This window comes from Trachurus trachurus (assembly GCF_905171665.1).
Source record: "Trachurus trachurus genome assembly, chromosome: 23".
NCBI lineage: Eukaryota > Metazoa > Chordata > Actinopteri > Carangiformes > Carangidae > Trachurus > Trachurus trachurus.
Window position 1 is genome coordinate 226,679 of NC_139912.1, and position 72,089 is coordinate 298,767.

The window sequence follows — 72,089 nt, forward strand, 5'->3', positions numbered from 1 at the left end:
CAGGAGGCTCTACACCAAGGTGAACAGCTCTATAGCCCCCCCCCCCCCAGACAGACAGACAGGAGGCTCTACACCAAGGTGAACAGCTCTATAGCCCCCCCCCCCCCCCCAGACAGACAGACAGGAGGCTCTACACCAAGGTGAACAGCTCTATAGCCCCCCCCCCCAGACAGACAGACAGGAGGCTCTACACCAAGGTGAACAGCTCTATAGCCCCCCCCCCCCCCCCCCCCAGACAGACAGGAGGCTCTACACCAAGGTGAACAGCTCTATAGCCCCCCCCCCCCCCCCCCCCAGACAGACAGGAGGCTCTACACCAAGGTGAACAGCTCTATAGCCCCCCCCCCCCCCCCCCAGACAGACAGGGGGCTCTACACCAAGGTGAACAGCTCTATAGCCCCCCCCCCCCCCCCCCAGACAGACAGGGGGCTCTACACCAAGGTGAACAGCTCTATAGCCCCCCCCCCCCCCCCCAGACAGACAGGAGGCTCTACACCAAGGTGAACAGCTCTATAGCCCCCCCCCCCCCAGACAGACAGGAGGCTCTACACCAAGGTGAACAGCTCTATAGCCCCCCCCCCCCAGACAGACAGACAGGAGGCTCTACACCAAGGTGAACAGCTCTATAGCCCCCCCCCCCCCCCCCAGACAGACAGGAGGCCCTACACCAAGGTGAACAGCTCTATAGCCCCCCCCCCCCCCCCAGACAGACAGGAGGCTCTACACCAAGGTGAACAGCTCTATAGCCCCCCCCCCCCAGACAGACAGACAGGAGGCTCTACACCAAGGTGAACAGCTCTATAGCCCCCCCCCCCCCAGACAGACAGGAGGCTCTACACCAAGGTGAACACCTCTATAGCCCCCCCCCCCCCCCCAGACAGACAGACAGACAGGAGGCTCTACACCAAGGTGAACAGCTCTATAGCCCCCCCCCCCCCAGACAGACAGGAGGCTCTACACCAAGGTGAACAGCTCTATAGCCCCCCCCCCCCCCCCAGACAGACAGACAGACAGGAGGCTCTACACCAAGGTGAACAGCTCTATAGCCCCCCCCCCCCCCAGACAGACAGACAGACAGGAGGCTCTACACCAAGGTGAACAGCTCTATAGCCCCCCCCCCCCAGACAGACAGACAGGAGGCTCTACACCAAGGTGAACAGCTCTATAGCCCCCCCCCCCCCCAGACAGACAGACAGGAGGCTCTACACCAAGGTGAACAGCTCTATAGCCCCCCCCCCCCCCAGACAGACAGGAGGCTCTACACCAAGGTGAACAGCTCTATAGCCCCCCCCCCCCAGACAGACAGGAGGCTCTACACCAAGGTGAACAGCTCTATAGCCCCCCCCCCCCCCAGACAGGAGGCTCTACACCAAGGTGAACAGCTCTATAGCCCCCCCCCCCCCCAGACAGACAGACAGGAGGCTCTACACCAAGGTGAACAGCTCTATAGCCCCCCCCCCCCCCAGACAGACAGACAGGAGGCTCTACACCAAGGTGAACAGCTCTATAGCCCCCCCCCCCCCCCCCCAGACAGACAGGAGGCTCTACACCAAGGTGAACAGCTCTATAGCCCCCCCCCCCCCAGACAGACAGACAGGAGGCTCTACACCAAGGGGAACAGCTCTATAGCCCCCCCCCCCCCCCAGACAGACAGACAGGAGGCTCTACACCAAGGTGAACAGCTCTATAGCCCCCCCCCCCCCAGACAGACAGGAGGCTCTACACCAAGGTGAACAGCTCTATAGCCCCCCCCCCCCAGACAGACAGACAGGAGGCTCTACACCAAGGTGAACAGCTCTATAGCCCCCCCCCCCCCCCAGACAGACAGACAGGAGGCTCTACACCAAGGTGAACAGCTCTATAGCCCCCCCCCCCCCAGACAGACAGGAGGCTCTACACCAAGGTGAACAGCTCTATAGCCCCCCCCCCCCCAGACAGACAGGAGGCTCTACACCAAGGTGAACAGCTCTATAGCCCCCCCCCCCAGACAGACAGACAGGAGGCTCTACACCAAGGTGAACAGCTCTATAGCCCCCCCCCCCCAGACAGACAGACAGACAGGAGGCTCTACACCAAGGTGAACAGCTCTATAGCCCCCCCCCCCCAGACAGACAGGAGGCTCTACACCAAGGTGAACAGCTCTATAGCCCCCCCCCCCCAGACAGACAGACAGGAGGCTCTACACCAAGGTGAACAGCTCTATAGCCCCCCCCCCCCCCCCAGACAGACAGACAGGAGGCTCTACACCAAGGTGAACAGCTCTATAGCCCCCCCCCCCCAGACAGACAGACAGACAGGAGGCTCTACACCAAGGTGAACAGCTCTATAGCCCCCCCCCCCCCCCCAGACAGACAGACAGACAGGAGGCTCTACACCAAGGTGAACAGCTCTATAGCCCCCCCCCCCCCAGACAGACAGACAGGAGGCTCTACACCAAGGTGAACAGCTCTATAGCCCCCCCCCCCCCAGACAGACAGACAGGAGGCTCTACACCAAGGTGAACAGCTCTATAGCCCCCCCCCCCCCCCCCCAGACAGACAGGAGGCTCTACACCAAGGTGAACAGCTCTATAGCCCCCCCCCCCCCCAGACAGACAGACAGGAGGCTCTACACCAAGGTGAACAGCTCTATAGCCCCCCCCCCCCCCAGACAGACAGGAGGCTCTACACCAAGGTGAACAGCTCTATAGCCCCCCCCCCCCAGACAGACAGACAGGAGGCTCTACACCAAGGTGAACAGCTCTATAGCCCCCCCCCCCCCAGACAGACAGGAGGCTCTACACCAAGGTGAACAGCTCTATAGCCCCCCCCCCCCCAGACAGACAGGAGGCTCTACACCAAGGTGAACAGCTCTATAGCCCCCCCCCCCCCCAGACAGACAGACAGGAGGCTCTACACCAAGGTGAACAGCTCTATAGCCCCCCCCCCCAGACAGACAGGAGGCTCTACACCAAGGTGAACAGCTCTATAGCCCCCCCCCCCCAGACAGACAGACAGACAGGAGGCTCTACACCAAGGTGAACAGCTCTATAGCCCCCCCCCCCCAGACAGACAGACAGACAGGAGGCTCTACACCAAGGTGAACAGCTCTATAGCCCCCCCCCCCCAGACAGACAGACAGACAGACAGACAGACAGACAGACAGACAGACAGACAGACAGACAGACAGACAGACAGACAGACAGGAGGCTCTACACCAAGGTGAACAGCTCTATAGCCCCCCCCCCCCAGACAGACAGACAGACAGGAGGCTCTACACCAAGGTGAACAGCTCTATAGCCCCCCCCCCCCAGACAGACAGACAGGAGGCTCTACACCAAGGTGAACAGCTCTATAGCCCCCCCCCCCCAGACAGACAGACAGACAGGAGGCTCTACACCAAGGTGAACAGCTCTATAGCCCCCCCCCCCAGACAGACAGACAGGAGGCTCTACACCAAGGTGAACAGCTCTATAGCCCCCCCCCCCCCAGACAGACAGACAGGAGGCTCTACACCAAGGTGAACAGCTCTATAGCCCCCCCCCCCAGACAGACAGACAGGAGGCTCTACACCAAGGTGAACAGCTCTATAGCCCCCCCCCCCCCCCCAGACAGACAGGAGGCTCTACACCAAGGTGAACAGCTCTATAGCCCCCCCCCCCCCCCAGACAGACAGACAGGAGGCTCTACACCAAGGTGAACAGCTCTATAGCCCCCCCCCCCCCCAGACAGACAGACAGGAGGCTCTACACCAAGGTGAACAGCTCTATAGCCCCCCCCCCCCCAGACAGACAGACAGGAGGCTCTACACCAAGGTGAACAGCTCTATAGCCCCCCCCCCCCCCAGACAGACAGACAGGAGGCTCTACACCAAGGTGAACAGCTCTATAGCCCCCCCCCCCCAGACAGACAGGAGGCTCTACACCAAGGTGAACAGCTCTATAGCCCCCCCCCCCCAGACAGACAGGAGGCTCTACACCAAGGTGAACAGCTCTATAGCCCCCCCCCCCCCCCCCCAGACAGACAGACAGGAGGCTCTACACCAAGGTGAACAGCTCTATAGCCCCCCCCCCCCAGTTTGAATGATCGGTGTGACAAGGTATAAAAGTATTCAGGTAGATTTGTGTCTTTATTCTTCAATCAAAAAATATATTTTCAATTAAAAAACATTTTTTTGACTCACTTTTTGATTGATGTGAATGTTTTTTTAATTGAAAATATATTTTTTTTATTGAAGAATAAAGACACAAATCTACCTTCATATAAAAGACAGCTTTTTTATTTCTCAGTGATCTTTCCTCTGACCAACAGAATTAACAGCAGTTGTTACTTTCTCCTACGCAGCATTTTTTACTTTTGTTGGTCACACCTGCAGCATTTAGTGTCCAAACTGTATTTTTTGGTTTGATTCAACTTCTCCTACAAGTACCTCAATCTCTTATCAGAGAAACTCCTCTTCTCCGCCCTCTTTGCCATGATTTTGGTGTGGGGGGGAAAAAATCCATTCACGCATTAGGGATTGTTGCTACCATATATGGTCAATTGGAGGCGTTTCTGAATGCAAATGACCCTAACCATGGTAGTTAGGAACAGGTGGGATTTATCATCACTGATTACTTACTAGTGTGCGTACGACCGGTGTCCGCACGTTTGATAAATACGGATTTTTTTTGTACTTACACACATTCTAAATTTCATTCCTACAACAGAATTTAGAACCTTTTCTACGCACCGTTGATAAATGAGGCCCCAGGTATCTGACAGGAGTTGATTTGCATCCTCATTCTCTCCACTTAAAGGCGTCGTGGCCTTAAACACACACACACACAGCATTCTGGCCTTTAAACACACAGGCTGATGTAGAGTCAGGAGGAGGAGAGATGGATGTCTGCTGTGTTGCTGTGTGATGGTTCAGCTCATCAGCCACTTCATCAGGCTGATGAATGGCACCTGGGGGGGTGTGGCCCGGCTCAGCATTGCAACACTCCACCTGTGGACTCTTTTCTTTCTTTGTTTCTTTGTTTAGTTGGTTGGAGTTGTCTTTAAATTCATTAATACATTCTTTTTGTTAAAAATGCAAAACTCAAGTCACTGTAAGACCGAACAGTAAAAGTTTGTTAAAAGGATTAAGTTGTGTTAACTCAAAAATGTAAAAAAGTTAATTCACTGCTCATTTTTAGAGTTATCTTAACGGATTTTCAATTTGAAGTGCACCGTACTCAAAAACTTCAATTCAGTTTTGTCACTGAACTCAAATTGTTTGACTTGTCGTCCGTGACGTCACTTCCAAAGAGTGGAAAATTCAACTCCAACTCTGTGTGCAGCTGCAACTTTGCAGCAAGAGAATAATTCAGATATATTTGAACGGAAAATCGTCCGCACAAAGTTGAGTCGGGCAGGATTTAGTGAGGTAGCTGTAAATTCTGGAAAAGGGAGTAGGAACAACCCAGACAAACAGCCTACCCATGTTTACATTAAAAGACCAAAACGGGCAGAGGTGAATTTCCTCCTGAGGTGAGGATCTTGGAAGCTTGGAGCGAATTAGACTCCAACTTGTAGACGAAATACAGATGACTGACAAAAACCTCCCCCGGATTGCATCACTGATGCAGATGACCTTTGCCTTACGCCGAAAAGAAGTCATGAGTGCTGAGCTTCCTGTTGGAGAGATCCTGGCACGCTGGCACACAGAACTACACAGAGCAGTAGTAGCAGTATACATTTAACAGTGATTTTATGTTTGTACAGATTTGTTCTGAGTTTCACAGGATCACAAACATCAACCTGAAAAAGCATTTCTATGCCGAGCTGGATGGACACGCACCCCGTCTACAAAGTCTGTTCAGAGAAAAAGTGGCCGGCACTGGAAAGGGAAAGGCAGCCGAAGCTCTGGATCAGCTCTTCACCTCTTCTTGGTTACACTTCCTGCTGTTTGATAGCGTTAATAGCGTTAATTTTTTTAACGCGTTAATTTTTGTGTAATTAATTAATCGTAATTAACGCGTTAAAGTCCCGGCCCTAGTTATTATGTGATTATAAAATAGAAAAACTTCCACATATTCTATCCAACTTTCATAAAGAAATGCTGTTGGCTCGGTCTTTAATCTAGAAGCACAACTTCTCTCCACATAGATGCTTCATTTGGAACAATCAACACATCAAATATAAAAATAAATCTCTATTTCTTTATTCATGGTTTGATAAAAACATTATTTTAGTTTCCCAACTACTCAATGATAATGGACATTTACTAAATTACACTGAATTCCTTTCAACATCTGGTATTCCTGTGACCCTGAGGGGCTTTGCAGATGTAATGGATGCTGTTCCTTCTGGTATCCTAACTCTGCTAAACCAGTTCTCCTTTACATCCCATAATAACACCAGTGGGGCATATGTGTTTCTCTGTTAAAACTAAAAAAAAGGAATTATCTAATAGTTAATTATAAGATCACTGTTTCAAACTGATGTTACCATGACTCCACCTGTTGTTCAGTACTGGTCTAATATTGTTAAAGGAACCTTCCATAGAAAAACCTAATTACAAATAAAGTGAGAGAAGTGTTTTACAAACTGATTCATAGATAAATATCACCCTGCCAAACATTATCTGTTAAACTTTAATAAAGATGTATATGTGTGTGAACTGTTCTCTGTGTGAGTCTGAGCCTGAAACTCTACTGCCACCTACTGGACAGAAGTAGATACTGCGTTACATCACATTGAAGATTCACTCAGACTTTTCTTTAGATTGGAACTATAATGTACTTTTTGGTGTCCACGATGTCAAAAGTAAGAAACAGAAAGAACTGTATGTCATAAACTTGATAATAATATTAGGGAAATAGCTAAATGTAGTCACTCTAAACCCTGTTAGAGGCATCCCAGAGGGAAACGGAACAGTAACATGCTAAGTATCTGTGACTCCAATAATAAGAAGGCTATGAAAACATTAACTGTGCTCTTTATTCTCTGTATTTATTTAATAGCCTATAGCAGATACATTAATAATAACTGCCTTTGTATTGATTATATTTCTGTCAATAAAGATTTATTGAAAAAAATGTGACGAGACTAGTTGTTTCTGTTTTTATGGTCAGATTGAAGTGTGTGTGTGTGTGTGTGTGTGTGTGTGTGTGTGTGTGTGTGTGTGTGTGTGTGTGTGTGTGTGTGTGTGTGTGTGTGTGTGTGTGTGTCCAGTTGGAGCCAAGAACCAGGTGAGTTTCTTCACCTTTGTGTCAGTGCTGGTTCACCTTTATTGAAGCTTTGACTAAATAGAAACATAAAAGACAGTGGAGCAGGTTGAAGTGAAGTTAAATGTTCCTCTGTAATCACAACAGAAATAATAATAAAACAAACTTATTGTACGTGGAACTGAAGATAATTAATAAACTCAGCTCTACTGTGAAGTGGGATCTGATCTTCCTCATAATGTTGTTCCCATAGAAACGTAGTTCGGTTCAGTTTAGTTTAGTTTCTGTTCCAGTTGGTTCAGTCTCAGTTCACTCAAAAACCTGTTTCTGTTTTAATATATATATATATATATATATATATATATATATATATATATATATATATATATATATATACAGCTCTGGAAAACAACAAGAGACCACTTTCACAAATGTTTGTTAAAAGCATCTCTACATGTATGACAGTCCTTCTTTTCTTTTCTTTTTTAAACACCAACACAACTCCTTCTCCTGAGACACTGATGAGGTCATCACCTGATGAGGTCATCACCTCCACATCTGGTTTTATAGGAAGATTATAAAAACCACTGCCAGTGGAGTGGAGCTGTAGATTATATATATAGAGGCCACACACACACACACACACACACACACACACACACACACACACACACACACACACACACACACACACACACACACACACACACACACACACACACACACATAGTTGTGTCATTAGTTGAGTCAGTGTTATTGTTCATGGATTATTCTCTGATTGGTTTGATAATAGATCGATATAGTTATTGATCAGTAGATATTAGCAGTAGTAGCCTATAGTGTTGCAGTAGTATTGCAGTAGCGGAAGCAGGAAGGGAGTATCTGAGTATCTGAACCAACTCAACAACTTCTGTAAAAACTTTCAGCGTGACGTCACAGACCGGAAGCTACCTGCCGCCCCTTCACAATAAAAGCTCGTTCCTCCGCGAGACCGAGACAGCAGCGCAGGTTGAGGCTTTTATTGTGAAGGCGGCGCACTCCCAGACCGGAAGTAGCGGTGCTGACGTCACACTTGACTCGGGTCTGATCCGGATCACCGAGCTCCGCTGCCTCGCGCACCGCGCCACCGCTGCGTTCCTCTGCACCTCGTTACTGCGTTACTTTGTTGACTCTGTCCTCGCGACGCTGCGGAGGTTTTAACGGCGGGAACCAGCACCAGAACCGGGACTAAGACCAGGACCGAGACCAGGTGAGTCTGTCAGGACACAAACACCTGAACCGGGTTAGTCTTAGTGCTGGTCCTGGTCCCAGACCTCAGACCACCTGAGACACCTGTTCAACCCACTTTGTGTCAAAAAATGAGATTTAGTCATTTCTGGGACATTAAAGGTTCTGCTGCATCATGAATCAGGAGAAATATCTGGACTCATCGTCTTATTTAGGATGTATTTATATCTGAGGTGGTTTTCACTGTAACTCCCCAAAGCTGTGGAGAAACAACCAGAGAACAGTAACTAGTTACTCCTTTCTTCCTGTGTGTAGATGATCAACAGGCCCTGCTGTACAACAGGCTGCTGCCAGTATGAACCAATAGGAGTTTCACCTTATACAGTATTTAGCCTGAATGCACAGACAGACAGAGGTAACTCTGTAACTCTGAACTAAGGGTTAAATGTTCAGTTAGAGTTCAATATGTTCACACAGCTAGACTAGACTACTACTGGTAAGAACAAGGATTTGAACCCGTTTTCAGAATCCTCAGTTCAGTACTTTGACTGGACAACAACAAGACTTTACACTCTTTTTTCTCAGAACTGCTCTGAGGAGTTTTACCCCGTTCTTCTGTTGTCGGGCAGATTACCAGGACTAAGACCAGGACCAGGACTAAGACCAGGACCAGAACCAGGACTAAGACCAGGACCAGAACCAGGACTAAGACCAGGACCAAGACCAGGACCAGGACCAGGACCAGGACCAGAACCAGGACTAAGACCAGGTGAGTCTGTCAGGACACAAACACCTGAACCGGGTCCTGGTCTTAGTCCTGGTTCTGGTCCTGGTCTTAGTCCTGGTTCTGGTCCTGGTCTTAGTCCTGGTCCTGGTCCTGGTCCCAGACCTCAGACCAGGACCAGAACCAGGACTAAGACCAGGACCAGAACCAGGACTAAGACCAGGTGAGTCTGTCAGGACACAAACACCTGAACCGAGTCAGGTGTTAGTGCTGGTCCTGGTCCCAGACCTCAGACCAGGACCAGGACCAGAACCAGGACTAAGACCAGGACCTGGTTCAGGACTCTGTAACTTCCCAAAACGTTTTCAGGAACAGAAACGAGTCAGGATCATGTGACTGTTGATGTTGAAAACTTTATTTAAACTTAAAGGGCAACTTCGTTTTTTTTCAACCTGGGACCTGTTTTCACATGTTTCTCTGTATATGTGAGTGATGGATAGTAGTTTTATTGAGGTGACTGCAGTATTGAGCCGGGCAGGCAGCCTGCAGCCTGCAGCCCATAATACTCTTCAACCAGGCAGGCAGCCTGCAGCCTGCAGCCCATAATACTCTACCACAGGGCAGGCAGCCTGCAGCCTGCAGCCCATAACGCTCTACCACGGGGCAAGTGGCTCCGTCAGAGTTCACCCACTGAGGCTCAGATAGTAACAATGAGTGTCCGACAACAAACTAGAAAGGAGAAATGGACGTAATCGTCTGTTTGCTGTGATCTGGGTCCAGATCTCACCACGCCACCACACCACCACGCCACCACACCACCACACCACCACACCACACTTAACTATCTGAGCCTGTCAGTGTGAAAACAATGCAGGTTTATAGGGTTAACTCTGACGGGAGCCACTTGCCCCGTGGTAGAGCATTATGGGCTGCAGGCTGCAGCTGCCTGCCCAGTTGAAGAGTATTATGGGCTGCAGGCTGCAGGCTGCCTGCCCCGTGGTAGAGCGTTATGGGCTGCAGGCTGCAGGCTGCCTGCCTGGTTGAAGAGTATTATGGGCTGCAGGCTGCCTGCCCGGCTCAATACTGCAGCCACCTCAATAAAACTACTATCCATCACTCACAGAAACACATATGAAAACAGGCCAGGTTGAAAAAAAACGAAGTTTCCCTTTAAGCTCAGGACAGAAGCTGAATCCACTTATAATAATAATAATAATAATAATAATAATAATAATAATAATAACTAGAAAATTTCCTCTCGGGAAATTTTGAATGGGCCACGGGGCTACTGCCGGTTTTGCCATCTCTGTCAACATGGGAATCAAACCCACGATCTTAAGGTCAAGACAGAGCTGATCAGACAGACACGTGATCATCTTTCTATAAGCACTGATATGGAGGAGCTGTAATCACATTAGGTTAACTGTGTGTGTGTGTGTGTGTGTGTGTGTGTGTGTGTGTGTGTGTGTGTGTGTGTGTGTGTGTGTGTGTGTGTGTGTGTGTGTGTGTGTGTGTGTGTGTGTGTGTGTGTGTGTGTGTGACTGACTTGACACATAGTTAGTTAGTAGCTGCATCCTGTATCAGTCTGATTTAGCTGTGTCTGTGTTTATAAACATTTAAACGAGCGCCAGGTGGATTGTTTATGAAGTTAACGAGCTCTGGCCTGAGGATCAAAGAGGTTACCACGGCGATAGGGGCCCCCGCAGGCTGAGACAGACAGAAACGTGGAGAAAAAGAGCCATTTTCTGCCTCTGCACCGGTCTCACATTTAGGCTTAGCATGACAAAACGGTAACTCCTATCAGAACAAAACACAGATCAACGTTGCTCTAAGGACTTACTGAAAATTTCGGTACGATTTGGTGTTTCTACAGTAAATATTTTGGCGACGCTGGCAGGTTTAAAACATCAGGCCGTTCTGCTTCTCTCAGAAAATATTTGTATTGGAGTCAATGAGGAGCAGAGACAGACGTGGCCGCACTTAGAGGCTCTGAGTTTAAATTCTGTAAGTCTCTCTGATATTTTGAGCAGATGATGAGTGACAGGACAAGTTTGTCTACAAATTCTGAAAAAATCATGCGTGTAGAGTGTAAATTGTGGCCGGGCCGAGTGTGGAAAGAGAAAAAATCTGGAGTTTTTCTGGCATCTCTCCCACTCTAACCGATGATGTCACGCACTCTGACACGAACATTCCGTCCAATACACACCCATTATAATCTCATAATTTCTCCAAAAATGATCATGGTCATTGATCAGGGATTGATCAAAAACTATATGACCTATCAAAACGTGGAGTAATATGCCAATACACAAGACTTGTGTCTACTGTTTAAAGTTTAAATGGAGTCTCTAGGTGAAAGTATGCCTGAGCAGTAGTGTTGTTTGTTTCAGGGCTTTTTGCAGTTACTGTAAAAACAACTTCCATTTTTCTCCCAAACGACACATTTGAGATGAGATGTTTTGTCACATAACAAAGGATGTCTTGAATGTCATGTAATGATAATAACTCATGTTACTGCCTTTTTGCTTTGTAGGGCAGAAGATGAATCCCCCTCCTGTCTCCGTAGCGACCATGAACCCCCCTCCTGTCTCCGTGGCGACCATGAGCGTGCAGCCGCGGCGCATCAGGCTGAAGCCCTGGCTGCTGGCCCAGGTGGACAGCGGTCGCTACCCGGGACTGGGATGGATGGGTCCAGACCACCGCCTCTTCCTGATCCCATGGAAACACGCCACTCGCCACACGCCGTCGTCAGACGAGGAGAACACCATCTTCAAGGTGGGAACGCCGGGAACGCTGTCCGGGCGGCTCTGGTCCTGGTTAGGGATGTGCACGGTTACCATGGTTACCATGGTTACCCGAGTACCCGGGTACCCGAGTAGGTAATCTGCTACTATACGATATATAATTTATTATCCGGTTAACCTAGGGTTAAAGAAACGGCACGTTAGAGCAACAGTCTAGTGTCGGATCAAACTACATCATCAGGCCATGGTTCAGCTTTTTCAGTCAGAAACACGCAGAAACAAACCGTAGCATTAGCGGTAGCAACAAGCTCAGAGATGACATCATCCAGGTCAGAGGTCAGTAGGTCAACCTACAGACCCCGGATGTTGATAACAGCTAACCCCGGACTCAGAGGGGAATAGCACTAGCCTATCAGAACTAAATCTTGGTGAAATGAAGGAGTTTCTCTGCAGATAATGTGTTATTTAGAGGCTGCATTCTGCTGCCCTGTAGACTCCATTATACGGATATACGCGCCTCTCGGCTGGAGCTCATTTCATCACAACCACTTGGAATGACACCAAAGTTATCTGGGGGAGGAAATGATCGGAGTTTATACTAGAAATAAGGTCCAGATTGTAAAAAAACGGTATAATTATCCTTTAATACCACGATTAATAGTGAAAACGAGTGATGCTGTGTTAACCCCTGCGCTGCGTCTCTTAGGCGTCCAGCTGTATTAAACCCTGCGCTGCGTCTCTTAGGCGTGCAGCTGTGTTAAACCCTGCGCTGCGTCTTGCAGGCGTGCAGCTGTGTTAAACCCTGCGCTGCGTCTTGCAGGCGTGCAGCTGTGTTAAACCCTGCGCTGCGTCTTGCAGGCTTCCAGCTGTGTTAAACCCTGCGCTGCGTCTTGCAGGCGTGCAGCTGTGTTAAACCCTGCGCTGCGTCTTGCAGGCGTGCAGCTGTGTTAAACCCTGCGCTGCGTCTTGCAGGCTTCCAGCTGTGTTAACCCCTGCGCTGCGTCTTGCAGGCTTCCAGCTGTGTTAACCCCTGCGCTGCGTCTTGCAGGCGTCCAGCTGTGTTAACCCCTGCGCTGCGTCTCTTAGGCGTCCAGCTGTGTTAAACCCTGCGCTGCGTCTTGCAGGCGTCCAGCTGTGTTGAACCCTGCGCTGCGTCTTGCAGGCGTCCAGCTGTGTTAACCCCTGCGCTGCGTCTTGCAGGCGTCCTGCTGTGTTGAACCCTGCGCTGCGTCTTGCAGGCGTCCAGCTGTGTTAAACCCTGCGCTGCGTCTTGCAGGCGTCCAGCTGTGTTGAACCCTGCGCTGCGTCTTGCAGGCGTCCAGCTGTGTTAAACCCTGCGCTGCGTCTTGCAGGCGTCCAGCTGTGTTGAACCCTGCGCTGCGTCTCTTAGGCGTCCAGCTGTGTTAACCCCTGCGCTGCGTCTTGCAGGCGTCCAGCTGTGTTAACCCCTGCGCTGCGTCTCTTAGGCGTCCAGCTGTGTTAACCCCTGCGCTGCGTCTTGCAGGCGTCCAGCTGTGTTGAACCCTGCGCTGCGTCTTGCAGGCGTCTAGCTGTGTTAAACCCTGCGCTGCGTCTTGCAGGCGTCCTGCTGTGTTAAACCCTGCGCTGCGTCTTGCAGGCGTCCAGCTGTGTTAACCCCTGCGCTGCGTCTTGCAGGCGTCTAGCTGTGTTAAACCCTGCGCTGCGTCTTGCAGGCGTCTAGCTGTGTTAAACCCTGCGCTGCGTCTCTTAGGCGTGCAGCTGTGTTAAACCCTGCGCTGCGTCTCTTAGGCGTCCAGCTGTGTTAACCCCTGCGCTGCGTCTTGCAGGCGTCTAGCTGTGTTAAACCCTGCGCTGCGTCTTGCAGGCGTCCTGCTGTGTTAACCCCTGCGCTGCGTCTCTTAGGCGTGGGCGGTGGCGACGGGGAAGTTCCAGGACGGCGTGGACGATCCCGACCCGGCCAAGTGGAAAGCCAATCTCCGCTGCGCTCTGAACAAGAGCCGCGAGTTCCAGCTGAAGTACGACGGCACCAAGGAGACGCCGCTGCAGCCGTACAAGATCTACGAGGTCCTGGAGCAGCCGGGGAGCGCAGGTGACCGCCGCCGCCGTCGTCATGGTGACAGCTCATCTACAACAACCACCTGACTTCCTAAAGATGTAGAGCCTGGTCATGGAAAAGGGATAAACCTTGTTCTACTTGGCTTTAGAAAAGAGGAGCTACAGCTGGAGAATAAGCTGAACTGAAGATTTATCTATCTTTAGTTTACTCATTCAGACCTTTACATACGTTTATATGTATCTCTGTGTGTATATATATAAATGTACTCATTAATTTATTTATCTTTCTACCAACACGATTCTAACACATGCAATGATATAGTGTCCTTTCCCTTTTTCCTTTTTTTTTCTCCTTCTTTTAATAAGCCGGTGCATATTCTCATTTGTCCAGGTCATAGTATTTCAAAGGAGGTTAAATGTAAAGCAACTGGACTTAGTTATTTGTCTAGAAGACGTTTCACCTTCATCCAAGAGGCTTCATCAGTTCATGTAGCAGCTGACCAGGCTGGGACTGGTCAGCTGCTACATGAACTGATGAAGGTGAAACGTCTTCTAGACAAATAACTAAGTCCAGTTGCTTTCCATTTAACCTCCTTCTTTCAGTTATTTTCTTGTATGTGCCTTCTAGTTTCATGTTGTTCTGACTTCCTGTTTGTGTTTCAGACGGCGTGGACGTGGAGGTGGATGTGGACGTGGACGAGGACGAGGACGAGGTGAGGACGCAGCAGCAGGTAAAACGTCTTCTCTCTCTGTCTCTTCTCTCTTCTCTTCTCACCTCATCTTCCTGTTTCCTTCCAGATGCCGAACCTCATGGACCTGAGCATCGGTGAGTCGCCGCGCCGCACGTCGCCATGGAAACCAGGTGGATGGTGTCATGAGATAAGATTACGATAGGATTACACTTTATTGTCAGATCACTCTGGAATGTGTCTTGCGTCCCCATGACGTCCAAGGTTTCACACAAATAATAACACAATACCAAAAACAGACATTTACAGAAAAGCATAAATGTTTCCCTCAAAGGTCACATTTAAAGAAACACACACACTACCTCCTAACTCCATTCACAACATCAATCCAACATTACAACGTGTCTTTGGTGCAACAGCCAGTGCTCAGTCTGTACATGAACTAGAGGGTCTAGTCGACTTAGAGACCAAACTCTTGCTCTGCAGTGCCCATACAATAACAGCATCAACAACATTCCTGTCTACAATGGTTAAAAGTAGAGGAGTCGATGCTGCAGTACTTCTCTCAATATGGAAAACATTACAGTTTAACTCATTGAGTGCCGCGCTCCTTTCCAAAGTTTTAGTCAAGTGTACCGGCAATTTAGACCATTTTTGACTTTTTATTTTAGAGCCATAGTGTATTCTATATTATTGCCACCAACACATACTGTAGCTCAATTGAAAGGTTTAACTTAATGCGTCAAGTAGCCACAAACCGTTTGTTTCTACGTGCCTCCGTTCCTGAGAAAAGTCAAGCTAAACATGGCTGGGTTTCACCAAAATCCCTCCTTTTTTTCTTGAAAAGGAGATAGAGCGTCTTTTATGAAAGGTGCTCTGTTTGTGTCTGTCGCTCTTCTGACACTCGCATTTCTGGATCAAAGGGCTCGTATAAGATAAATATATACAACAGTTGTTGTTCTATTCACAAAACCACCATCGGGGGCGGGGGGGGCGCCACTAAACAACAATAACACAGACGCACCGTGCCGTGTCACAGCTTCTCCCCGCGGAGCGTGAGGGTCTGTCGGCCACCGCGGCTCGGGAAGACCGGTCCCGCCGGTGGTCGCGGTCCTTCTGTGGTACGGGTCGGTGATGCCGGTCTGCTTTGGTCCAGAGACCATCAGATTTTACCGCGGGAGGACTTTGGGGAGGACACGGTGTTGCTCCAGCTGAAGACCGGGCGGACTGTCGGCTGAGAGCTTCCTGGTTCAGCTCCGAGCAGCTCGAGCAGCTGGAGCAGCAGCGCAGGTGAGAGCAGAGCAGCTGCTGCATCTGCATGCAGAACTCGTTTGCAGAAGCCGAGTTATGATAAAAACTTCCAGATCATGAGCTGTCATGTGACTTTGATCGTCATCTATTTCAGTTCTCCTCGTCGTAGAGTCCCCAAATTTACATATAATGTGTATTAAAGTGTCTATTTTCATAATTTAAAAAAAAAGCAAAAAACGAAAAATCTCCTTTTTGGCACTCAACGCATGGGAACGAAAAACGAGAAATTACGTGGTTGGCACTCAATGAGTTAAAACACCTTTATATCAATACAATCAGTTAAAACACAATCATGATTCCTATACAGTACACACGCCACCAGACAGGCAACACAAGGCCGGTTCACGCTTCTAAACCAAACACCAACTTTTTGAAGCACAAAATAGAATACAGATCAATGAAAACATGGAACTGCTCCTTTACCACTGTCAATAACTAAACTCACACACAAACTAACATTCAAAAAGCAAATAAAAAAATATCTTGGAATTTCATATCTGTAAAATAACATACGCACACATACACATGCACACACACATACACATAAAGGGTCTTATGTAGCGTAAGAGGGTCTCTTGTTGTCATTTTCATTTGTTTTACCCTCTTATTTTATTCTTTTTATTTTATTTTATAACTGCTGTACATCGGAGTTGTCTTACACAGGTTTTTTGATGTGGATGATAATCTGATGGTACAGATTTAGCCTAATGTAAGATTTAGTTGACTTGTCTTTATGTTGTGATTGCAGATTAATGTTTAAATGTAAACTGGTTTTAACTGTGAAACCCCAGGAAGACGAGCGGCTTCTAGAGCAGCTAATGGGGATCCTAACAAATAAAACATAAATAAAACAACAGTTTGACAGACTGAGGGACAGAAGAGTTCCTCAGTCTGTTCAGTCTCTAAACCTCCTGTTTGATGGCAGCAGCTGATCTTCCTCCAATAACACGTGAGAGAGAATAGGTCAGATGAGATATTACAGACAACATTCTTTTAGTGTTTATGCTGCTTGAAGATGTGACTCCAAAGTTTGACCCACAATCTTTGAACAGATGTGTATCAGTCTGGTTGCTGGTCATGTGACGATGATGTAATCTGATGATGATGATGTAATCTGATGATGATGATGTAATCTGATGATGATGATGTAATCTGATGATGATGATGTAATCTGATGATGATGATGTAATCTGATGACGTCATGTCTCGTCAGACCCCAGGATCAGTGACTCCGCCCCCTTCAGGATCGGTGACTCCGCCCCCTTCAGGATCGGTGACTCCGCCCCCTTCGCCGGCCACTCCGAGCCGAGCCGCTTCGGACCGCTGATGGGCGGCGTTCCCACGGCGACCGCGGCTCCAGACCTGATGGACGCCACCATGAGGGTCGAGACCCCGGACCAGGACCAGACGCCGACGGTGGCGGTGGCGGCGGCGGCGGCGGCAGCGGCATGCAAGTACGACCTGCTGAGCAGCGTTCCTCGTGAGTAACGACACCGTTAAAACCTCCTTTATAAAACATAAAGGTGAAATCCAGCGATCTGATTGGCTGTTAACCGTGGTATAATGAGCATATACCACGGCTACTATTCTAAAGCCTTATCACAGCGTAGGCTATCACTCCGCCTCAGGCACGTATGACTGGTATGAATGGAAGTTGTTGTCATGTATCCATGACAACGGACTGTTGCAGCCAAAGACAGTCGATGTTTTTAGGATGTTAAAAATGTAGTAAAGTAGTGTAATTGACCTTTCGCAAAACCCCGCCCCGAACGGTCATTGTCCAATCAGACATCATAGCAACCGTTACTATGTAAACAAGGTCCGACAAGCTGCGGACCTCCGACAAGCAAAGTGTATTGTCGGACAGTAGTTACCTGAAGAGTTTGGCTGGGGGAGTCGTGTTCTTTCCCCTCCCAAGACTGAAAACACAACAGGAGAGGTGCCTACAATGGGTCAAACCGTGTGGAAGCCCCCTCCCCACCCTGCAGCCGGACCCTTCTCCCACTCCCAGCTAAATGTCATGAAAATAAACAAGCATAGGCTACATAGCATAGCCTCCATCTGCTCCAAGGTAAGCTAGGGCTGTATCCCAAATCACTCACTATTACTGTTTCCTCTAGGATTTTTTTTTAAGGGGGGGGGGGCGATCGGACCTTACAACTTTCACTGCTGCAGCATGCGCACTTCTCTCTCTCTCTCTCTCGCTCTGTGTGTGTAAATGTCAATAACAAACAGCGCTATGAGGAGATGAATGAACAGAAGACATGCAGCGGTGTATTTGCGACAATTTTAAAAAACAGAAGGAGCTGTACGTATGAGGAAATACTGTAGCCTACTATAGTGTACTTCCACAGATTGAATCCTCTCGGTGGGAGAAAAAAAGAAAAGAAGAAGCTCTGGTCTCGGTCCGCGACACAAACACCACGTCCCGTATTCTCTTGCAGATGCGCCACATGATGCAATTTATGAATCGATAAAAGCCGTATTTTGATCATCATTATGTTTACATTGTGACCACGTGATTCTGTAGTGGTGTCAGAATGTTTAGTGATTATTAATATTCATAAATATAGCGCTCATATGGCTCTGAGACTCTGATGCCTCAAGACGCTCAATATAAAAACACTGTTGACACTCGGGCAGCGTTGAGAAGCTTGTCGGGCTAGCAACGGTAACTAAGGGGGGCGGAGCTTTTGCGAAAGGTCAATTGACATGTTGAAGGTGAACTTTGACCTCCAGAGGGTTAACAATGGTAGAGGGGACTGAGCAGTGACAGAGCTACTTGGAGCTAACGTCTGGACAGCTGGGAACAGATTTTTATTCTGCTTGAAGAAAACTACATGTCCTCTTTCATATTGTTGTTATTGGTAACCGGTTTATAAAAGCTATATCACTCCAGTCCTCCAGGTGGTCTCTGCTCATTCTACCACTCTGAGGGGGAACAACGCCTCTTAGTGGTAGAATGAACAGAGACCACTGTTAGCTTAGCATTAGCCTTTAGCCAGTTAGAGTGGTAGAATGAGCAGAGACCACTGTTAGCTTAGCATTAGCCTTTAGCCCCTTAGAGTGGTAGAATGAGCATAGACCACTGTTAGCTTAGCATTAGCCTTTAGCCAGTTAGAGTGGTAGAATGAGCATAGACCACTGTTAGCTTAGCATTAGCCTTTAGCCAGTTAGAGTGGTAGAATGAGCATAGACCACTATTAGCTTAGCATTAGCCTTTAGCCAGTTAGAGTGGTAGAATGAGCATAGACCACTGTTAGCTTAGCATTAGCCTTTAGCCAGTTAGAGTGGTAGAATGAGCATAGACCACTGTTAGCTTAGCATTAGCCTTTAGCCAGTTAGAGTGGTAGAATGAGCAGAGACCACGGACTGGAGTGATATATTGCTTAGATAGCGTCCTCCGGCGGCGCTCGTGTTAACGTTTAAAGTGAGAAGGATGTTTGCAGGGCGTCACCATGGAAACCGTCTCTTGTCTCCGTTGCCATAGTAACAGACCTGGACCTGAAGTTCCAGTACCGCGGCCGGACCGCGGGCTCTCTGACCGTCAGTAACCCTCAGGGCTGCCGGCTCTACTACGGACACCTGGAGCCGACGCCGCAGCAGGTCGACCTGTTCGGACCGGTCGGCCTGCAGCAGGTCCTGTTGCCGGGGGCGACGGAGATCCAGAACCAGAAGCAGCGGTTCTACACCGAGGCGCTGCTGGACGTGATGGAGCGCGGCCTCATCCTGGAGATCTGCCAGCAGGACATCTACGCCGTGAGGCTCTGCCAGTGCAAAGTGTTCTGGTCCGGACCCGGAACAACTGAACCGGGACCGCCGAACCCCATGGAGCGGGAGAAGAAGATACGAGTCTTCAGCCTCAACGACTTCCTGCAAGGTGAGGAGGGAGAGTTCTGGTGAGAAGGGAGAGTTCTGCTGTGAGGTCCAGAATGACTTCCTGTAAGGTGAGGAGGAGGGAGAGTTCTGGTGAGGAGGGAGAGTTCTGCTGTGAGGTCCAGAACGACTTCCTGCAAGGTGAGGAGGAGGGAGAGTTCTGCTGTGAGGTCCAGAACAAGGTGAGGAGGTGAGGAGGGAGAGTTCTGCTGTGAGGAGGGAGAGTTCTGGTGAGGAGGGAGAGTTCTGGTGAGGAGGGAGAGTTCTGCTGTGAGGAGGGAGAGTTCTGCTGTGAGGAGGGAGAGTTCTGGTGAGGAGGGAGAGTTCTGCTGTGAGGTCCAGAACGGGTCAGCAAGGTGAGGAGGTGAGGAGGGAGAGTTCTGGTGAGGAGGGAAAGTTCTGCTGTGAGGTCCAGAACGACTTCCTGCAAGGTGAGGAGGAGGGAGAGTTCTGCTGTGAGGTCCAGAACAAGGTGAGGAGGTGAGGAGGGAGAGTTCTGCTGTGAGGAGGGAGAGTTCTGGTGAGGAGGGAGAGTTCTGCTGTGAGGTCCAGAACGGGTCAGCAAGGTGAGGAGGTGAGGAGGGAGAGTTCTGGTGAGGAGGGAAAGTTCTGCTGCGAGGTCCAGAACGACTTCCTGCAAGGTGAGGAGGTGGGAGAGTTCTGGTGAGGAGGGAGAGTTCTGCTGTGAGGTCCAGAACAAGGTGAGGAGGAGGGAGAGTTCTGGTGAGGAGGGAGAGTTCTGCTGCGAGGTCCACAACGGGTCAGAACCCTCCAGACCTTAAAGGGCGTCTTAAAGGGACAGTTCCTACAAATGGGCGGTGTGTGTTTCTCCGTTTATGAGCAGTTTGATGCACGGGGCAGTTTATACATCTATCTATATACATCTATATCATCTATATACGTCTATCTATATACATCTATATCATCTATATACGTCTATATCATCTATATACGTCAATCATCTATATACGTCTATCTATATACATCTATATCATCTATATATGTGGCCCAGAGAAAAAATAACCACAATCACATTCATCGTGCCATGGGGCCTTTAAGAAGAAACTTAAGAACAAAGTTGAGAAAATACTTAAGAACTGTTTTGGAGAATATGACTTCTTCTCTTTTTTCTTCTTAAGACTGAAGTTAAGAAAAAAAAAGACACTTAAGGAGATTTTTGTTCTTAAGAAGGTTTAGTGAATCTGGCCCCTGGTCGTCATGGGAACGTTGTGTCCTCAGGTCTGATCCTGTTCCAGAGAGGAGAAGCTCCGACTCCGCCGCCGTTCGAGATCCACTTCTGCTTCGGAGAAGACTGGCCGGACCAGAAGCCCCGCGAGAAGAAACTCATCATGGTCCAGGTCCGACTCAGCAGCACTGACACCGGGGGGGTTAGCTGCTTAGCTGGTTAGCTTAGCTTAGCTGGTTAGCTGGTTAGCTTAGCTTAGCTGGTTGTCTTAGCTTAGCTTAGCTGGTTATCTTAGCTTAGCTGGTTAGCTTAGCTTAGCTGGTTGTCTTAGCTTAGCTGGTTAGCTTAGCTTAGCTTAGCTGGTTAGCTGGTTAGCTTAGCTTAGCTGGTTATCTTAAATTAGATGGTTAGCTGGTTAGCTTAGCTTAGCTGGTTAGCTTAGCTTAGCTGGTTAGCTTAGCTTAGCTGGTTAGCTGGCAGCGACAGAGGAAAAGTGACCAGACTTGCAAAGTTTGTTCATTTTAAAACATTTATTTATTGAAATGTGGTGATGTCTGATGACCCGCGGCCGCTGCTAACGACTCTCTGACCAATCAGCGGTCTGCAATGTTTACACGTCACATTTTAGTACATTTCAGTACATTTAGTACATTTAGTTCCGCTTCAGCCGTTTTGGAACCGCAGCCGAGCAGGAACTAAAACAATAGTACCGGGTACCAGGTTCCAGGTACTTTTACATAATGGAAACGCAAAAAGGCTGCGTCGAGTCGAACCGAGTCGAACCGAGTCGGTACCATGTAGTGGAAACACGGCTTATTATTCTTTATTACCAACACTGTTGTTGTTCCCATGGTGACGGTGGTTCCATGTCTAACCGGTTGTTGCCGTGGTAACGTTCCCAGGTGGTCCCGGTGGTGGCCCGCATCCTGACGGAGATGTTCTCTGGAGAACTGAGCTGGTCGACCGACAGCATCCGGCTGCAGATCTCCAACCCCGACGTCAAGGACCAGACGGTCGAGCAGTTCAAAGAGCTGCAGAGGCTGCTGCAGAGTCAGCACATCCAGGGGCCCTGGGCCCTCCAAGCATGACTCAGCACATTACTGACCCCCCCTCGCTCCATGACTCAGCACATCCAGGGGCCCTGGGCCCTCCAAGCATGACTCAGCACATCCAGGGGCCCTGGGCCCCCCTCGCTCCATGACTCAGCACATCCAGGGGCCCTGGGCCCTCCAAGCATGACTCAGCACATTACTGACCCCCCCCCATCGCTCCCTGAAGCATGACTCAGCACATCCAGGGGCCCTGGGCCCTCCAAGCATGACTCAGCACATTACTGACCCCCTTCGCTCCATGACTCAGCACATCCAGGGGCCCTGGGCCCCCCTCGCTCCATGACTCAGCACATCCAGGGGCCCTGGGCCCCCCTCGCTCCATGACTCAGCACATCCAGGGGCCCTGGGCCCCCCTCGCTCCATGACTCAGCACATCCAGGGGCCCTGGACCCCCATCGCTCCATGACTCAGCACATCCAGGGGCCCTGGACCCCCATCGCTCCCTGAAGCCTGACTCAGCACATTATTGACCATCGAGGCCCCGACTCGGCACATTGACCATCGAAGCCCTGACTCGGCAGATTATTGACCATCGAAGCCCTGACTCGGCAGATTATCGACCATCGAAGCCCTGACTCGGCACATTGACCATCGAAGCCCCGACTCGGCAGATTATCGACCATCGAAGCCCTGACTCGGCATATTGACCATCGAAGCCCTGACTCGGCAGATTATCGACCATCGAAGCCCTGACTCGGCAGATTATTGACCATCGAAGCCCTGACTCGGCACATTGACCATCGAAGCCCTGACTCGGCAGATTATCGACCATCGAAGCCCTGACTCGGCACATTGACCATCGAAGCCCTGACTCGGCAGATTATTGACCATCGAAGCCCTGACTCGGCACATTGACCATCGAAGCCCTGACTCGGCAGATTATCGACCATCGAAGCCCTGACTCGGCACATTGACCATCGAAGCCCCGACTCGGCAGATTATCGACCATCGAAGCCCTGACTCTGCAGATTATCGACCATCGAAGCCCCGACTCGGCAGATTATCGACCATCGAAGCCCCGACTCGGCAGATTATCGACCATCGAAGCCCTGACTCGGCATATTGACCATCGAAGCCCTGACTCGGCAGATTATCGACCATCGAAGCCCTGACTCGGCAGATTATTGACCATCGAAGCCCTGACTCGGCACATTGACCATCGAAGCCCTGACTCGGCAGATTATCGACCATCGAAGCCCTGACTCGGCACATTGACCATCGAAGCCCTGACTCGGCAGATTATTGACCATCGAAGCCCTGACTCGGCACATTGACCATCGAAGCCCTGACTCGGCAGATTATCGACCATCGAAGCCCTGACTCGGCACATTGACCATCGAAGCCCCGACTCGGCAGATTATCGACCATCGAAGCCCTGACTCTGCAGATTATCGACCATCGAAGCCCCGACTCGGCAGATTATCGACCATCGAAGCCCTGACGTTACTACTTTTGTACGAAAGACTTCTCTGGTTGGTTCTTGGGCTTCGGGACCAACACATCACTTCTATAGAGTGTTTGGTCTGAAACACGGGTCTGTCAGTCACTCTGCTCTGCTCTGAGCCCAGGAGAAAACTTTTATCGTATCCTACAACCTTTATCCAATGAGGAGAGAGAACGGCATAAAGGGGCAGTCCTCTCTGTGTGTGAATGTGTTGCCGTGGGGACGAGGGCAGGGACTGCTAACTCCATCTGCTGACAGGAAGTTAAATCACTGACTTCTGCTTTAACTTCCTGTTTCAGTGTCTTCATCTCCATGGATACGTCGACTCCTGATCGATCAGATCAATGAGACGATCGATCATTTCTTTTCTTTCCATCAGTGACTGAAAATGAGTCTTTGATGTTGAATGAAAGTTATAAATAAAGTTTTATATGAAATATTAAAATCTAAACTCAATGTTTCATGTTTCTCTTTGTTTTTCACTGTGACGTCTCAGTTCAGACTTTTATTGGTTTATTGATCGTTCACATCAAACCTGATGTTTCCATGTTTCTATGGCGACTTTGACAGGAAGTGATGTCATCGTGGTCCTGGTTCAAGTGTTAAAGGTTCAATACGGAGAAAGTTTAATAAAATAAAACATTCTGGCTTTACATTCATTATATTTAGTCTGAATGAATTTAATACATGTTGACGGTTGGACAGTGACTTCCTGTTTCCATGGTAACAGCCAGTAGCCGCCTCGTCTCCGTGTTTTTTTTGCAGGTTAAAGTCGGAGCTGCTCCTTTATTGACTTTATTTTACAGGACAGCCCCTTGAGATGTGCCATCTCATTTTCGAGGGTCGAGGTCCATATTATCAACGGAAATACAAACATACATAGTAACATTGTAACATTCAAAGAAAGTAAACAGAACAAACACATGATACAATATAGAGACACAGACGCCCATTCACACACACTCACACACTACAACTACATCGATCCTGACTCCCCCCCCCCGTACAACACACCAGTAAAAAAATAAATAAATAAATGAGATAAAGTAAATACAATAGTTGATTATATTAGTTCCACTTCCTGTCAAAGGGACCTTACATCACAGACAGGAGCAGCGTGTTTGAAGGTAGGTAAGCAATGATGATTTAAAAAGATGTAAAGAGATTATTCCAGTCAGCTGAACGCACGTCGACCAGATTCTTTATTATATTGATTCTAGGGGTAAAAAAGAAAAGTTGACCAGTATGCCTAAGGTTGTATTGTGAACTGAAGGGAATCAAATATTGTTTCAGATATAGAGGGAAATTGAAGTAATTGCACTTAAAAATAACTAATACCCAGTGCATAACCAGTGCATGTGCCTTCAGCCAGTTCAGGGACTGGTACATATGACAGTGATGGGTCATATAAAGACACCTGAGAATAAATCTACATACGGTAAACTATTATATAAGACAGAAAGAGGACAAAGTTTTGTTTCTGAGGTGTTGTGATAGATAACTTCACCATAGTCGATTATTGGGAGTATCAGTTGTATGTTGTTCCCTCTCCTCCGTTTGTTTTCATCTCTGGATCATCATCTACATGTCACCATGTGTGTCTTTGTGTAGTCGTATCCGTCATAAACAACAGATTACAGTTTGATTCCCGGCACCACTGAGACCAGCTGTGACAGCAGGTCAGAGGCTCTGATCGCAGGTTTGATTCCCCCTGTAACAAGCTACAGGTCAGAGGCTCTGATCGCAGGTTTGATTCCCGGCCTCCAGCTACAGGTCATTTATCAACGTCACAACTGGACTGAAGCCGCTTGACGACGGTTCAACAACAACAAACCAGTCTGAGCTGCAGGTAAAGACGTCGTCATGGCGACAGGTCACCTGGGGGGCCGCACGTCGTCATGGCGACAGGTCACCTGGGGGGCTGCAGTGACATCATCAGGTGTCAGGTGACCGATGGTGAAGCTGCAGCACCGGAGAAACCGCCGTTCTAGGACCGTTTGGTTTACGTCACAGCGCTTCCAACCGGGTGGAGACTCAGACTGCTGTTACATCTATCTATCTATCTATCTATCTATCTATCTATCTATCTATCTATCTATCTATCTATCTATCTATCTATCTATCTATCTATCCATCCATCCATCCATCCATCCATCCATCCATCCATCCATCCATCCATCCATCCATCCATCCATCTATTGTTCTCTCTATCTATCTATCTACAGGGTTCCTACACATTTGAAATGTCCAAATTCCAGACTTTTTCCAGACACTAATTTCCAGGCTTCTCGGTAAAGAAATGCAAATAATTTGTGATATTTGAGTAAATAGATGTGCATCATAATATAAAGAAATCATGCAATTAAATTGTTTGTTTTCATTATTCTGAATGTGTGTGCCATTATGTAAACTTTTCCAGGAGGATTGTAACTACAAAATAATTTACCAAATAACTTCAGAAAAGACCAAACCCAGATAAGTATTAAAGCAGAAGTAAGCGATCCGGTGGTTTTGGCTAATGCTGCGTTCCAGGCAGGCTTTTGAAATCGTAAATTACAGCTTCAAGTCACAACTTACGACTTTGTAGCGTTCCAGGCAACCCACTCGTGTTTTTCCGACCTGTTTTACCGGTGAAAGTCACTATAACGGCCACTCGTAACTTCCGACCGGTGAACTCGTACCAGATCGAACTGGTACCACTTCACAGGTCAGAAAAACACGAGTTACGAGTTTCCTTGAACGCACCATAACAGTCCTCGTCGCTACGTCACCACATTCACGGCGTTCCTTGGCTGCACACACAGCCCTGCATGCCGTTCTCTCTCCTCATTGGATAAAAACTGTAGGATACGATAAATGTTTTCTCCTCGACTCAGAGCAGAGCAGAGGGACTGACAGACCCGTGTTTCAGACCAAACACTCTATAGAAGTGATTGCTGTCGGAAGATACAACTATTTAAGACTTATATTAACACAAATATATCACTCACTTCTGCTTTAAGATAAATATATTTCCATACAATAATTTCCATTTTCCATACTTTTCCAGACCTGGAAATGTATAAAATCTAATTCCATACTTTCCATACTTGCATAGGAACCCTGTATCTACCAACCAAGTGGAGACTCAGATAGAGGTAACAGCAGTCTATCCATCTATCTGCCGTTACCTGCTGTTTATTTTTTTTTTTACCAAATCTCGTCTGAAGTTTCTGCGTCAGATTCATCGACTACAAATCAGCTCAAACTTTACAAAGTAGAATTTTTTTTATATGTACTGTACTTTTCCTATGTGACCGTCAGCCGATCCATGGTCCATGGGGGCAAATTGTCCATTTTTATTTTATCTATTGTATCTGTTTATTGATTGTTTATCCGTTTATTGGTCGTCTATTGTCTTAGTTTTTCTTGATTGTTTAATGTTTACACACATTTTCTGAAAGCATGCCTCATACTCTCAGAACTCTACACACAAATCCAAAAAAACACAATGGGCAAACCCCACCCTAACCCCTCACTTCTCCTGTAAAATGAAACTTTACATTCAAAACAATGTTACTTATTCTCAAAATGATGTTTTAGTCTCAAATGACACAAACCATCATATGACGAGACATTTATAAGAACCAGTTGAACACTGATGTGCTCAGTGTAAAACACTATGATGAATGGAAAACACTTCTACTCCATTCATCATAATGACTCAGGCTTTTTCTTTTATTTTTTTACTGTAACTACAGACAGTACATATATATATATATATAAATGTGTTGTAATATTTTAGAATATTGTTTTTATACTCAGAACACTCAAATACACGGTAACAAATGAAATGCGTGAAGACGCGACCGAGGTGGTCGTGTGACGATGCGGCCGTGCTGATCTGACCACAGAAGAAAGAAAAAGAGTGGGTCGGGTTCAGCTGGTTTACGGCCGGAGAGTTTTGAAAGAGTGAACACATCATTTTGACAAGATGAAACTACTGTAACATGTAACTCCCCTAGTAGAGCAGCACTCTGTGTAGTCAAAGACTTTGTTCTAGTCTAGGTTTGAATCCTTCCATCGATATGCAGTTTTGGTGATCAATGCATTTTCTTCTCTCATCATTATGATCACTGCTATATATATATATATATATATATATATATATATATATATATATATATATATATATATATATATATATATATATATATATATATATATATATATGTGTGTGTGTGTGTGTGTGTGTGTGTGTGTGTGTGTGTGTGTGTGTGTGTGTGTGTGTTGTGTGGCCTCTCTGTTTGGTTTCTCTCTTTTTGGTGTCAGTCCATCACTGCCTGTTTCCCTTTTTTGCTAAAGCTCTGATTGCTAATTGTAAAACTGTGTGACAGGTGTTTACCCATGTGATGAGTCAGTGTGCATAGTAGGGAAACTAACTTTAGAATATTGAATATCAGTGTGTTACTCGTGAAAACAAGATATTTTCTTCATGAAAATTGAGCCAAATGCAGAGAATTGTGTGTAGTGTTTTGATAAAAGTGAGTTATAGAACTGCAAATTGAGTGTAAAGCAGGAATTGTGCTTGTAGTTTAGCAGACTTGGTTCAGGGGGTTAATCGGTGCATGAGTTAGATGTTGAGGCCGTTGTGCCTCAAGAACCAGAAATTGTGTGTAAACAATCGAGGAAAACTGTAACTGTTCCTGTTTGAGCTCTCAAACCCTTTTCCAACGTGGTCTCCTTCCACAAATAGCAAATTAACTAACTGACTCTGAAACGAGCTCTAACTACTTTCTGGACGGTCATTAACTCTCTCTGTTCTAATCTACTGGTCTTTTTACTAAAACTAACCAACTCCTTTCTTTGTTGCCTAAACCCAACCGCTCAAACTCAAAGTGTGAACTTGGAGTGGCGACCGTTTCCATGGTAACGCAGCAACTTCCGACCGTTGGGGTGTCGGGGCGCTGTGACGTAAATCGACCGGTCCTGAAACCGTTTCCTCCGGCGCTGCAGGCGAGTCTGGCTCAGAGAGGAAACAGCTGGTTATGACATCACAGCGAGGTTATGACATCACAGACTCTGACGCAGCAGTTTGTTGTTTCAGCTGTTTTTTATTGTTTACAACAAGGCTACATCACCGATGATGTCATGGTGTCAGTCTCTCTGTCTCATTACCCAGAGTTCCCTCTGTCTCACTTTGTGGAAAAACAACTAAAATTCAACCAAAGTTAAAAAGGTCAAAGGTGACGCCAAATCCTCCAGCTCTACGCCTCGTCAGGCGGCCGCTCAGCCAAAAGCAGCGTGGGAAAATGTTTGGCTTTTTTTATGGCACGGACAATAAACATCACGACCAAAGTCCCAAAAATAAATCTTCTCTTAAAAACTGTTGACCAGGCACATCCTCGTATCGATCGTCCGATTGATCCGAGTGAAGATCCCTCAGGACTGAACTGCAGCAGCGCTCCCAGCGGACTCGGCCTCAGCCCCGTGAGCTCGGCCAGAGGGAGAGGATCGGTCTGTGCAGTCAGTCCTCGCTCTCGCTCCTCGCTCCCCTCGTCCCCTCGTCCTCAGAGTGAATCGTCCCGTCTCACATTCAAAGTCCCTCCATCTTCATCTTCATCATCGTCATCCCTTTGGATCCTCGTCTGCAGTCGCAGCTTTTTGCCGTCACCTCTGAATGTTGGTCAACAAAACATTTAACCTGCAACACAGACGGAGGTCAGAGGTCAGAGGTCAACTGGGGCTAAAGTCCCGATCCGACTCAGCATCGATTCATTTAGAGTCATTTTAGTTTTAATAAGTTATGAAAGAGATTTTCACTGAACTAAAGCTGCAAACTGTACAAAGATGGAACTCTGCTAGCTGCTGCATCGTTGTAAATATTAATGTTAAAAGTTGAAAGCAGTGACATGAAGCTCATTTATTTAACAGTGCAACTCCTCAGTATCTTATTTCATATTTACATTGAATATGAGAAGAAGCTGAAAACTACAAGACACGTTTGTTCTAATACAAAAGATCAGTCGAAGGATTTTATGAATCGATTTCAGATGTTAAAGTTCATCTTCTCCGTGGCTTCTCTGAGTTACAGCGGGACCACTTTTCTTCGTCCAAAAAGACACACCAAAAAACATCCAAATACCTCCATGCTGCTCGTATGTAATGTCCCTCTGGTATTGAAGCCCCGACATGAGAAATTGTTCAGAAACAAATTAAATAAGTCTATATTTCAAGCTTGTTTTGTAGCGGAAGCTCCCAGTGTCTCAGTTCACTGCTCTTCCTGTGGCACTGACACAATTTCTCATGTTGGGGCTTCAATACCAGAGGGACATTACATACGAGCAGCATGGAGGTATTTGGATGTTTTTTGGTGTGTCTTTTTGTTATGAAGACAGTTGGTATCCATTAGCAACCGTTATATGGACATGCACTGCTACGCCGAGACCCCCTGTAACTCAGAGAAGCCACGGAGGACTCTGAAACTTCTCCCAGCCCTTAGTCCACATGAGGGGGAGGAGATCATGAGTTGAGATATTTCAATTTTGGGTGAACTATCCCTTTAATCTGAAAATCTATTTTCTATTTTTATAAACCCAGCCTGGTGTGTGTCTGTGGTTGTGTAGTGTTGTGTAATGTGTGCGTTACCTGGTGTTGTGTGGAGTGCAGCTATCGGAACAGCCTGGTGTGTGTCTGTGGTTGTGTAGTGTTGTGTGTTGTGTGTCTGTGGTTGTGTAGTGTTGTGTATCTTACCTGGTGTTGTGTGGAGTGCAGCTATCGGAACAGTCTGGTGAACTCTCTGATCGCCCAACACACCTGTTTACACTCCTCAGCGCTGGAAGAAGGAAACACACGGTTACTGTGGAGGCCTGGTCACCATGGCAACGGGGCTGGTCACCACGGTAACGGGGCCGGTTACCTGCAGCAGCAGGTCGTGACACGTCAACAGGTGAGTCAGAGGCTCCGCCCACAGGTGAGTCAGAGGCTCCGCCCACAGGTGAGTCAGAGGCTCCGCCCACAGGTGAGTCAGAGGCTTCGCCCACAGCTCAACTCAGTAGAAACTCCTCAAGTCTCAACTCGCTACAAACTCCAGTTCCTCTGCGTTCCAGCTGAGACGACACTTACCCCAATAACCCCAATAACCCCTAACCCCCCTGTGGTTAATGCCCCCTAGTGGCAGGATGTGGGTATTAAAGCCTCATGCCCCCTAGTGGCAGGATATGGGTGTTGCAAAAGCGCCCAGAAAACCCATTCACTCCAATGTATGTGTGTTGCCCACTTGCTGGTAAATTGATGAAAACGGCCGTGTTTTTGTTTTTAGGTGTCTTGGTCATATCAGATTATACTTATAATTTGTTTATTACAAAATGTAGATTGAAACATTCATGTAGAGAACTGTTTTTTGGGGGGTCTTTTTACTCTCCTATGTGTTAATGTTTATCTGTAAAGGATCCTCAATGATGCTATTAACGTGGTGATCTATAAATGTCCTTAAATTATTGAAAACACCACACTGCTCATTCACCAACAATGCAGAGATGTCAGTTCATATTCCTCCACCAGGAGGCGCTGATGCTGTTGTTACCATAGATACGTATATATATCTATGGTCCTTACTCTCTGTTACAGCTCTAGTCTAACCAGCCTGTTAGTGACCAGTAGGACTGCAGCCGAGGGGCCAGTCAGAGGACCAGTCAGAGGACCAGTCAGAGGACCAGTCAGAGGACCAGTCAGAGGACCAGAGGACCAGTCAAAGGACCAGTCAGAGGACCAGAGGACCAGTCAGAGGACCAGTCAGAGGACCAGTCAAAGGACCAGTCAGAGGACCAGTCAAAGGACCAGTCAGAGGGTCAGAGGACCAGTCAGAGGACCAGTCAGAGGACCAGTCAGAGGACCAGTCAAAGGACCAGAGGACCAGTCAGAGGACCAGAGGACCAGTCAAAGGACCAGTCAGAGGACCAGAGGACCAGTCAAAGGACCAGTCAGAGGACCAGTCAGAGGACCAGTCAGAGGACCAGTCAGAGGACCAGAGGACCAGTCAAAGGACCAGTCAGAGGGTCAGAGGACCAGTCAGAGGACCAGTCAGAGGACCAGTCAAAGGACCAGTCAGAGGACCAGAGGACCAGTCAGAGGACCAGTCAGAGGACCAGTCAGAGGACCAGAGGACCAGTCAAAGGACCAGTCAGAGGACCAGAGGACCAGTCAGAGGACCAGTCAAAGGACCAGAGGACCAGTCAGAGGACCAGTCAGAGGACCAGAGGACCAGTCAAAGGACCAGTCAGAGGACCAGAGGACCAGTCAAAGGACCAGTCAGAGGACCAGAGGACCAGTCAAAGGACCAGTCAGAGGACCAGTCAGAGGACCAGAGGACCAGTCAAAGGACCAGTCAGAGGACCAGAGGACCAGTCAAAGGACCAGTCAGAGGACCAGAGGACCAGTCAAAGGACCAGAGGACCAGTCAGAGGACCAGTCAGAGGACCAGTCAAAGGACCAGTCAGAGGACCAGTCAAAGGACCAGTCAGAGGACCAGTCAGAGGGTCAGAGGACCAGTCAAAGGACCAGAGGACCAGTCAGAGGACCAGTCAGAGGACCAGTCAAAGGACCAGAGGACCAGTCAGAGGACCAGAGGACCAGTCAGAGGACCAGTCAAGAGGGTCAGAGGACCAGTCAGAGGACCAGTCAAAGGACCAGTCAGAGGACCAGTCAAAGGACCAGTCAGAGGGTCAGAGGACCAGTCAAAGGGCCAGAGGACCAGTCACAGGACCAGAGGACCAGTCACAGGACCAGAGGACCAGTCAGAGGACCAGAGGGCCAGTCAGAGGACCAGTCAAAGGACCAGTCAGAGGACCAGTCAGAGGGTCAGAGGACCAGAGGACCAGTCAGAGGACCAGTCACAGGACCAGAGGACCAGTCAAAGGACCAGTCAGAGGACCAGAGGGCCAGTCAAAGGGCCAGTCACTCACCTGGTGACTTGCTTGTGGAAGTCCGTCAGCTGTTTGTGAGTGACGGTCACCGCTCCTCCCGACGTTTCCTTCGGTAAACCTTTCAGGGCGCTCTCCAGCCACCGGCAGAACGTCTGCAACAGGAAACAGAGACACGTTGTCACGGTTACGGCTCGGTCACCTGGCGGTCGCACCTGAGGCGTCGTCATCGTCGTCATGGTTACTCACCGGCCGGTCGAACACCATGACCTCCCACAGCACCTCGGCCACGTCGGGCAGCGTGTACGGCGGCAGACAGAAACAACACGAGTGCATCAGCTGAGTGATGAGCTGCTGGCCGTGCTGCTCCATGGCCTGGCCAATCAGCTGCTTCCTCACCTCAAAGTCCTCCTCGTGCTGCAAGACAGGTGAGAGGAGAGACAGGTGAGAGGAGAGACAGGTGAGAGACAGACAGGTAGAGACAGACAGGTAGAGAGGGGCAGGTGACCAATCAGCTGCTTGCGCACCACAAAGGAGTGGTGAATGGGGATGGATGTGGAGTGCAAGGTGTGAGTGGTGAACGGGGATGGATGGATGTGGAGTGCAGGGTGTGAGTGGTGAACAGGGATGGATGTGGAGTGCAAGGTGTGAGTGGTGAATGGGGATGGATGTGGAGTGCAGGGTGTGAGTGGTGAATGGGGATGGATGTGGAGTGCAGGGTGTGAGTGGTGAATGGGGATGGATGTGGAGTGCAAGGTGTGAGTGGTGAATGGGGATGGATGTGGAGTGCAGGGTGTGAGTGGTGAATGGGGATGGATGTGGAGTGCAAGGTGTGAGTGGTGAATGGGGATGGATGTGGAGTGCAAGGTGTGAGTGGTGAATGGGGATGGATGTGGAGTGCAGGGTGTGAGTGGTGAATGGGGATGGATGGATGTGGAGTGCAAGGTGTGAGTGGTGAATGGGGATGGATGGATGTGGAGTGCAAGGTGTGAGTGGTGAATGGGGATGGATGGATGTGGAGTGCAAGGTGTGAGTGGTGAATGGGGATGGATGGATGTGGAGTGCAGGGTGTGAGTGGTGAACAGGGATGGATGTGGAGTGCAAGGTGTGAGTGGTGAATGGGGATGGATGGATGTGGAGTGCAAGGTGTGAGTGGTGAATGAGGATGGATGGATGTGGAGTGCAGGGTGTGAGTGGTGAACAGGGATGGATGTGGAGTGCAAGGTGTGAGTGGTGAATGAGGATGGATGTGGAGTGCAAGGTGTGAGTGGTGAACGGGGATGGATGTGGAGTGCAAGGTGTGAGTGGTGAATGGGGATGGATGTGGAGTGCAAGGTGTGAGTGGTGAACAGGGATGGATGTGGAGTGCAAGGTGTGAGTGGTGAATGGGGATGGATGTGGAGTGCAGGGTGTGAGTGGTGAACAGGGATGGATGTGGAGTGCAAGGTGTGAGTGGTGAATGGGGATGGATGTGGAGTGCAAGGTGTGAGTGGTGAACAGGGATGGATGTGGAGTGCAAGGTGTGAGTGGTGAATGAGGATGGATGTGGAGTGCAGGGTGTGAGTGGTGAACAGGGATGGATGTGGAGTGCAAGGTGTGAGTGGTGAATGGGGATGGATGTGGAGTGCAAGGTGTGAGTGGTGAACGGGGATGGATGGATGTGGAGTGCAAGGTGTGAGTGGTGAATGGGGATGGATGTGGAGTGCAAGGTGTGAGTGGTGAATGGGGATGGATGTGGAGTGCAAGGTGTGAGTGGTGAATGGGGATGGATGTGGAGTGCAGGGTGTGAGTGGTGAACGGGGATGGATGTGGAGTGCAAGGTGTGAGTGGTGAACGGGGATGGATGGATGTGGAGTGCAAGGTGTGAGTGGTGAACGGGGATGGATGGGGAGTGCAGGGTGTGAGTGGTGAATGGGGATGGATGTGGAGTGCAAGGTGTGAGTGGTGAATGGGGATGGATGTGGAGTGCAGGGTGTGAGTGGTGAATGGGGATGGATGGATGTGGAGTGCAAGGTGTGAGTGGTGAATGGGGATGGATGGATGTGGAGTGCAAGGTGTGAGTGGTGAATGGGGATGGATGGATGTGGAGTGCAAGGTGTGAGTGGTGAATGGGGATGGATGGATGTGGAGTGCAGGGTGTGAGTGGTGAACAGGGATGGATGTGGAGTGCAAGGTGTGAGTGGTGAATGGGGATGGATGGATGTGGAGTGCAAGGTGTGAGTGGTGAATGAGGATGGATGGATGTGGAGTGCAGGGTGTGAGTGGTGAACAGGGATGGATGTGGAGTGCAAGGTGTGAGTGGTGAATGAGGATGGATGTGGAGTGCAAGGTGTGAGTGGTGAACGGGGATGGATGTGGAGTGCAAGGTGTGAGTGGTGAATGGGGATGGATGTGGAGTGCAAGGTGTGAGTGGTGAACAGGGATGGATGTGGAGTGCAAGGTGTGAGTGGTGAATGGGGATGGATGTGGAGTGCAGGGTGTGAGTGGTGAACAGGGATGGATGTGGAGTGCAAGGTGTGAGTGGTGAATGGGGATGGATGTGGAGTGCAAGGTGTGAGTGGTGAACAGGGATGGATGTGGAGTGCAAGGTGTGAGTGGTGAATGAGGATGGATGTGGAGTGCAGGGTGTGAGTGGTGAACAGGGATGGATGTGGAGTGCAAGGTGTGAGTGGTGAATGGGGATGGATGTGGAGTGCAAGGTGTGAGTGGTGAACGGGGATGGATGGATGTGGAGTGCAAGGTGTGAGTGGTGAATGGGGATGGATGTGGAGTGCAAGGTGTGAGTGGTGAATGGGGATGGATGTGGAGTGCAAGGTGTGAGTGGTGAATGGGGATGGATGTGGAGTGCAGGGTGTGAGTGGTGAACGGGGATGGATGTGGAGTGCAAGGTGTGAGTGGTGAATGGGGATGGATGTGGAGTGCAGGGTGTGAGTGGTGAATGGGGATGGATGTGGAGTGCAGGGTGTGAGTGGTGAATGGGGATGGATGGATGTGGAGTGCAAGGTGTGAGTGGTGAACGGGGATGGATGTGGAGTGCAAGGTGTGAGTGGTGAACAGGGATGGATGTGGAGTGCAAGGTGCGAGTGGTGAACAGGGATGGATGGATGTGGAGTGCAAGGTGTGAGTGGTGAATGAGGATGGATGGATGTGGAGTGCAAGGTGTGAGTGGTGAATGGGGATGGATGGATGTGGAGTGCAAGGTGTGAGTGGTGAATGGGGATGGATGGATGTGGAGTGCAGGGTGTGAGTGGTGAATGAGGATGGATGTGGAGTGCAGGGTGTGAGTGGTGAATGAGGATGGATGGATGTGGAGTGCAAGGTGTGAGTGGTGAATGGGGATGGATGGATGTGGAGTGCAAGGTGAGTGGTGAATGGGGATGGATGTGGAGTGCAAGGTGTGAGTGGTGAATGAGGATGGATGGATGTGGAGTGCAAGGTGTGAGTGGTGAACGGGGATGGATGTGGAGTGCAAGGTGTGAGTGGTGAATGAGGATGGATGGATGTGGAGTGCAAGGTGTGAGTGGTGAATGGGGATGGATGGATGTGGAGTGCAGGGTGTGAGTGGTGAATGGGGATGGATGTGGAGTGCAGGGTGTGAGTGGTGAATGGGGATGGATGGATGTGGAGTGCAGGGTGTGAGTGGTGAATGAGGATGGATGTGGAGTGCAGGGTGTGAGTGGTGAATGAGGATGGATGGATGTGGAGTGCAAGGTGTTAGTGGTGAATGAGGATGGATGTGGAGTGCGAGTGGTGAGTGGTGAATGGGGATGGATGTGGAGTGCAAGGTGTGAGTGGTGAATGAGGATGGATGGATGTGGAGTGCAAGGTGTGAGTGGTGAATGGGGATGGATGTGGAGTGCAGGGTGTGAGTGGTGAATGGGGATGGATGGATGGGGAGTGCAAGGTGTGAGTGGTGAATGAGGATGGATGGATGGGAGTGCAGGGTGTGAGTGGTGAATGGGGATGGATGTGGAGTGCGAGTGGTGAGTGGTGAATGGGGATGGATGTGGAGTGCAAGGTGTGAGTGGTGAATGGGGATGGATGTGGAGTGCAGGGTGTGAGTGGTGAATGGGGATGGATGTGAAGTGCGAGTGGTGAGTGGTGAATGGGGATGGATGTGGAGTGCAAGGTGTGAGTGGTGAATGGGGATGGATGTGGAGTGCAAGGTGTTAGTGGTGAATGGGGATGGATGTGGAGTGCGAGTGGTGAGTGGTGAATGGGGATGGATGTGGAGTGCGAGTGGTGAGTGGTGAATGGGGATGGATGTGGAGTGCAAGGTGTTAGTGGTGAATGGGGATGGATGTGGAGTGCAGGGTGTGAGTGGTGAATGGGGATGGATGTGGAGTGCGAGTGGTGAGTGGTGAATGAGGATGGATGGATGTGGAGTGCAAGGTGTGAGTGGTGAATGGGGATGGATGTGGAGTGCAAGGTGTGAGTGGTGAACGGGGATGGATGTGGAGTGCAGGGTGTGAGTGGTGAATGGGGATGGATGGATGGGGAGTGCAAGGTGTGAGTGGTGAGTGGTGAATGGGGATGGATGTGGAGTGCAAGGTGTGAGTGGTGAATGGGGATGGATGTGGAGTGCAAGGTGTGAGTGGTGAACGGGGATGGATGTGGAGTGCAGGGTGTGAGTGGTGAATGGGGATGGATGGATGTAGAGTGCAAGGTGTGAGTGGTGAATGAGGATGGATGTGGAGTGCAAGGTGTGAGTGGTGAATGGGGATGGATGTAGAGTGCAGGGTGTGAGTGGTGAATGGGGATGGATGTAGAGTGCAGGGTGTGAGTGGTGAATGGGGATGGAAGTGAACTATGGCCCAGTTCCAATCCGCCCCCTAAAGCCTCCTTAAAGCCCTGAACCCTCACTGACTAAAGTGACGTCAGCTGTAAGTGACAGAGTGTGAGAGTGTTTGAGGGTCCAGATGCTGTAAACATGAATGGAACAGCACTTACACACTCTCACGACACGTTACCTTGACAACAAAATGTTTTTAACTCCGCCCTTGGACCGATAATTTACCGTACTTTCAATACGCACAAGGTGTGTGAGGGGAACGGACTCAAAACAAAATGTTCCTGGATCAGATCTGATCAAATCATCATCAATAATCACAAACTGCACGTTAACACTGACAGTAAACTGCTTCTTCTTTTTCTTCCTTTCTTTCCTTTTTTTTTGGCTCCTGTCCATTAACAATAAAGAGACCAGCGGAGCTCTCTCTGACTACGTGTGTTCATTTACTTTTCTTTTCTTTTCTTTTTTACACTCGCATTCCGACGGCATCTCATGTGTTTGACTTCACAACGCTATGAACTGTGGGTAATTCCCCTACCCAACGGCATCTCATGTGTTTGACTTCACAACGCTATGAACTGTGGGTAATTCCCCTACCCAAAGTCAGCATCGGTGCTGACTTACGGTAAGGGGGGGGGGGGGGGGGGGCAGTAAGGGCTCATTCACTGACTCACTGACTTGATGATCTGACAACGGAACAGCCCTCACACACTCACGGACTTCCCGTGAACGCGCCTTTAAGTCAGTGAGTCCGTGAGGGGTCGGAGTGGAATTGGGCCTATATATGACCCCTATAACTCTTTCTGCTGAGCCAGGAGTTTTGGCTTCTGGTGCAGTTACATAGAATGACCACCAGGCAAGGATTGAGGATGGAAACATCTCAGATATGGTTAGGAAAGTGGTACACTTCCAGAGAAGAGTAGGCTGAGGCCAGAACCACAGAAAAATAGATCCATCTGTTCCAGCGTCATGTTTTTAGTTTATTTTACTTAAATGGAGAAGGGAAAGTAAAGGCCCAAACAGGACGATATATCTGTTATTTTATTTTTCTTCTACAGTACTCACATCGTTGGAGACGCCCGTGTGTATCAAGTCTCGGACAAACTTCATGACGCTGCAGTTGGCGTCTCGATGGTCCAATGAGGTGGCGGCTATCGCACACTGGATGATGTGAATGACGATGCCGCTGCTTAGCAACGTGACCGGACTTCTCTGGACAAACCTGAGGAAACACAGGTACGGAAAGGGTTAAATATAGGAGACAAGGAGACAAGGGTAGAGAAGGAGACAGGAAGACACAGGTAGAGAGAAGGAGACAAGGGTAGAGAAAGGGTTAAATATAGGAGACAAGGAGACAAGGGTAGAGAAGGAGACAAGGAGACAAGGGTAGAGAAAGGGTTAAATATAGGAGACAAGGAGACAAGGGTAGAGAAGGAGACAAGGAGACAAGGGTAGAGAAAGGGTTAAATATAGGAGACAAGGGTAGATAGAAGGAGACAAGGAGACATGTGTGTCACCTTGTGGCCAGTCTGAACAGGTCGTCCACGGTGTCGGGATGATTCCTCAAACCGTTCGGTTGCTCCAGCAGCTGGAAGGTCGGCATACACAGAGCCTGAGGAGGAAGAGAAGACTAAATATCAGCTGGATAATCAGAGTAGAGATGGAGGTTAAGATGCTCATACGGGGCAGATGTGCATCTTTATGCCGCGGCTGCACATACGGGGCAGATGTGCATCTTTATGCCGCGGCCTCGGAGGAGAAAACTGTTTTTTCTTTTTAAATCATTAGCGGTGCTTATTTATTAGTCCACACTACATGTTGGTGCCTTCGGTCCTCTCTGCCTCGCATCGTCTCAGGAAATAACTGGGAAGGTTTCACAATGTTTGTAAACTGAAAGCAGCAGATTTTCTAACAGACTTGATGACACCTGTCGTCGCCGAGGGAACCACCACAGATTATTGTAAAAGGTTTGAAAGTCCGAGGCTCGATCCAGAAACACTTTTACAGCAGGAAATCACGTTGCTGCTCGATCTGAAACTGTTTAACACGACAAAAAGCCGAACCACAATGATGATGTTTGATCCGACACTAGACTGTTGCTCTAACGTGATGTTTTTTTATCCTATGTTAACCGGATAATAAATTCATAACCGAGTAGCAGATTACTTACTGGGGTACTCGGGTACCCGGGTAACCGTGGTAACCATGTGAGCGTTTACCTGCAGCATGTCCAGCAGCCCCTGCCTGCAGCCCTCCTCCATGCCGTACTCGTCCACCAGGATGCTGCCCAGGTACAGGAAGCACGAGTGTGGATACACCTGGTACACACTCACCATCTGGGGGAAGAAAAAAACTTTATTTAACCCACACCTGGTACACACTCACCATCTGAGGGAAAAAAAAAACTTTATTGTTCAATAAAGATAAAAGATGAACAGAAAACACAACACATTCGACTCTGACACTCAACTCTGGGTCGTCAGTGAATCAGTTCAACTCGTGGTTTCTCAGCAGTAATATAATGTCTTGTACATGTGCAAATATGCCAAATATTCCAGCATGGAAGGAATGTATAAATATGATAAATAAATAAATATATCACAGACAAAATACGAACCTACTCATTAAAATTGGCATTCATCAGCCGAATAACTGAGGGGATGAAGGAATTTGAGTAACGGTTTGTCTTCCTCAGGGGCATGATAGCGCCGCCCTGAGGGCATTAGGGGGAATTCCCTTGACACGACACGGTCAGCAGACTGAAACTGTTCTTGTCCTTCACTGACAAACCATTAAACCAACAAATGAAAATGTTAAAAGACTCAATAAAAGAATGATAAAAAGAACAGAATAGTTTTTGAAACACTAGAAGAGTTGAGCTTCCTCATCAGGTGAATTCTTTGTTGTCCCGTTTAACACGTGACTCTGTGTTTATGTCAAATCTTTTAGGTGTGAGTCAAATATGGTTGTTAAATATGTGTATGTTTCCTTTATGTGCAGGTGTGTGTGTCTGTCTCACCTGAGTGACGAGCGGCTGCAGCAGCGAGGCCGAGCCTTTCCCCACGCAGCGCACAGCGAACCGCAGGCAGCGGCAGCAGCGCTCCACGATCCGGTTGTCGGCTTGGTGAGTGTTCAGCGTGTCGGACAGCACCGGCCAGATCTACACAACACACACACACACACACACAGGTGAGTCACAACACAACACACAGGTGAGTCACGTGACCAGGGGCCTCATTTATAAAACTGTGCATAGGAAAGACGACTATAGGCGGCGTACGGAGGAAACACAGGAAATGCGTGCGCACAAAAACTTTCAGATTTATAAAAGCGTGCGGACGTCTGTTTCCATTTATAAATCACAATCAACACTAAAGTCGGCGCACGTGAAAAAGCGCTTCACCCGCCCACACGGCGCCTATATACGGTCAGGGAACACGGCGCCTATATACGGTCAGGGAACACGGCGCCTATATACGGTCAGGGAACACGGCGCCTATATACGGTCAGGGAACACGGCGCCTATATACGGTCAGGGAACACGGCGCCTATATACGGTCAGGGAACACGGCGCCTATATACGGTCAGGGAACACGGCGCCTATATACGGTCAGGGAACACGGCGCCTATATACGGTCAGGGAACACGGCGCCTATATACGGTCAGGGAACACGGCGCCTATATACGGTCAGGGAACACGGCGCCTATATACGGTCAGGGAACACGGCGCCTATATACGGTCAGGGAACACGGCGCCTATATAAGGTCAGGGAACACGGCGCCTATATACGGTCAGGGAACACGGCGCCTATATACGGTCAGGGAACACGGCGCCTATATACGGTCAGGGAACACGGCGCCTATATACGGTCAGGGAACACGGCGCCTATATACGGTCAGGGAACACGGCGCCTATATACGGTCAGGGAACACGGCGCCTATATAAGGTCAGGGAACACGGCGCCTATATAAGGTCAGGGAACACGGCGCCTATATACGGTCAGGGAACACGGCGCCTATATACGGTCAGGGAACACGGCGCCTATATAAGGTCAGGGAACACGGCGCCTATATACGGTCAGGGAACACGGCGCCTATATACGGTCAGGGAACACGGCGCCTATATACGGTCAGGGAACACGGCGCCTATATAAGGTCAGGGAACACGGCGCCTATATACGGTCAGGGAACACGGCGCCTATATACGGTCAGGGAACACGGCGCCTATATAAGGTCAGGGAACACGGCGCCTATATAAGGTCAGGGAACACGGCGCCTATATACGGTCAGGGAACACGGCGCCTATATACGGTCAGGGAACACGGCGCCTATATACGGTCAGGGAACACGGCGCCTATATAAGGTCAGGGAACACGGCGCCTATATACGGTCAGGGAACACGGCGCCTATATACGGTCAGGGAACACGGCGCCTATATACGGTCAGGGAACACGGCGCCTATATACGGTCAGGGAACACGGCGCCTATATACGGTCAGGGAACACGGCGCCTATATAAGGTCAGGGAACACGGCGCCTATATAAGGTCAGGGAACACGGCGCCTATATAAGGTCAGGGAACACGGCGCCTATATACGGTCAGGGAACACGGCGCCTATATACGGTCAGGGAACACCCTGATGAATATACATTCAGACCAAATGAACCAACAGACGGCAGAAAAGGGAAAACATTTCACACACGTGGAAACACCGACCCGTTGGACGCGCTGGTTCGGTTCGGTTCGGACCTCAGGCTTCCTTTTCTCTTTCTTTCTTCTTGTGAAATGCACTGAATCAGCGCTGACGCATCAGGAAGACGGTGGTTTTTTTTTTTTTAGGTTCGGAGGAATTGTTTCTGGTGAGTCCGGCCACGGCACAAGGAAGTCTGAACCGGCTGCTCATCATAAACCATCATAAAGAGCCGCTGCGCCTCTTTCACAGTCATTTGTGTTGACCCGAACCAGCTGGTTGGACCGGCCGCTGCTTCCATAGATTACATCTCTCTCTCTCTCTCTCTCTCTCTCTCTCTCTCTCTCTCTCTCTCTGAATCCAGAATTATCAATATAAATTATATAAATTTGCCTCGTTCTTCGTTCTTGCCAACATATCCTTCATATGATTAAGGTAATATTTGATTGTTTCACACAAATGTATCGATTTCACATATTTTCTTTGATTTCATCTCTCTGCTGTTGGAGCGGCGCCACTTTCTCACTTTCAAGTTGCTTAAAGGCGGCGTACGCCTTCTTTTGTGCGTACGCAGCGTTTATAAAGGAGTGGTTGCCATGGTGATTTACCTCCTGGATGACTTTCTGACAGGGATGCGTCTGTCCGTTCTCCACGATGGGGTTGGTGTGTCTGAGGGGACAGAGCACAGTGTGTTCAGGTGTGTGTGTGTGTGTGTGTGTGTAGGTGTGTGTGTGTGTGTGTTCAGGTGTGTGTGTGTGTGTGTGTGTGTGTGTGTGTGTGTGTGTGTGTGTGTGTGTGTGTGTGTGTGTGTGTGTGTTCAGGTGTGTGTGTGTGTGTGTGTGTGTGTAGGTGTGTGTGTGTGTGTGTGTGTGTGTGTGTGTGTAGGTGTGTGTGTGTGTGTGTGTGTGTGTGTTCAGGTGTGTGTGTGTGTGTGTGTGTGTGTAGGTGTGTGTGTGTGTGTGTGTGTGTGTGTGTGTGTGTGTAGGTGTGTGTGTGTGTGTGTTCAGGTGTGTGTGTGTGTGTGCAGCTGTGTGTGTGTGTGTGTGTTCAGGTGTGTGTGTGTGTGTAGGTGTGTGTGTGTGTTCAGGTGTGTGTGTGTGTGTGTGTGTGTGTGTGTGTGTGTGTGTGTGTGTGTGTGTACCTGAAGATGACGGCCAGCCGGTCGAGCCACACGGTCGGATCAGCTGATTTCCCGTTGGTAGATTCTCCCGTCAGAAGCTGAAACATCAACGTGAAGGTTTAGTTTCCACGACGACAACAACACGACAGACAGGTGGACAGGTGGTAACCATGGTGACCAGGTGACTCACCTTCTTCAGGGCCAACACCTGCACAGCACAGAGGTCAGAGAGACACTCAGCGATCTTCTCCAGGGGAAGACGAGCCAGGACCAGAGCTGTACCTGTATACGGGGGAGGACAAATACCTGTAAATATACCTGTAAATATACCTCTAACACACCTGTAAAACAGCTGTAACACACCTGTAAATACACCTGTAAAATACCTGTAAATACACCTCTAACATACCTGTAAAATACCTGTAACACACCTGTAAATACACCTGTAAAATACCTGTAAATACACCTCTAACATACCTGTAAAATACCTGTAACACACCTTTAAATACACCTGTAAAATACCTGTAAATACACCTCTAACACACCTGTAAAATACCTGTAAATACACCTCTAAACTCAGACTCACCTTTGAGCAGGCCGACCGCGGCCTCGGTGGACAGAGCGAAGGAGTCCAGCGCTCTGGCGATGTCCAGCAGCCCCTGGAAGTGCTGAGCCATGTGGTCTCTGCACACGGAGCAGATGTTGTGGATCGCCTTCGCTGCCGCCGAGGCCAAAGGCTTCTCCCTCAGGCCCTTCATCAGGTAGTTCAGCACCGGGTCTGAAACACAAGATCACAGTTAGAGGCTTCTCCCTCAGGCCCTTCATCAGGTAGTTCAGCACCGGGTCTGAAACACAAACCATGTTAGACCCTTCATCAGGTAGTTCAGCACCGGGTCTGAAACACAAACCACGTTAGACTGAAACAATAAACCACGTTAGACTGAAACAATAAACCACGTTAGACTTCATCAGGTAGTTCAGCACCGGGTCTGAAACAATAAACCACGTTAGACTTCATCAGGTAGTTCAGCACCGGGTCTGAAACAATAAACCAGGTTAGACTTCATCAGGTAGTTCAGCACCGGGTCTAAAGGAAACAAACCACGTTAGACTTCATCAGGTAGTTCAGCACCGGGTCTGAAACAATAAACCAGGTTAGACTTCATCAGGTAGTTCAGCACCGGGTCTAAAGGAAACAAACCACGTTAGACTGAGTTAGACTGAAATCTAAACAGTTAGAGGCTTCTCCCTCAGCCCCTTCATCAGGTAGTTCAGCACCGGGTCTGAAACAATAAACCACGTTAGACCGAGTTAGACTGAAATCTAAACAGCATGTGGTCAGATAACGGCCGACCACTTCCACTTCCATATATTCGGGGCTTGCCCTCTTATCCAACCATATTGGCAAGAACTTGCTGGAGAAATTCAGTCAATCCTTGGTTTAAAAGTTGATTTTTCTTTCATGACGTTATACCTGGGTAAATACCCAGTTGGTCTTATGGCTCAAGACAACTATCTATCTTTACAAAGTGCTTTTGGCTGCAAGCAAAAGGGCCATTACACGGAAATGGCTGCAGACAAATTTGCCATCAAAGAACGACTGGATCACCATTGTTAACGAAATACAGTGATGGAAAACCTGACCTTCACCCTGAGACCACGAGCTGAACAGTTTACTAAGAACTGGGAAAAGTGGACTTCATATTCTCTAACGTGTAACTCAGTGTCTGTGTGAACGATAACTCCATTAGCTCTAATGTATTTGCTCTGATGTATTAGCTCTAATGTATTAGCTCTAATGTATGACCTATGTCAACCTGTCTGTTCTATATGATTGGGTTGTTTCTCTGTTTTTAGGTTTCATTGTTTGTCCTTTATTGTTGAAAAAAGAATTGAAAACGTAATAAAAAGTTTTAAAGAAACAGAAACCCGTGTTAGAGCTGCGGTTTCCCTGACAACGCTGTGATGTGATGGAGCTCGTACCGAGGAAGCGCGGGTTGCGGTCGACGACCTCGCTCATCTCTCCGACCAGCTCGATGCTGGTGAAGCGGACCGCCATGTGCACGCTCTCAGGAAGCAGCACCACCTGCTGCAGCACCTCGGACAGCGTGGGGTTGTTCTCCCTGAGGGGAAACACAGAACAACAAGGTCACCATGACGACCAAGCAACAAGGTCACCATGACGACCAAACCGCCGGGCTTTTACTCTGAAAGGTCCCGTTTCCTGCCGGTTTCCACGGTTACTTACGGGTCGACGCTCTTGGCGATGGCGGCCATGATGAAGAGAACGGCCTCGGTCACCTCCCAGGGAGGATTCCCGTCCTTCAGCGTCGAGTACAACTACAACCCAGAGAACTCACATTACACGTACATATACATACTGCATATACATATACATACAGTATATATATATATATAGAGAGATGGACAGAGTACTCCACCCCAGTACTTGAGTAAGAGTACAAATACTCCTGGTCAACATTTACTCCGTTACAAGTAACTCTTTGACAAACACAGATTGTGTCCAATAGAAAAAGACCTGAAAGTAACCAGTACTTTTCAGCCTTCCTGTGTGTGTGTGTGTGTGTGTGTGTGTGTGTGTGTGTGTGTGTGTGTGTGTGTGTGTGTGTGTGTGTGTGTGTGTGTGTGTGTGTGTGTTACCTGAGAGAAACACTCCATGGACCCGACCAGGAAGATGACGTCTTTGACCAGGTCCGACACCCTCATCCTGAACTCCCCGAAGTCGTCCGTGTCCTCGGGGATTCCCTCCTGAGGGTCAAAGGTCAACACGTTGGTTTCACTCTTTCACTCTTTCATACAGAACCAGGTCTGAACCGGTTTGATCCGGTTTGAACCGGTCTGAACCGGTCTGAACCGGTCTGAACCGGTCTGAACCGGTCTGAACCAGGTCTGAACCGGTTTGAACCGGTTTGAACCGGTCTGAACCAGTCTGAACCAGTCTGAACCGGTCTGAACCGGTCTGAACCAGGTCTGAACCAGGTCTGAACCGGTCTGAACCGGTCTGAACCGGTCTGAACCAGGTCTGAACCGGTCTGAACCAGGTCTGAACCGGTCTGAACCAGGTCTGAACCAGGTCTGAACCAGGTCTGAACCAGGTCTGAACCGGTCTGAACCGGTTTGATCCGGTCTGAACCGGTCTGAACCGGTCTGAACCGGTTTGATCCGGTCTGAACCGGTTTGATCCGGTCTGAACCAGGTCTGAACCGGTTTGATCCGGTCTGAACCAGGTCTGAACCGGTCTGAACCGGTCTGAACCGGTCGGTCTCTTACGTGGTCGGGGTCGAGCTGGCAGTGGCGGGCGAGGCAGTGCAGCAGCCGCTGGATGTACGGTCTGAAGATGGAGTGCAGCGCCGCGTCGTTGATCTTGTACAGATGTTCTCCCAGTCGGTACCAGAAGTTAAAGGAGATCTCCACCACCTGCACCGGAACCAGAACACACACAGGTACATACAGACATAAATACTTCATTTGTCCCCGAGGAACAGGTCCATACAGACATAAATACTTCATTTGTCCCCGAGGACGAGCCAGAAGCCGGAACAGAGAGCTCACTACTGCATTTATTTGGTAGCTACACCGGTCACTACTGCATTTATTTGGTAGCTACACCGGTCACTACTGCATTTATTTGGTAGCTACACCGGTCACTACTGCATTTATTTGGTAGCTACACCGGTCACTACTGCATTTATTTGGTAGCTACACCGGTCACTACTGCATTTATTTGGTAGCTACACCGGTCGCTCTGGGTCGCTGTGGTAACGGCGATCTGTGACCCCAGTGCATGATGGGATATCTTGCTCCGTGCCTCACCTCGTACTGTGGATGTCCTGCACAGATGAGCAGCAGCTCCAACGTCCTCAGGTCTCCCATCCCCTGTCCCGGGCTGCGGACCGTCGTCTCCAGGAACGTCTCACACAGCTCCGTGAAGATGCGGCAGTAGTTCAGCACTCTGCAACAACACACACGTCAGCACACGGGACACACACACTCAGGACACGCACACTCAGGACACGCACACTCAGGACACGCACACTCAGGGCTAGGGCTTTGACATTTGCCCAAAAAATCATATTCGAACTTCATTTGTTTATTAAGCGACCGGATTGTCCCACGGGGGGGGGTGAGTTTCGCTTTCACTGCTTTCATGCATGCGCGCTTCTGTGTGTGTGTGTGTGTGTGTGTGTGTGTGTGTGTCTCTTACTTGTCGAGGTCTTCCCGTGCGACCGCCATGTGGTAGGCCGTCTCGAGCGTGAGAACGCCCTGGAACAGCTGCAGAGCGAGCGCCACGTTGGTGTCGACGTTCTCGATGGCGTAGAGCGCCGAGCACACGCAGTCCGACGCCGCCTCGTGGAGGTTGGTGGTGGTTTCATCCCTCTGCTGCAGGGACACGGGACACGAAAGAATGAAAAATGTGATGCATAAAGACGTCTTTGTCCCTGCTCAGGCCTTAGAATAGGATAAAAGATGCTGAATACAACAAGTGCAATAATACAAAAACAGTGAATAGGTATCATGAATAAATAAACACAGCTACAACATTTAGATTAAGAAATTGCACAGATTAAATACATTAAACATTAGTAAAATGCTGTATTGACGGTGACTTGAGAGAAGTTAATGTTCACATTTCTGCTGCTGCTGAAGCCGATGTTTAACTTTAGCACTAAACATCTTTAGTTCTGTTTGGAATTTTATTTCTGGTGGTAAAGAACTCCAGAGGTGTTTATCTACGCAGCACTGAGAGGGAGGATTGACCGAATGTCGTCCTGCATCTTAGACACACACCTACACACACACCTACACACACACACACCTACACACCCCTACACACACACACACACACACACACCTACACACCCCTACACACACACACACACACACCTACACACAGACACACCTACAGACACACACACACCTACACACCCCTACACACACACACCCCTACACACCCCTACACACCTACACACCCCTCCCCCTGCAGACTGAGGACTCACCAGCACTTGGAACAGAACCAGCAGCAACTGGTTTCCAGCCATGAAGTTTGAGTCCAGAACTCCCAGGTTGAACCAGCTGCCCAGACAGCGAAACACCTTGATGAGCATCTTCTCATCGTTCCCCGTCTTCTCCACACACGACACCTAGAGACACACACACAGAGAGAGACACACACAGAGAGACACACACACACACAGAGAGACACACACACAGAGAGAGACACACACAGAGAGACACACACACACACAGAGAGACACACACACAGACACACACACACACACACACACACCATGAAGAAACACTCTGGATGTTTGTGAATCCAACCCGTCAGGATCACAGTCTAATGGAGCTTTCCCACCAGCCCTAGTACCTGGTACCAGGAACTATTCTAGTACCTGGTACCAGGAACTATTCTAGTACCTGGTACCAGGTACTAGAATAGTTCCTGGTACCAGGAACTATTCTAGTACCTGGTACCAGGAACTATTCTAGTACCTGGCACCAGGAACTATTCTAGTACCTGGTACTAGGAACTATTCTAGTACCTGGTACCAGGAACTATTCTAGTACCTGGTACCAGGAACTATTCTAGTACCTGGTACTAGGAACTATTCTAGTACCTGGTACTAGGAACTATTCTAGTACCTGGTACCAGGAACTATTCTAGTACCTGGTACCAAGCTAATAAAATGCGGTGAAACTCTTTAATTTAAGGAATATCATTTACAAGAAAGTCCCCCGAGCCGTTAAGTTAACACTTTGCTTTTATTGTATTACAAGTTAATGTTTATTTTATAAGTTTTATGTTGGTGAATGTGGTGATTTCGGTCTCGGCTACAGACAGGAACCAGAATGCAGACGAAAGAAGAGTCTGGTGACGCCAGCCGACTGCTGTCCACTGATTGGACGTCAGCCGACTGCCGTCCACTGATTGGACAGAGCGTCGTCACGGCAGCGCTACGAACAGCTGATCTGCATCAGACTGTTGTTGTTGCTTCAGCTGAGTTAAATGTTGCTGTGGTGTTGATGTGGCTCAGGTCAAAGGTCAGAGAGGCTGTGACATCACATGTTAATAACTCCTTTATAACCAGTTCATCAGCCTCTAGTTGCTCCTGGTCCAACCTGAACATCTGGTATCCCATAATAATCATGTATAAGGAGCGTTAGTCTGAGTTCTGTTCTGTTCACAGTGAATCTGGGTCTTCATGTTGAGGAACTAGTTGTTGTTAAAGGTTATAGTGTTAAACTGTTGGAGCGAAGAGGAAACTCTTCATCAGTTTACAGGTGAGACAATAAAGGACAACGTCAGCTATCCATCCCATAATAAATAAAACCATCCGACATCGAGGCTGGAGCTTTCTTAAATACCGATACCAAGACTAGTAAATTTCATGATTCTTGATACTTATTCGACCACGATTTAAGAAGAAAAAAAACTTGTGCTTCTAAATTCATTAGGCTGCTTTATTTAATTAATGAATAAATATATAACTGTTTCACATCATCAAACTTGTATTTAAGCTTCACTGTGGTTTAACGAAGTAAAACAGAGTTAAAATGGTAAATCGCTTCACTGTGGTTTAAAGATGAAGTAAAAGAGTTAAAATGGTAAAGTTTAAGCTTCACTGTGGTTTAAAGATGAAGTAAAAACAGAGTTAAAATGGTAAAGTTTAAGCTTCACTGTGGTTTAACTATGAAGTAAAACAGAGTTAAAATGTTAAAGTTTAAGCTTCACTGTGGTTTAAAGATGAAGTAAAACAGAGTTAAAATGGTAAAGTTTAAACTTCACTGTGGTTTAACGATGAAGTAAAACAGAGTTAAAATGGTAAAGTTTAAGCTTCACTGTGGTTTAAAGATGAAGTAAAACAGAGTTAAAATGTTAAAGTTTAAGCTTCACTGTGGTTTAACGATGAAGTAAAACAGAGTTAAAATGTTAAAGTTTAAACTTCACTGTGGTTTAACGATGAAGTCAAACAGAGTTAAAATGTTAAACTGCCTCAACACAAAGAGAAAGTCACGTAGTCGTTACTTTTATCTTCTAACTGTTGTTCTCATTCAGTCACTTTCAGGCCGTTTCCACGGACTCATCCTTTCATTTTACAGCTCTGCTCCAAACCACCATGGATGTATTATGGTCTGTATTATGGTCTGTATTATGGTCTGTATTACGGTCTGTATTACGGTCTGTATTATGGTCTGTACGCCGTGGCGACGCCGAGCAGCTGGAGCCGAGTTCACATGTTAATAACTCCTTTAAAACCAGAACAGCAGCAACAGCCAGTTCATCAGCATCTAGTTCTGGTCCAACCTGAACATCTGGTATCCCATAATAATCATGTAGACGTCTATAAGGGAGAGGAGCGTTAGTCTGAGTTCTTTTCTATTCACAGTGAATCTTGGTCTTTATGTTGAGGAACTAGTTGTTGTAAAGGGTTATTCTGAATGTTTCAGATCAGCTGCACGTGAACGTTGTCATGGAAACGTGGTCAGTGTTTCACTAAAGAATCTTTTTACTTCTTTCAAGCAGATTTTCACTTGAAATAAGTAGAAAAATCTGATAGTGGAGCAAGTTTTTCTTTCTTATTACAAACACAAAAAACTTCCTTATCTGGCAGATTTTTCTACTTATTTCAAGTGAAAATTAGTTTGAAACAAATGAAAATGATCTAAAAACAAGTTAATTTTTAGGTGATGAGTCTTATTTTAAGTGGAAAGAGATTAGTTTTGATTATAAATGAGACATTTTGACAAGAAATAAGACAAATATTCCTGGAGTTTTTGCAGTGCAGATTCCTTCTTTTAGACCTAAAATGTTAGGAAAATACACCCCTGAGTTGAATTTGCCCGGAATTGTCCTTTAAAACATTAAAACAGAGTGAAAGAGTGAAACAGGAAGTGTCCCGTACCAGCAGCGTGACCACGGTGCCGCTGTAATACGCCAGGTCCTCGATGATCTCCGTCCGCCGGTTGGAACCGATCCGCAGCGAGCGGCTGTGAACTTCCTCCGGCAGAACGGTGAGAATCTCTACGAGGAACGGCATCGAACTCACATCGTTGTTGTACCTGCACCGAGACACACACAGACACACAGACACACACACAGAGAGAGACACACACACACACACAGAGAGAGACACACACACACACACACAGACACACAGGTGAGTCAGAGGACACACTCCTTCACTCCTTCACTCCTTCATGTTTGATTGTGTTTCCACTCTGACGTCGTGTTTTCCTACTTTTCTATGAGCGTGTGAACGCATCCTTTCCACGACGCCATCTGCAGCGCCAGGTCGGCGATCGCCAACGCCAGCTGACGGGGGGGGAGAGAGAGAGTTATTGATCACAACCAATACACAGATCAATAGATCAATAGTTCATTAGAGCCTCACTCCACCAGGAGAGTAAAACACTCAACAACATGAGAAAAACATGGAAACAGAGAAACGACAAAACCATCATCAATAGGCTCAATAACTAACCTGTAATCAATAGGATCAATAACAGGATCGATAACTAACCTATAATCAATAGGATCGATAACTTGGATCAATAACTAACCTATAATCAATAGACCAGGGCCGGTCCAAGCCTCCACGGGGCCCTGAGCTGAACCTTTATCTTGGCCCCCTCCTCTGTTACAGCCCATAATACTATGTCATGTTTTACTGTGATTATGAATCAGGTTTTTATTGTGAAACTGATTCAGCTGAAAGTCTCAGGTTCATTTACATTTAATCTTCTAGTTAATAAACAGCAGCTACTTTAAGGTTAAGGCTACGTAGCTACTGGGACTGAAGTCACCTGGTGACTACAAGTAACACAATAAATCAACAGACCATGTATTTACACCGTGTTACCTAGGTGACGACGGCCTGTTACCTGGGCGAGGACACCGTGTTACCTAGGTGACGACGGCCTGTTACCTGGGTGACGATAGCGTGTTACTAGGTGACTAGTGCTGCACGATTAATCTAATCTAATCGCGATGTCACGCCGTGCGATTGGTGATTTAAAGTAGATAAATGTGTAAATGGGACTTTAACTCCTGTAGCGGAGCAGAGCCGCTAGTGTGTGCAGCTGCAGCATAGCAGACTGAGACTCCGTCAGTCGTCATGTGACCAGCAGGTCTGATCACGTGACCACCCAGCTGGCAGACAGCGCTCCGTGCTGCAGGACCGTCACCGTGGTGACAGCAGGTGTGGAGCTTGTGTGTGTTTTCTGTGTTTTCCTCTTCAACATGTGCAGTGCGTTTAAACAACGAGGAGGTTTCTGCCTGTTGGGGCGAACGACCAGAAAGCTCCGGTGTTTGGTTTTCTTTTAACTGTCTTTTTTATTTATTTTTTATTTTTCGGTAACAGCCACACTCATTTGCCGTCTCCTCTCGTCTCCTCCGTTGTGTGTGTGTGCGCGCGTGCATGCATGCGTGCGTGTGTGTGTGTGTGTGTGCGCGCGTGCATGCGTGTGTGTCTGTCTGTGTGTTACCTGTGTACCTGTGTGCTGTGAGAGGAGGGAGGGGGAGAAAGGCATTGTAGTAAATGATGGCATCGCAGTAGACTATGAAACTGCACAAAAAGTTACCTATTTTTATTTAATAGAAAGATACTGTAAGGAAACACTTGTTATTTGAGAAATACACTCCTAAAATATGGTTATTTCCTGTGCTGTGCTTGATACTCAAGCAAATAGACTCCTGACAGCATTAATCTACAATATCGTAATCGCAATCGCAATCGCACATTTTTATCAAATCGTGCAGCACTATAGGTGACGATGGCGTGTTACTAGGCGACCACGGCCTGTTACCTAGGTGACGATGGCGTGTTACTAGGCCAGGACACCGTGCTACCTAGGCGACCACGGCCTGTTACCTGGGTGACGATGATGGGCGACAGGTCCTTGAGGTTCTGGATGTGCGTCAGCAGAGAGTCCCGCAGTGCATTGTGGGTCTCGGTAGGAAGCTCGAAGAAGGACGTCTGGATCTTCATCTTCATGGTCTGAGCGGCGAAGTAGCACGACTCGACGTCCTGTTTGAGCTGCAGCAGCTGGTCGGACACCTCCCACGCGTACATCTACACAGGAAGTGATGTCATTACCACCGGGACAGGAAGTGATGTCATTACACCTGGTCACAGACACCATAAACGCGTAGCTGCCGTCCGTTGGAGCGATGCGTCAGCACGGCGGCCATCTTGGTCAGGTGAAGCCGTGTCTACTTCCTGCATCAGAGGTCTATCAACCATTAACATCCCATAACTCACTGGATATTCAACCGATTCTCAACCGTTTGGTTTGTTATAAATGTCAGACACATATTTATGATACAACAACAAATATATATTTATATTTTATATTAAACATAGACTTCCATACTCACACACCAACATGCATAAATACACTGAAACGTGTTCTAATCTACCGGGTCTGACTGACGTTTACGTCTCTATGAAACCCCGGACCAAGATGGCCGCCGTGTTGACGCTGAGGAGCAGAAGGCGTCAAGCCAGTATTTACATCTATAAGGGATAGATAGATAGATAGATAGATAGATAGATAGATAGATAGATAGATAGATAGATAGATAGATAGCAGAAATGTGTCTTTGACAGGGTTCATCACTTTACATACACTCAATAAAAACACAGTAAGGCAATAAAAACATTTACAAAAAATAAAAAGCACAATAGCAGCAAGTCATTTTGGGTTGTTTAGGTTGGAGTTATACATCTATAGGTTAGGGTTATAATATAACCATAACTCTTATAGATATATTATATCGAATATCGTCCGAACTGGACCGAACCGGACCGGAGTCTGAATCTGGATTTGTTTTGTTTTTTCTCAGACTCAAACTGGATTCAATCAGAACAACAACAAACAACAGACAACAGACAACAGACTTACTTCCTGGTTGAGACACAGTGACTGCTGATGTCACAAGACTCTCAGCCAATCATGACTCATCAGGAAACACGTCTGGACCAGAACCAGGACCAGGACCAGCAGAAACCTGGTTCTGGTTCTGGAGCAGGGACCAGGTCCGAATCCGGCGCGTGCCACGCCCTCCGGCGGCGCCGCTACGTGACGTCACCGTGACCCTGGTTCTGGTTCTGGTCCAGTCCGGTTTAACAGTAACTATAGTAACTATACTATAGTAACTAACCCTTTAACTCTGAATCAGCGGAACTTTAATCTCCGTTTGAACCGGGACCGGCGGCACCGAGCCACGCGCACACACACAGACACACACACACACACACAGACAGACAGACACACACACACACACGCACACGCACACAAACGGACACACACAGACACACACACACACACACAAACGGACACACACAGACACACACACACAGACCGGGGCCGGTCCGGTGACGTCACAGGCCAAACTTTGCTGTGGCATCACATTAGCCCGTTAGCCTGTTAGCATGCTAGCCTGTTAGCCGTTAGCATGGGGCCTGTTCGAGCCCCAGAGACCGGAACACCGCAGCTTCCGGTTCACACGCGGGCAGAACCGAGCCCCCCGGGGAACCAGACCAGAACCACGGTCACCATGGTTACCGTGGTTCTGGTCCGGGCGGCGCCGAGCCCCGGTACCGATGTCCGTGTTTTCATCCATTCATTTAATGCTAACGCCATGCTAGCGCCGTTAGCTGTGATGCTAACGCCATGCTAGCTGCGCCGCGGACGGATCTGGATGACTGTGACTGGCTGAGAATGTGTGTGTGTGTGTGTTTATATGTAGTGTGGTTCCGTGTGGAGCGCAGTTAGACGAGCTGGTTACTAAGCGACCAGCTGATATAGATCATTATTAAACAGTTATATATATAAATACAGATATATAAAACATCTCTAGCAGCTCTAGCAGCTTCTCTCCTACCGAGCGCTGCAGCTCCCCCAGCCAGGCCGAGGCGCGCTCCTTGCCCGCCGGGTCGGGGTCGTGGTACAGCGCCTGCACCGCCGCCAGCACCAGGCTCAGGCTCGGCTTCTCCATCTCCTCCGAACCGCAGGACCCACTCGCTAAGGCAGAAAGATCTACAGCTCCACGGACCCGGATCAGCTCTACACGGTCTGAGCGCCGACCGCCATCTCGCACTGGCTTCCCGCGTGCAACCTCCTCCCGGTCCCGACGGGAAACAAGCGCCGCACAAATCAGTTCCGCCTCGTCAGGACTTCCACTTCACCGCGTTAACATAGAAACTGCTCTTTTTGGAAGAAAACAGGAAGAATGATCAGTTTCCAGGAAAAAACATATCTTTATTTATTATAAAGACCGAGACAAAGACTTTTTGCTTTTTCTGTCAGTTAATCTTGAATTTGGGGAAATTTCACATCCACAAAAACAAATGGGCCAAATCCAAACCGAACATTGTTAGAATGAACTGCACCTTTATGCTGCCACAATCAAGGACATAACTAATCAGAAAGCCGCCAAAACGTAGCTACTCGATTATGGAGAAATGTTCTGTAAGTGACTTGTAACTTTAAGCCTCTGGCTGGATTTTATTGTCTCTCTTTCTGTTCCTATGGATGTAGCAGACTGATGTACATGTATGCAATTTCTGTGTCGCACAATAAATAAATAAAAAAAATAAAAATACAAATATATATATATATATATATATATATATATATATATATATATATATATATATATATATATATATATATATATATATATATATATATATATATACAGCTCTGGAAAACTATAAGAGAGCACTTTCACAAATGTTTGTTAAAAGCATCTCTACATAAAGATTTCAAATCTTTTGATTTATGAACATGTGTATGTGGATCCCCTTGGGTCTGAAATAAAGAATGAATATATATAATTTGTTTCCTTTTTCCATTTATGTTGCATCACTGTCAGTTGTAATGGACTGAGCCTCCTACAACACACCTATATAATATAATATAATATAATATAATATAATATAATATAATATAATATAATATATAATTATATGCAGTTATTCACAGGGAGGTTGTGGGCTCTGAATATTCTTGATTTCTGTGGCCACTGTTTGTTTGTTTTTGTTTGTTTGTAATGTGTTCAATTTGTATGTTTATGGACAATAAAAACATTAATTAAAAAAAAAAACTGTCAATTCAATTCAAAACTTTATTCAACACACAGTTCATACACAGCAGCTCCATAGAACAATAAAACACATACACATATACAGCTAAAACGCCAAAGCCTCATATCTTTCTTTTCTTTTCTTTTCTTTTCTTTTCTTTTCTTTTCTTAATGAGACACTGATGAGGTCGTCACCTGATGAGGTCATCACCTGAACCACATCTGGTTTTATAGAAGATTATAAATAAAAACCACTGCTGATTAAACATCGACATTATCACTAAAACTGGTTTATAAACTAGAACTGGTTTATAAACTAAAACTGGTTTATAAACTAAAACTGGTTTAAAAACTTGATATTGTTGTTATTTACACTAGTTTAGTCATTAGTTTTGGGAGAAACATTGTTGTAGTTGATAGAATAAAACTAAAATGTTTTACTTTAATTTTACTCAAACACATATAAATATAAATATATGTGTACCTATGTACCTAAATATATTATATACATATAAATATATTGATATACATATAGTAAACAGAGCTGTAAGTGAAATGTAACTAAACAATAAAATGTGTGTTAAAGGAGAAATACAACAAACTCCATGTTAAAGAATATTAGGCTACTGCACAAAGTGGAAATAACAACATTAACACAGTTTCACAGTCAGTTTTTAAAAAATATCTTTTAGTTTCCACATTTATGTTAGAAATAAAAACATCTAAATAACTCGTCTGTTTGATTATGATGCATTTAACAGGTATTGTTGATATTGGCTTTAGTGTCAGTTACCACGGTTTCCCCTACTGTCTGTATTACTACTACTACTACTACTACTACTCTCTGTACCTTTTTTTTTTTGATACTTTTTATTTAGTATTTTCAGAAATGAACAAGTTGACAACAGACTGTCAAGACAATAAAACAAAAACAAAAACATGGGGGCTCCTCAGTTGAAAGACCTATATATAATGTCCAGTGTCTTTACTTGATTAGTGTGTAGTGTCCTCAATTGTTTTGATAAAAGCAGTCCATTTCTCCCATTTCCTGGAGAAGGTTGCTCCTCTAGATCGGAGAGAGAAAGTCATCTTTTCCATTAAACACATTTCCTTCACTTTGTCCATCCATTGGTTAATGCTTGGAGGTTCTGTTTTATACCAGCATTTTGTTATAACTTTTTTACAAGCCATCAACAGTATTTTACACAGATACCAGTCATTTTTAAGAACCACATTTTCATTTAGGACACAGAAATAGAGGACCGTCACATTGTTAGGGATTGTGTATCCCAGGATCTTTGTCACAGTAGTACATACATGACCCCAGAAGGTTTGAATTTTTGGGCATAGCCAAAATATATGGGAATGATCAGCGTTCATGTTTCCGCACTGCCTCCAGCACTGTTCTTGTGATTGAGAGAATTTGCTTTTTATAAGAGGTGTAATGAAAAAACGTATCAAGTTTTTCCAGCCAAATATTCTCCACTTCTTTGAACTTGTAGATGAATGCTGTGCACTCCACATAGAACGCCATTCCTCCTCTGATATTTCTATATTTAGTTCTTTCTCCCATTTTGCTTTAATGTATCCTGTGTTGATCCCATTCTGTTTCTGAAGGCCTTGATATATTTTAGATATTATTTTTTTATTCTTCTTTTTATAGGCTTCAGTTAGAGTATCTATCACTGTGTTGCCCTCTCTGGACAATGTTGGTTTGATTCTTTTATCGAAAAAATCTCTAATTTGCAGGTAACGAAAAAAATCTTTGTTTTCCAGCCCAAATTCTTTTTGTAACTCACTGAAACTTTTTAAGAGCCCTCTATGAGTTATTGTGCATACTGCTGTGATGCCTCTGTCCCACCATCGCCTGAATCCAGCATCACCGATTCCTGGTTCGAATCTGGGATCTACAGCAGGCCAAATTAATAATTTGATGTCTCCCTCCATATTGTATTCTTTTACCATCTTGTTCCATATTGTCAATGTTTGTTTAATAATTTCATTTTTGCTTTGTCGAGCCAATTTGTTTCCCATGTCCCCTAATATTGCCTGAATCTGGAAACCTTCCATCTGGGCCTCTATGTCTTTCCATCTTGCCTGATATAGAGGGCAGCATGTAGAAACCAGGAACTTTACTTGAGCTGCGTAAAAGTATTGTTTCAGATTAGGCAAGGACAGCCCCCCCTCTTCTTTTGGTAATTGAAGTGTCTTATACCTGACCCTCGGTCTCTTACCGGCCCAGATAAATCTAGAAATAAGTGTATCCCACTGTCTGAATTGTGATTCTGGAATCATCTGTGGGATGGATTGGAAAAGATATAACAGTCTCGGTACCACATTCATTTTTATTACCTCGATTCGTGTCTCAAAGTCCATGTTAAAAGCAGACCACCGCCCGATATCTGTCTTGATATTATTGTTAATGTTTTTATAATTAATTTCAAATGTTTTAATGTGGTCTCTTGCCAATACCACACCCAGGTATTTAATTACTTTCGAATTCCATTTTATTTTATATTTTTCTCTAATTTCTCGGCCTGGGAAATAATTTAGTGTAAGAATTTGTGTTTTTGTTATGTTTAATTTATAGCCAGAGTATTTGCCGTAATCTTCTAATATCGACATCAAATTAGGAAATGTTCTATCTGGGTCTTGAAGAGCCACAATAACATCATCAGCGAAGAGCCCTATCCGATGCTCCTGCTGTTCTATATGGATTCCTTTTAGGTTGTTACTTTGTCTGATCAATTGTGCCAGCGGCTCAATAAATATAACAAACAAGGTAGGGCTAAAACAACATCCTTGGCGAGTTCCTCGCTGTAAAATAAATCTGTCAGTTAGGTGTCCATTAATTTTTATCCTCGCTGTTGGTTCTTGGTAGAGGCCTTGGATACATTGTATAATTTGTTCATGAATCCCTAGTCTTCCCAAAACTTGATACAGAAACCTCCAATTGACACAGTCAAAGGCCTTTTCTGCGTCGAGGCTCACTAGTACTGCTCTCAGGCCTTGTCTTTGGATCTGATCTATCATGTGCAGAATACGTCTGATGTTATCCTGAGTCTGCCTACCTGTAATAAAACCTGACTGATCTTCGTCTATCAAGTCAGACATAAAATTTTCAAATCTTTTGGAAATTATTGAAGTAAAAATTTTATAATCCACATTTAGGATTGAAATAGGTCTATAGGATTCGCAAAGTTCTTTATTTTTACCTTGCTTTGGAATAACTGAGATTATGGCCTCTTTCCAAGAGGGAGGCAGTTTGCCCTCTGTCAGTGTCTGGTTGAAGGAATTCAGAAGTAGCGGGGATAATTCCTCCCTAAATGTTTTATACCACTCGCTGGGGAATCCGTCACTACCTGGCGTTTTGTTTGATTTTAATCTACTAATTGCGGCATCTAGTTCTTTTTTTGTAATGCTGGAAATTAATTTTTTATTTTGCTCTTTTCCAATAGCAGGCAAGTCCAAGGAATCAAGGAATTCTTTCATTTCACACTCTCTTTTTGCTGTGGGTTGGGTGTATAGGTTTTCATAGTAATCTTTAAAAACACTTTCTATTTCTTCAGGCTCAAACAGTAATTGTTTCGTAACAGGGTCTCTAATCTTATGTATTGTGTGAGAAGCTTGCTGGACCTTAAGTCTTCTTGCCAAATATTTAGTTGCCTTAGATCCAGATTCATAATAGGTCTGTTTAATGAATCTTAGTTTTTTCTCGACCTCTTGACTTAGGATGTCATCTATCTGCCGTCTCACATTGATTATTTGTTGTAAAGCCGGATCATCTTTTTTATTTTTATGTTGCTGTTCCAGTATTATTAATTGTTTAACCAATTTCTTATAGTCTTCCTCTCTAGTCTTTTTTTGGTAAGCTGCCCTCGCTATTAACCTCCCTCTCATTACAGCTTTTACTGTATCCCAAAGTATGGTAGGATCCACTGGGCTGTCTAGGTTGTCCTCAATGCAGCATTCAATTTCTTTCTTAACCTCCTCCTGTGTTTTCTGGTTATTCAGCATACCCACATTTAATCTCCAGAGTGTATTTTTATTTCTCCTAGTTAGATGGATATTGAGGTAAATAATACTGTGGTCAGATAAGTCAGTTACCCCTATTTTACATTCCTCTACTCTATATCTGTCTATTGTGTTCATAAAAAAATAATCTATTCTGGAGTACTCCGAATGTGGAGCAGAATAATGTGTGAAGTCCTTCTCTAACGGATGGAGTTCTCTCCAAACATCGAACATCCCCAATTCAGCTAGAGAGGTGTTGACAAGTTTCGATAGATGAGTCTTAGTTCTCTTGTTATTAGTTGTGTCCAGTCTAGTATTCAGAATCATGTTGAAATCCCCCGCACATATTAGAATTCCTTCATTTTCCTGGGCTATGATCTCAAACAATAATTTCAAAAATGTTCTATCAGAGTTAGGTGGCACATAGACATTGACCAAAGTAACTAAATGATTATCCAATTTCCCTTTTGCTATTACATATCTCCCCTCTTTGTCATTTATTTCTTTAATGAGTTCAAAATTAACAGAGTTGGAAATTAATATGGCGACTCCTCTCTTAGGACCTTTCTTAAATGAACTGAAAAAGGCATTTTTAAATCCAAATTTCCTCAGTTTATCATGTTCTTGCTGAGTTAGATGCGTTTCTTGTAAATATATCACTTGAATTTTTTCTTTCCTAATTTTTGCCATTACTTTTCCTCTTTTAATCACATTGTTTAACCCATTCACATTTAAGGACGCTATTCTCACGTTGTTACTCTGCATCACTTATTGCAAAAAGAAAAGACAAAAGAAAACATCAGTAGCCCCACTAACAATGCCAAAACAGTGGCATGAAACAAACAGGTCAAATATAACAGGTGAACTTCCAAACAGTAGGGGAGGATCTTTCCGTCCTCCCACGATCTGATCCCGTTGGTGGATCTAGGGAAAACCCCCTTAGATAAAGAGGGGCCTAACTTAGAAATGACAGGACCTACAGTGAGGGTTATAGTCATTCTAAATGAGTCCAACGTTAGAACTTAAAGAGAAAATTAAGTAACCCAGACCTCAGATAGTCTCTTTTCTTTTAGCATAGGAATAGCATGGTAGCCATTATTCTGACAACTAAAAACACTGGTTTTATCAGAATATTCCTACCGGTTTTGCTTCATTATGTAATCAGTGATCTTTAATCAAAGAATCTTCGGTACTCTTGCAGCTTTTCCTTGGCTCGTGCTGCTGCTGATGAGTAGCTCCTCCGGGATCCCTCGTTACGCTGCCACTCCATGGCTGAGCGGAGCCGTGACTCCAGCCCGGCCGCCGCCGCCGCCGCCGCGGTCGTCGGTGTCGCCGGTGTCTTCTCTGCGAGTCCGCGTCTCTCTAGGTCCTGCTTAACCTCCCCGGCGCTGTTGTAGACTCGAGTTCCCGTCTCCCAATGGATCCTCATCCTGGTGAACGGCGTCTGGAACCGGACGCCTTTCTCCTTCAAGAGTCTTTTCGCAGCGTTATACTCCTTTCTCTTTTGCACAACCTCTGTCGCGTAATCGTGGTCGAATGACAGGACTTTATTCCCCAGCTGTATTTTCTTTCTCCATGCCTCTCTCAGGACTTTCTCTTTAGTGGAGAATTCCAGAAAGTTCACAATGATGGGTCTCGGCTGGGCTCCGTCTGCAGGTTTCTGTGCAAGTGACCGATGCGCTCTTTGAATTTTGAAGTTAAAATCTTCCGGCAGGTGGAGTTCACGTCTGAGCAGGTCTTGAACAAACTTGGCCACAGATTCGCCCTCTTCTCCCTCCGTAACTCCGTAGATACGGAGATTATTTCTCCTCGATCTGGATTCCAGATCAGTTAACTTATCTTGCAGGGCTTTTTGTTCTCGCAGTGAAATGATAAGAGCATTGTTAGCCTCCTGTGCCCAATGTTCCAGCTTTTCAATCCGCGACTCAGCCTCGTTGATCTTACCGCTCTGTAGTTGCTGCTCAGTGGCGACTTTAGCAAGTTGTTGGTTTATGTCCTGTTTGAAATCGTCCAAGTCTTTTTTCACGTCGCTCCTCAGCGTTTCACCAAATGAGCGAAGGGCATCTTTTATTTCTGTTTTTAAATCCCTTATCTCCTTGCTGATGATTTCAATGTCTGACCCCATGACCGCCTCACTTGCAGTGAGGTGTGTTGTGTCATGGCCGCCGTCTTCCTCCATTTCACGGTTAGCTAGCGGTTCCTCCGTTTCGTCTGTCGTCGTGTTTTTAGTATGAGTTTGTCTTGTTTTCCTTCCCATTCCAGCTTTTCCCCGTTCACATTAAAGTCTGTGTGATTTCTAGCTTTAGTTATTCGAGTTTTCGGGGAGTTTTACACTTGACTATCGAGAGCTCTGATGCCACGCAGCCTACCACTCCATGTCCAAACCCGGAAGTCCCTACTCTCTGTACCTTTAATAATGTGTATTATTTAAAAAGCTGAGTAGTGAACATCATGTTATACGGTAGATATAGAACCAGTTTAATATAAAACATCATGTTATAGTAGATATAGAACCAGTTTAATATAAAACATCATGTTATACAGTAGATATAGAACCAGTTTAATATAAAACATCATGTTATAGTAGATATAGAACCAGTTTAATATAAAACATCATGTTATAGTAGATATAGAACCAGTTTAATATAAAACATCATGTTATAGTAGATATAGAACCAGTTTAATATAAAACATCATGTTATAGTAGATATAGAACCAGTTTAATATAAAACATCATGTTATAGTAGATATAGAACCAGTTTAATATAAAACATCATGTTATAGTAGATATAGAACCAGTTTAATATAAAACATCATGTTATAGTAGATATAGAACCAGTTTAATATAAAACATCATGTTATACAGTAGATATAGAACCAGTTTAATATAAAACATCATGTTATAGTAGATATAGAACCAGTTTAATATAAAACATCATGTTATAGTAGATATAGAACCAGTTTAATATAAAACATCATGTTATACAGTAGATATAGAACCAGTTTAATATAAAACATCATGTTATAGTAGATATAGAACCAGTTTAATATAAAACATCATGTTATAGTAGATATAGAACCAGTTTAATATAAAACATCATGTTATAGTAGATATAGAACCAGTTTAATATAAAACATCATGTTATAGTAGATATAGAACCAGTTTAATATAAAACATCATGTTATAGTAGATATAGAACCAGTTTAATATAAAACATCATGTTATACAGTAGATATAGAACCAGTTTAATATAAAACATCATGTTATAGTAGATATAGAACCAGTTTAATATAAAACATCATGTTATAGTAGATATAGAACCAGTTTAATATAAAACATCATGTTATACAGTAGATATAGAACCAGTTTAATATAAAACATCATGTTATAGTAGATATAGAACCAGTTTAATATAAAACATCATGTTATACAGTAGATATAGAACCAGTTTAATATAAAACATCATGTTATATAGTAGATATAGAACCAGTTTAATATAAAACATCATGTTATAGTAGATATAGAACCAGTTTAATATAAAACATCATGTTATACAGTAGATATAGAACCAGTTTAATATAAAACATCATGTTATAGTAGATATAGAACCAGTTTAATATAAAACATCATGTTATACAGTAGATATAGAACCAGTTTAATATAAAACATCATGTTATAGTAGATATAGAACCAGTTTAATATAAAACATCATGTTATACAGTAGATATAGAACCAGTTTAATATAAAACATCATGTTATACAGTAGATATAGAACTAGTTTAATATAAAACATCATGTTATACAGTAGATATAGAACTAGTTTAATATAAAACATCATGTTATAGTAGATATAGAACCAGTTTAATATAAAACATCATGTTATAGTAGATATAGAACCAGTTTAATATAAAACATCATGTTATACAGTAGATATAGAACCAGTTTAATATAAAACATCATGTTATACAGTAGATATAGAACTAGTTTAATATAAAACATCATGTTATAGTAGATATAGAACCAGTTTAATATAAAACATCATGTTATACAGTAGATATAGAACCAGTTTAATATAAAACATCATGTTATACAGTAGATATAGAACCAGTTTAATATAAAACATCATGTTATAGTAGATATAGAACCAGTTTAATATAAAACATCATGTTATACAGTAGATATAGAACCAGTTTAATATAAAACATCATGTTATACAGTAGATATAGAACCAGTTTAATATAAAACATCATGTTATACAGTAGATATAGAACCAGTTTAATATAAAACATCATGTTATAGTAGATATAGAACCAGTTTAATATAAAACATCATGTTATACAGTAGATATAGAACCAGTTTAATATAAAACATCATGTTATAGTAGATATAGAACCAGTTTAATATAAACATCATGTTATAGTAGATATAGAACCAGTTTAATATAAAACATCATGTTATAGTAGATATAGAACCAGTTTAATATAAAACATCATGTTATACAGTAGATATAGAACCAGTTTAATATAAAACATCATGTTATAGTAGATATAGAACCAGTTTAATATAAACATCATGTTATACAGTAGATATAGAACCAGTTTAATATAAAACATCATGTTATAGTAGATATAGAACCAGTTTAATATAAAACATCATGTTATACAGTAGATATAGAACCAGTTTAATATAAAACATCATGTTATAGTAGATATAGAACCAGTTTAATATAAAACATCATGTTATAGTAGATATAGAACCAGTTTAATATAAACATCATGTTATAGTAGATATAGAACCAGTTTAATATAAAACATCATGTTATAGTAGATATAGAACCAGTTTAATATAAAACATCATGTTATAGTAGATATAGAACCAGTTTAATATAAAACATCATGTTATAGTAGATATAGAACCAGTTTAATATAAAACATCATGTTATAGTAGATATAGAACCAGTTTAATATAAAACATCATGTTATAGTAGATATAGAACCAGTTTAATGTAAAACATCATGTTATAGTAGATATAGAAGCTCAGTGAAGCTACGTTACAGTCTGTCTGACCGTGTCCATGGACAGTTTTATATTTATGATATATTCATGTTTAAAGCAGCACTAGTGTAAATCAGCAGTAACAGCAATAAGAAAAACTGAACTATGTCATAAATAGATCCAGGAAGTCAGAACTATCTGAGTGTCTGCTGGTGAATTACTGCCCCCTAGTGGCCGGGAGGTGAATTACTGCCCCCTAGTGGCCGGGAGGTGAATTACTGCCACCTGGTGGCCGGGAGGTGAATTACTGCCCCTTAGTGGCCGGGAGGTGAATTACTGCCCCCTAGTGGCCGGTGTGTGTGTGTTTGGACCATGTTCTTGGTGCTTTGAGTGAGTTTTATCTGGAGTATTGTAATTATTTACAGTCTTTGTGTTGCTGCGTCTCCTCATAGTTATTGGTTTTTTTTATTTTTTTATTTCCAACATATTTTTATTGGTTTTTGTTAAACAAACAGACATAGAAAAAACATAACAGAGAAGAAAAACAACAGAGTACAGGAACAGGCAGTTACAGAAACATCAGAGGTTTAGTTGAGGTGGGATTGAAAAAGAAATGAAGTAAAATAAATAAATGATAATGAGGGTTAGAAGCAGGAGTTAACTGTTGTGCATATGAGATGGGGAGGGAGGAGCTTGTCTTTGATATATATATATATATAGATATATAGATATATAGATATATAGTCTATCAGTGGCTGCCAGACTTCTGAAAACATGGCCAAGGAGCCATTCACTGTAAATTTCAGTTTCTCAAGGCTGAGATGGTGCAGCACATCCTGCATCCATCGACAGGGCCGTTGTCTAGGGGAGAAAGGTGATGATAATTCTAGGGGCCCAGCGCCCAGTGGGGCCCATAAAAAACCCCAGTAGTCTAATCTTTGTATGACTGATTTATTCTGCTTAGACCCTGACTAATACTTATAGTACACTGTAAAAACTCTACATCTTTCCAAGAATATTTGTCTTATTTCTTGTCCAAATGTCTCATTTCTAGTCTAAACTAATCTCTTTCCACTTAAAATAAGACTCATCACCTAAAAATGAACTTGTTTTTAGATCATTTTCACTTGTTTCAAACTAATTTTCACTTGAAATAAATAGAAAAATCTGCCAGTGAAAGTAAGTTTTTTGTGTTTGTAATAAGAAAGAAAAACTTGCTCCACTATCAGATTTTTCTACTTATTTCAAGTGAAAATCTGCTTGAAAGAAGTAAAAAGTGTCTAAAAACAAGCTGCTTTTAATGTGATGAGTCTTATTTTAAGTAGAATGAGATTTGTTTTGACTAGAAATGACATTTTGACTAGAAATAAGACAAATATTCTTGCTAAGATACTTGAGTTTTTGCAGTGTAATGCTGCATTAGCATCAAAACAAAGAAGGCTAAATAAAAAACGATAATACATACGTAGTCTAAGAAAAAAAACTGGAAAAGTTAGGGGGAGGGGCCCACTTTAGTATTCTTTAAGGGGGCCCAGAATTCCTAGCAACGGCCCTGTCCATCGAGTCCAGGTCGGGGGGGGGGGGGGGGGGGTGACTTCTACTGAAGAAGAATCAACCTTCTTGCCAATAGAGTAACACATTTTGTTATTCGAAGTTTTGTACTGACTAGATTTTTGTTATTAACCCCCGCCACCCCAAAGACGGCAATTAAAGGGTCTGGCCTGATTGTCAATTGAAAAACATCTGATAAAGTTTTGAAGATGGAGTTCCAGTAAGTGGACAAGCTGCCAGAACGAGTGTACTAGGGAGGCAGGTGAACACTTACAGCGGTTACAGGTGGTCTACATCTGGAGATATTTTAGAAAGTTTTACTTTTGAGAAGTGAAGGCGATGTATCACCTTAAATTAAATTACTCCATTACTCCACGCCGGGCACATGTTGAGCTGGAGGGTGGTTTTTGTTTTTTATTGGTGTTGTTGACAGCAGGGGGCAGCAGAGGGGCAGCAGAGGGCAGCAGAGGGCAGCAGAGGGGCAGCAGGGGGGCAGCAGAGGGTAAACGTGGGGTAAAAGGGTAAATGTCCCTCAGCCTCAGTCAAACCTTCAGACACAGACACACGTCTTCACTCATCTGTTCTGTATCTGTGAAATAACTTCTTGTTCTTGTTGCCTGTTGTGAATGTTTGTTAGAACTTCTTTTACTCTGATCTGTCCAGTTCTTATTGTTCTGTCTTATTTCATCTGTCAGTATTGTGTCTGATTCTATGTCCTGTTATAGGCTGCCTGTCGGTCTCATTGTTATGAAATCTTCTCTATGTGAACTGCCAGAGGACTGCGGCTACTTGCTAACTTCCTCTGATGTTATTAATGTACATTGTCCTTTTTAAATAAATAAATACATTAAATTAAATTAAATAACTCTGACTTCCTACTGCAGCAACTCAGACTTTACTCTTCACACACTTCAGTGTTTATTCAACAGGTACAGTCTGGTCCTTTACCTGTCCACCTGTCCACCTGTCCTTTACCTGTCCACTTGTCCTTTACCTGTCCACTTGTCCTTTACCTGTCCACTCTGGTCCTTTACCTGTCCACCTGTCCTTTACCTGTCCACTTGTCCTTTACCTGTCCACCTGTCCTTTACCTGTCCACTTGTCCTTTACCTGTCCACTTGTCCTTTACTTGTCCTTTACCTGTCCACTTGTCCTTTACTTGTCCTTTACCTGTTCACTTGTCCTTTACCTGTCCACTTGTCCACTTGTCCTTTACCTGTCCACTTGTCCTTTACCTGTCCACTTGTCCACTTGTCCTTTACCTGTCCACTTGTCCACTTGTCCACTTGTCCACCTGTACGACTGCCTGATTCTCCCAGAATGAAACAAAAGTGAACAGAGAAGAAGCAAAGACAAACAGGAAGTCCAGCAAAATAAAAGTCCTGTAGCTGTGAAGGAAGTCCTTCAAAATAAAAGTCCTGTAGCTGTGAAGGAAGTCCTTCAAAATAAAAGTCCTGTAGCTGTGAGTGTTTGATTGGAGCAGCAGCGAGTCGCCTTCAGACTGAGGTCGTATCATACCCATGCTCCTCGGACTCACAGACTGGTTACGATACGGCCCCAGTCCTGAGGGTCATCATCATCTTCATCATCATCATCATCATCATCATCATCATCATCAACTCACATGATCAAACTCTGAAGATGGAGAACTGATAATAAACATCATAACAAACACAAAACAACTCTTGTGGTGAAGAAGTGAAAGACAAAAAGAAACACAGATTATTACCGATAGAAGACAAATACCTGAATCTTCTGCTCCGACCGTCGACCGGGGAAGACGAAGAGAAGACGAAGTGAAGACGAAGAGAAGACGAAGAGAAGACGAAGAGAAGAGGGAGTGAAGACGAAGAGAAGACGAAGTGAAGACGAAGAGAAGATGAAGTGAAGTGAAGATGAAGGATGAAGGAGGGTCCTTTAAACAGAGATCTATCCTTCATCCTCAGATTAATCCTCCGTCATCTCAGACCAGTTTAGACCAGTTTAGACCAGTTTAGAGGGACTCGTGGGGTCTTTGTGCGTCTAATCTGCCTCTGAACCGATGTTTGGAGGATTTAGAGGATTGTCAGGTAAATCTGAGCATCCGGATTAAAACTCCATAACATGGACACAAGACAAAGACCTTTAACTGGTTTTACCTGCTGACCAGTTGCTCTGAAGGCAACACCACGTTTTACTGGAATAATAAAGAGTTCAGATTCTGGTCAGTGCTTCCTAACTGCAGTATACTACTACTACTACTACTACTAGGGTGAATTCGCCTAATGTGGGACACTTAAGCTTAAATGGGTGTAGGTCTTAGTTCCTATAGCAAAAGAAAGTTAATGTAAATGTGGGCTCACACAAGCTGTGATAGATTTGGGAGGGAGAGCCTTCAAACCGGACGCACCCTGTGTGAAGACCAAAATGCTACTTACTTAGGGTTTTGACAAAAATAATGTTAAGGCCATAATTTATAAAAAAAAATGTTTTTGTCAAAATGTGTTTATAATATGTTGATGCATTGAAATATATCTTAATATGGTGTAACCATTCTCAATATTTAGAATTTTGATCAACATTTCTACTGTCCCACTTTAGGAAACATGCCTTCCTAAAGCGGGACAGGTGGTTTTTCCTAATGTGGGACAGTGCTTTTCCAGGTAAAACCAATAGGTTGAACAATAACAATGGTTGTTTACATGGTTTTATTGTTATAATGCATTGTTTTGAATATTTTACAACAAAAGAAAATGATATTTATTAATTGGAAGTGTTCATAATACTGTTAAAGGGGTAAATGGCTCTGATTTTTTTTCTTTCTTGTTTCTAAATCTTGTCTTTTTTGATAATGTTCATGAAAAATGTTTGAGTTTAGAAGTAATCAAAGGATAGCACATTATTGATTAATTAAATGATATATATTTCAGATCACAGTGGAAAAGAAGAGTAAGGCAATGAGACAAAGTCAGGGAAAGAAAACATGGGAAAAGAAAGGAAAAGAATCAAGCAAGTGAACTCAACCAGTGGAAAACAGACAGGATGAGGGGAGACTGAATATAGGGAGATCACTGAGGTTGTTGACCAGGGCTTGGAATGACCCTCGTCCACTCTGTAGCGAAGGGTCAAAGGTCACGTCCACCACACAGTTGGTAGAAAACCATTAATACTATAGAAGATGAAGCAGAACTAGGACAATAAGTGATATTATTGAACACTGGTTTGCAATCTAGCATTTATCATGTAGGATTAAGATGACTTTTAAACAGACTTTTTAGTGTCCCACATTAGGAGCATGACTGTCCCACATTAGGGAACGGAGATTGCCGAAAAAACTTTGCAATCAGAGTTGAAATATGTATGGTATTTCTTTTATGTGATATCAGAATTTTCTCTTTAGATCACAACCTAAGGATTTCAGAATGGTACAGGATGTAGATTGAAAGTGTTTGCTTCATATCGCAATATACACCAGAAGTATAAATTGCAAAAAATGTCCCACATTAGGCGAATTCACCCTACTACTACTACTGTAGTAGTTATATCGTTTACAACAAGAATCAATGTTCTCAGCTCAGACAAAGACGCCTCAAGGCCACAGAATCAGTTCAAGCATCAATGTCTATCATAAGAATAAATGATGATATATTATAAAACCTCTCATCTTGTTGCACTGGCATCGTTATCTAATTAACTACAAGCCTGTGCTGCTGCTGAGTCTAACATGTAAATAATGAGTAGAATTATTGATTAATTCTGTAATGAAGTGGTTAATTAAATGTTTACATCCTTCCAGTTGAACTGCTCAGAGGATAACGTGTTTACCAGGTTTGTTAAGGGCTTTAATCTTTAACCCTTTAATGGTTTAAGGGTCTTTCAGCTCGGTGGGTCAGTTAGAGTTTAATATGAAGATTGGATCAATCAGTGATAATCAACCAGTGACAGTTGAAGACATCCTGAGCTGCTGCTCTGACCCTAACCCTGCTGGACGAACCTCATGTTCACATCCTGATGGAGAAATAAACTGATGATGAACTTTATTTCTATCATGACTGAATGAACTGGATGAATTAGTGTCACGATGGAGGTTTAACGTCAGATGTTTCTGTTGTTTCTTTTATTGTTGCTCCGGTGATGATTAAAGTCACATTTTTATTCTCAGTCTCATTGCCGTGCTGCTTCTGGCAGAGGATGGCCAATAGAAATGAGCCTTTTGGCTCTAACTGGGTGCATTTACATTTTATCTTTTTTTTAAATGTTCATTAAAGGGATAGTTCACCACCCGTGGCTTCTCTGAGTTCCAGCGGGGCTCCGTGCAGCACTGCATGTCCATATGACGGTTGAGAACGGAGCTCACTTTTCTTGGTCCAAAAAGACACACCAAAAAACATCCAAATACCTCCATGCTGCTCGTCTGTAATGTCCCTCTTGTATTGAAGCCCCAACATGAGAAATTGTTGCGCCGGTCCAGGAAGAGCAGTGAACTGAGACACTGGGAGCTTCCGCTACAAACAAGCTTAAAATATAGACTTATTTAATTTTTTTCAGAACAATTTCTCATGTCGGGGCTTCAATACCAGAGGGACATTACAGACGAGCACTATGGAGGTATTTGGATGTTTTTTGGTGTGTCTTTTTGGACCAAGAAAAGTGAGCTCCGTTCTCAACCGTCATATGGACATGCAGTGCGGCACGGAGCCCCGCTGTGACTCAGAGAAGACACGGAGGACTCTGAAACTTCTCCCAGCCCTTAGTCCACATGAGGGGAGGAGATCATGAGGGAAATTTCAATTTTGGGTGAACTATCCCTTTAATGTAAACTGTCCCTGTCGAACCAATAAAGTTAAAACAAAAACAAACACGACGTCTGCAGATCTGTCTTCACAAGTCAAACACAAACACACAACCTGGTGTGAGAGGAAGTGGAGCAGCTTCATCCTGTTGCTTCTGTCTTGTATTTTAATTGATTGATTGATCATATTTATTTCAAACCAAACAACAATTATATCTCACATACAACATGAACATCCACAGGACAACATATAACCAACAACAACAACAGACACTAACAACACTGTTTGAAATGGGGATGGAAGAGGCAGCTGATCAGTTTCCAACCCCAGACAACACACATACAACATTACAGTAACACAACCAAACCACAAGGTCACTCTCCAAACCCCCCCCCCCCCCCCCCCCCCCCACACACACACACACACAGTCATCACATCAGTTTACATCATTTATCTCTCCTCCTCACAACACATTTGCTGAGTTTAATCTCTACATCTAAGCTGTTCCATAGAACAACCCCTCCAACAGGAATACACACACTTTATCTGTGTTGCTGTGTCATTTCTGTGTCTTGTAATTGTTGCAACTTTTCCCTCGTTGTGTCTCAACGGGACCGACCTG

The 72,089-nt window shown here is 45.6% G+C and overlaps 2 protein-coding genes across 6 annotated transcripts; one reads left to right on the top strand and one right to left on the bottom strand.

Moving 5' to 3' along the window:
* The first annotated feature begins 9,036 nt into the window (after window positions 1-9,036).
* On the top strand, window positions 9,037-22,272 carry LOC311006649 (interferon regulatory factor 5-like). Of its 5 annotated transcripts, none has more exons than XM_083999530.1 (10): window positions 9,037-9,167; window positions 9,304-9,345; window positions 11,656-11,897; window positions 13,751-13,955; window positions 14,567-14,616; window positions 14,702-14,765; window positions 17,117-17,383; window positions 19,394-19,783; window positions 21,019-21,137; window positions 21,868-22,272. In XM_083999530.1, the coding sequence occupies exons 3-10, from the start codon at window positions 11,664-11,666 to the stop codon at window positions 22,051-22,053; spliced, it is 1,515 nt and encodes a 504-aa protein (XP_083855656.1). In that variant the 5' UTR covers window positions 9,037-9,167; window positions 9,304-9,345; window positions 11,656-11,663; the 3' UTR covers window positions 22,054-22,272. The 5 variants fall into 5 exon arrangements, with proteins under 5 accessions (XP_083855656.1, XP_083855659.1, XP_083855658.1 ...); XM_083999533.1 differs by having other exon boundaries at window positions 14,702-14,729; XM_083999532.1 differs by having other exon boundaries at window positions 13,751-13,937.
* A 6,856-nt stretch (window positions 22,273-29,128) lies between these two features.
* On the bottom strand, window positions 29,129-55,176 carry tnpo3 (transportin 3). Its single transcript, XM_083999106.1, has 23 exons — window positions 54,932-55,176; window positions 52,917-53,117; window positions 51,285-51,358; window positions 50,949-51,105; window positions 48,042-48,185; window positions 47,249-47,424; window positions 46,858-46,996; window positions 46,315-46,461; window positions 45,685-45,792; window positions 45,272-45,363; window positions 45,007-45,146; window positions 43,610-43,801; window positions 43,214-43,305; window positions 43,045-43,121; window positions 42,512-42,572; window positions 40,233-40,373; window positions 39,433-39,549; window positions 38,731-38,825; window positions 38,279-38,435; window positions 32,671-32,838; window positions 32,464-32,576; window positions 30,254-30,335; window positions 29,129-29,204 (listed from the first exon to the last, which is right to left on the bottom strand). Exons 1-22 carry the CDS (start codon window positions 55,043-55,045, stop codon window positions 30,275-30,277), a joined length of 2,766 nt encoding a protein of 921 aa, XP_083855232.1. The 5' UTR covers window positions 55,046-55,176; the 3' UTR covers window positions 29,129-29,204; window positions 30,254-30,274.
* Between the last annotated feature and the right edge of the window lie 16,913 nt (window positions 55,177-72,089).

Bases quoted from the DNA above. Each gene is read 5' to 3' on its own strand.
- LOC311006649 (XM_083999530.1), top strand. From the start codon at position 11,664: ATGAATCCCCCTCCTGTCTCCGTAGCGACCATGAACCCCCCTCCTGTC. The intron at 14,766-17,116 runs GTGGATGGTGTC...ATGTCTCGTCAG, and splicing joins CACGTCGCCATGGAAACCAG to ACCCCAGGATCAGTGACTCC. The intron at 17,384-19,393 runs GTGAGTAACGAC...CCGTTGCCATAG, and splicing joins CCTGCTGAGCAGCGTTCCTC to TAACAGACCTGGACCTGAAG.
- tnpo3 (XM_083999106.1), bottom strand. From the start codon at position 55,045: ATGGAGAAGCCGAGCCTGAGCCTGGTGCTGGCGGCGGTGCAGGCGCTG. The intron at 39,550-40,232 runs GTGAGACAGACA...TTCTTCCCCCAG, and splicing joins TGCAGCCGCTCGTCACTCAG to ATGGTGAGTGTGTACCAGGT. The intron at 38,826-39,432 runs GTAAACGCTCAC...CTTCCTCCTCAG, and splicing joins GGCTGCTGGACATGCTGCAG to GCTCTGTGTATGCCGACCTT.